Below are 72,089 nucleotides of genomic sequence, written 5' to 3' on the forward strand. Positions count from 1 at the left end.
CCTGACATTCAGCAGATGCTTATCCAGAGAGAGGTATAACATACCCAGAGCAGCCTGGGGAGCAGGTGCCTTGCTCAAGGGCACTTCAGCCATTCCTGCTGGTCCAGGGAATCAAACCAGCAACCTTTTAGTTCCAAAGCTGCTTCGCTAACCATTAGGCCATGGTTTCCTCCAACCTCATCTCATCTCATTATCTCTAGCCGCTTTATCCTTCTACAGGGTCGCAGGCAAGCTGGAGCCTATCCCAGCTGACTACGGGCGAAAGGCGGGGTACACCCTGGACAAGTCGCCAGGTCATCATAGGGCTGACACATAGACACAGACAACCATTCACACTCACATTCACACCTACGCTCAATTTAGAGTCACCAGTTAACCTAACCTGCATGTCTTTGGACTGTGGGGGAAACCGGAGCACCCGGAGGAAACCCACGCGGACATGGGGAGAACATGCAAACTCTGCACAGAAAGGCCCTCGCCAGCCACGGGGCTCGAACCCAGGACCTTCTTGCTATGAGGTGACAGCGCTAACCACTATACCACCATGCCGCCCCTCCTCCAACCTTAACTGTAAAATAAATTTAATGCCCTCAACACCAATGTATGAACATAATATACACTACATAAGTACATTATTTAAATATGCACATTATTTTTGTCTATTTATTAGAGCTATATGCTTGGATTAATGAACTGCCAATTTAAATTTGCCATATAAATGTGCCAATTTATATGACAAAGATGAAATTGTAGTTAAAGGTTAAATATTTAAGTATTAAATATTTTCTGCACAACAGAGAATACACTAAAAATATCCACAAATATTCATACATGTTTAATCAGTTAAATATGAACACAGCTACAATGAGCATATGAAGCAAAAGCACATTAAAGGAAATGATATAATGAACCAAGGAATGCCTTTAAGACTCTCACTTCCTTCTCAGCATTACTCTTTTCACATTGGAACAAACAGTCTCTGAGTGAAAGACTAATTTAGAGCTTTAACACTGGTGCCAGATTCACACGGCCCGGTTTGTATGCTAAAATCGGGACAAGGCCTGGTTGCAGATTCACAACACTCACAAGCACTCTTTAAAAGTGAAAAGATGTGATGCATTGCAGTGTGTGATCAGAGGTCTGGGAAATCCTGAGTCACTGCTTGTATTATTGATTTTGGATGCATAAACAAGTTTTTATGCAGTCATCAGCCAAAAATGCAGAACGGAACATATTCAGCAGGTTCCGACAGAGGTCAGGCTATGACGTTACAAAAATAACACACTTGCAGAGTTTGGAAAACAGGTGATAGAATAACGGTTTGCATCATAATAGGATCAGTACATTGTCATACAATGTGCCAGGTTCGACAATAACACTACAGAGAATTTAAAGTTCTTCAAAACAGGAACGTGAAAAATGATGTGTAGAAAATGTTTAAATGGTATGTACAATGTTTTCACAACACCTAGAAATGTTCTACCCAGCTAACAATTTATTCGTTTTCAACATTTTGGTTTGAACAGTCTGGTTGAGTCAAATTTCCTGAGGGCTTGGAGAAAGTTCTACACTATATTCAAGCACACAGTTCAAATCCTTAAAGTTTTAAGAACACTACTGCTAGGCAGCTGAGAATAGCCATAGGAAGTTTATGCCTGATGTTATTTCTCAGTTCTCTCACACAGTGAATGGTGGGTATATTGTGTGTTTGTCTTTCAACCACAACTTCCCACAGTTGTCATGTTCAGGATTTTTTTTTTAACCCAAGCATCACTGAAGAGGCATTTTAAGGAACCTAAAGACCTTCTTGCTGTGTGGCGACAGCGCTAACCACTACCACCGTGCTGCCCTACTATGGAGGCTTTTCCTTGTAATTTACCAACATCTCATCTCATCTCATCTCATCTCATCTCATCTCATCTCATCTCATTATCTGTAGCCGCTTTATCCTGTTCTACAGGGTCGCAGGCAAGCTGGAGCCTATCCCAGCTGACTACGAGCGAAAGGCGGGGTACACCCTGGACAAGTCGCCAGGTCACCACAGGGCTGACACACAGACACAGACAACCATTCACACTCACATTCACACCTACGGTCAATTTAGGTGGGGTTTACATTAGACCGTATCAGCAGATCATCAGATTAACGTTTTTAAAAACGATTAGCGTGCACACAGCAACACCAATACACGATTAGCGTGCACACAGCAACGCCAATACACGGATACGCTAATCACATGACTAATTCGGCACGTAAGTTGAAATGTGTCAGTGCGGCTCATCGCTTCCTCCTCAGCGGCTGCGCTCCAAATCACTCCGCCCTGAACAGCGAGTGCCCTCTGGAGGGTGCGCACTCCGGCCCTGCGCAGCTCACAGAGCGCGCGAGTTAAGCGCACGAGCAGTGATTCGGGACTGAGCCACTGTGCTCAAGTCGCTTACCACTTGCAAGTGGAAGGATGGCAAGCCTAAAGACAATCATAACTACACAATGGGCAGTATTTGCATCAGTATTTGCAGTATTTTCATACTTTTATACTCTTTAATGAAAGGTGATACAACGCGGAAGTCCGTGCCGTTTTTCAGCAGTCGCGTCACATGACCAACGCTAGTGAATCAGGAAGGTGAATGTCACAGTGAAGTTGTCCAATGACGACGCCAGCTAGAGCTCAGCACAGCGTATCCGCGTATTCTCAATGTTTACACAGCACCGGACCAGACACGATCTGGATTGAATACGTGGACCCTGGCGGATTCCCGTTTCCCGGCGTTTCCAGGCGTTTTAATGTAAACGGACAGTGCATCCGCGAAGAAAACGAGACAGATACGGTCTAATGTAAACTTGGCCTTAGAGTCACCAATTAACCTAACCTGCATGTCTTTGGGGGAAACCGGAGCAAACCCACGCAGACACAGGGAAAACATTTAAACTCCGCACAGAAAGGCCCTCGCCGGCCACGGGGCTCGAACCTGGACCTTCTTGCTGTGTGGCAACAGCGCTAACCACTACACCACCGTGCCGCCTGCATCATGAAGTCATGGAAAAAATATAATATAAGCACGAATCTTTTATTCATGGATATGTGATTTTCTCTGAAATATCAATAGCAAATTAATAAAGTAAACATATAAATGCAGGAAAGATATTTTAATTATGAACTTTGGCAGTCCAAACATTTGTTTTAGACTTAATTTTTTTTATCCGTGATGTTTCATCCGTATGAAATCAGTAACCAATCTGTAACATACTGAAATGTCCGTGACCAATCTGTAAATTATTAGCACCGTGATGCAGCTGGATTAAAATCCGTAACCACTCTGTATTTTGTATCCTTTTCTTTTTTTGCACCACCGTGCCACCCCACTATGGAGGCTTTTCCGTGTAATTTACCAACATTTCTGAGGAAAATGTTGATATTCGTAACTCGTTTTGTATTGTTTCAACTTTCACTCTCTTTTTACAATCTCTCTTTAAAAGATTTATGGCTGTGTGCCAGCAAGGAAGCTTGTTAGCAATAGGTATTTTATGCTTGACGTTGGCAACACTTTTTTTTTTTACACATTGAATGGTGGGTATGTTGCATGTTTGTCTTTCAACCACAACTTCCTAGTTACAATGTACAGGAAGTGTTTTTTTTTTAGCCTGGTATCAGCAAAGGTGTTCCGAGGAACCTAAAGCATGCTAAAATAAACTGGCCAGAGGTTAACGGGTGCATTTTGAAAATATATAGCACTATGGAAGCTTTTCCTTGTAATTTACCAACACATCTGAGGAAAATATTGATATTCCTGACTGTTTTATATTGTTTTCACTGCCACTGTGCTTTTACAGTCTTTGTATAAAAGACTTATGGCTATGTGCTAGCTATCGAATTTGTTAGCAGTAGTTGGTAAGTAGTTTACGCTTGATGTTAAGAGTTCTCTTGCAAAAGAAATGCTGAATGTTTGTATTTCAACCAAAACCTCCTACGGCTGTAATAAAATGTTCATCTAGCTTGGCATCATATAAGAAGTGTTTGAAGAATCTAAAGTATGCTGAACAAAACTGCCAAGAGGTTAATGAGTGCATTTAGAAAACAGCAGAGTTGGGAATTTTGTCAGGAAGAAAACAGAAACATAAAACAAAACAGTCAGACATTGACTGTCAGCATTATTATACAGTGATCACATGGGTTTCTCTCTCTCTCTCATACACACATACAGTTTCTCTTTCTGCAGAGCCAAATCACACTTCCAATCCAAGCGGATGTGTGAATGTTTTATCTGCTGATCAGCTGACCTTTCTAGAAAGACAGAATACATGTTGCATGATGCATGTTAATCCATTTCTTCCTGCTAATTCTCTGGGCATTGATATAATCCCCTAAACTGAATATGCTGACTGAAGAAGCCATAGAGGTCAGAGAGAAAGAGAGAGTGTGGATCTGGCATTTTCTACATCACTATACCGTCTGTGTAATTGAACCACTTTTCATTATTTTGCTCCCAAGCAGCACATGTTGTGTCTGTCAGCTCCATATTGTTGCCATGGGAACCATATACTCCAGTCTGGCGTGTACTATGGGGAGCAAAAAGCGTCAGGTTTTGGCCTTAGAGGGATCATGTGAGAAAATCGAAGTGCCTCACATCGTAAAAATCAACCACCACTGAAAGCAGCCTCCATATAAAATTGACTAAAAGTGTAAGGTATTATATTCAGGACTTATTTGAAGTTTCGTGAAAAGAAAAGCTTTTAACATGTAGTTTATATCCACATTCACACCCTCGTCCCTTTGTGTCTGAAAGCATAGTGTAGAATATTCAACACAATGCAGAAATCCCACAATGCACTACAATATGTTAATGTTGAAATCATATAGCCTTAGGGACCTTTTCCAGTTAAGAGGAAAGCTGGATTGTTTTCCTGAAAGTTGTGTTTGTTCAGAGCAAATATGGTCGCACACTTATGTTGCAACTGGAACCATGTAAATAAAGACAAAGTGTGGAGAAAATACAGCAAAATGATGTTGTACATAGTACAGAGAAATACCTATTACATGAATGTTTGTCTTGTTCTGACACACCTGATTAAGATCACAAGATCACAAAGAGCCTTATGCAACCCCAATTCCAAAAAATTTGGGACAAAGTACAAATTGTAAATAAAAACGGAATGCAATGATGTGGAAGTTTCAAAATTCCATATTTTATTCAGAATAGAACATAGATGACATATCAAATGTTTAAACTGAGAAAATGTATCATTTAAAGAGAAAAATTAGGTGATTTTAAATTTCATGACAACAACACATCTCAAAAAAGTTGGGACAAGGCCATGTTTACCACTGTGAGACATCCCCTTTTCTCTTTACAACAGTCTGTAAACGTCTGGGGACTGAGGAGACAAGTTGCTCAAGTTTAGCGATAGGAATGTTAACCCATTCTTGTCTAATGTAGGATTCTAGTTGCTCAACTGTCTTAGGTCTTTTTTGTCGTATCTTCCATTTTATGATGCGCCAAATGTTTTCTATGGGTGAAAGATCTGGACTGCAGGCTGGCCAGTTCAGTACCCGGACCCTTCTTCTACGCAGCCATGATGCTGTAATTGATGCAGTATGTGGTTTGGCCTTGTCATGTTGGAAAATGCAAGGTCTTCCCTGAAAGAGGCGTCATCTGGACGGGAGCATATGTTGCTCTAGAACCTGGATATACCTTTCAGCATTGATGGTGTCTTTCCAGATGTGTAAGCTGCCCATGCCACACGCACTAATGCAACCCCATACCATCAGAGATGCAGGCTTCTGAACTGAGCGCTGATAACAACTTGGGTCGTCCTTCTCCTCTTTAGTCCGAATGACACGGCGTCCATGATTTCCATAAAGAACTTCAAATTTTGATTCGTCTGACCACAGAACAGTTTTCCACTTTTCCACAGTCTGTTTTAAATGAGCCTTGGCCCAGAGAAGATGTCTGCGCTTCTGGATCATGTTTAGATACAGCTTCTTCTTTGAACTATAGAGTTTTAGCTGGCAACGGTGGATGGCACGGTGAATTGTGTTCACAGATAATGTTCTCTGAAAATATTCCTGAGCCCATTTTGTGATTTCCAATACAGAAGCATGCCTGTATGTGATGCAGTGCCGTCTAAGGGCCCGAAGATCATGGGCACCCAGTATGGTTTTCCGGCCTTGACCCTTACGCACAGAGATTCTTCCAGATTCTCTGAATCTTTTGATGATATTATGCACTGTAGATGATATGTTCAAACTCTGCAATTTTACACTGTTGAACCCCTTTCTGATATTGCTCCACTATTTGTCGGCGCAGAATTAGGGGGATTGGTGATCCTCTTCCCATCTTTACTTCTGAGAGCCGCTGCCACTCCAAGATGCTCTTTTTATACCCAGTCATGTTAATGACCTATTGCCAATTGGCCTAATGAGTTGCAATTTGGTCCTCCAGCTGTTCCTTTTTTGTACCTTTAACTTTTCCAGCCTCTTATTGCCCCTGTCCCAACTTTTTTGAGATGTGTTGCTGTCATGAAATTTCAAATGAGCCAATATTTGGCATGAAATTTCAAAATGTCTCACTTTTGACATTCGCTATGTTGTCTATGTTGTATTGTGAATACAATATCAGTTTTTGAGATTTGTAAATTATTGCATTCCATTTTTATTTACAATTTGTACTTTGTCCCAACTTTTTTGGAATTGGGGTTGTAATTTTCAATAAATTGAAAGAGGTGTATTAGAGCATGGAAAACACCAAACTCTACAGACAGGGCATGTGTTTTTAATTAGAAAGAGAACAACATGTTTTAAGCAGATAATGTGACAAGCTGTATTTTTTTGTTTGCTTTTGTGAATGCATACTACTGACCTTTAAAAGGAATGGGGGCTGATCGTCACAAGCTGGCTAGCAGCATGGTAGCAGGAGAAGCAAGATCACCCCAGGCGTGTCTTGTAGTCCTGACAGACTGCCAGGGAAACATGTGTTGTTGACATTAAACTGCATATCACGGGTAAATTCAGGAGCAAGATCAATGTAATTCTCCTATTTTATATTAAACTTTGGTCAAATTTCTGTCACATTTTGCATTTTGTGCAATTTTTTTACCTTGTGCAATACCAGAAAAATTCAGTTGAAATCAAGCCATTTGAGGTGAATTGGTCCGCCTCTGAAAAAACTTGGCATTTGGATTTCCTGGGAAACATTGATTTTCGTGACGTCGCGTGCGGGACGCCTCCTTCTGAATCCTACGTCAGCGCTGGTTTGTTTATGAGAAAATGACCTGGTGGTTTTCTGCAAATTTCTTCAACGTTATCACGTCTCATCTCATCTCATTATCTCTAGCCACTTTATCCTGTTCTACAGGGCCGCAGGCAAGCTGGAGCCTGTCCCAGCTGACTACAGGCGAAAGGCGGGGTACACCCTGGACAAGTCGCCAGGTCATCACAGGGCTGACACATAGACACAGACAACCATTCACACTCACATTCACACCTATGGTCAATTTAGAGTCACCAGTTAACCTAACCTGCATGTCTTTGGACTGTGGGGGAAACCGGAGCACCCGGAGGAAACCCACGCGGACACGGGGAGAACATGCAAACTCCGCACAGAAAGGCCCTCGCCGGCCACGGGGCTCAAACCCGGACCTTCTTGTTGTGCGGTGACAGCACTAACCACTACACTGCCGTGCCGCCACATTATCACGTAATTATTAAAATGGTTAACAGATGTATCGTAGGAGGGTGTAGCAACACCAGTCTTGATGGGATTAGTACTCATCATTTTCCAAAAGACCGGACAATGAGAGAGAAATGGGAGCGCTTGGTTTACACAGGCTGTGCACTTAAACCGTGCAAAGCTTGCACAGCTTGCTTGCGCTTCCACAGGTGATGTCACGAATCTGGCTCCAGACTCCCTTGGGATTTTTCCAGACGTGTTTTGTGATTTTATTTTTTTCTGGTGTAGACAGATGGCCTTGTGCAAAATTACCCTTCTGGATGAGTGTGTTCAGGGACATTCTTTCACATAAAAAAAACGAATTTAGTCCAGGATATGCCCTTTAAGCTCTGCAAACCTACAAAAAAAAACATTCAATATTTTAGTAATCATGCAACAGGGCTAAATTTATTAATTTAGCAAACACCTAGAGGTGAGGAAGGAGCAGATCCTCACTGACAGTGGCTCACTGACAGTCCTGGGATTTGATCTCACCACCTTCTGGTCGCTAGCTTAGAATGTGTTTTGACTGAGGACAGTAAAGAAATGCAGCTTTACTCACAAAGTTGCATGCTAACTCCAGATCTGACATGTGAAATAGCTAAAAATTAAACTTGGTCTGAACAGATACTAGTTACCAAAACACAAACAGATGTGCTCAAGTTTGGTAGACCATCTTTGCCAGCAGGTGGGCTATTTTCCAGCTTCTTTATTAACTGAATAAATGGATCAATAAATATTTGAGATATTCTGATTGCCTTAATGGGGTGGCATGGTGGTATAGTGGTTAGCACTGTTGCCTGACAGCAAGAAGGTCCTGGGTTTGAGCCCAGCGGCCAGCGAGAGCCTTTCTGTGTGGAGTTTGCATGTTCTCCCCGTGTCTGCATGGGTTTCCTCTGGGTGCTCCAGTTTCATCCACTTTCAAAGACATGCAGTTAGGTTAACTGGTGGCTCTAAATTGACTGTAGGTGCGAATGTGAGTATGAATGGTTGTTTGTCTCTGTGTCAGCCCTGCGATAACCTGGCGACTTGTCCAGGGTGTATCCCGCCTCTTGCCCATAGTCAGCTGGGATAGGCTCCAGCTTGTCTGCAACCCTGTAGAACAGGACAAGCAGCTACAGATAATGGATGGATGGATGATTGCCTTAATGATGGCATGGTGGTGTAGTGGTTAGCACTGTTACCTCACAGCAAGAAGGTTCTGGATTTGAGCCCAGTGGCTGATGGGGGCCTTTATGTGTGGAGTTTGCATGTTCTCCCCGTGTCTGCATGGGTTTCCTCCGGGTGCTCTGGTTTCCCCCAAAGACTTGCAGGTTAGGTTAACTGGTGGTTCTAAATTGATTGTAGGTGTGAATGTGAATTGTTGTTTGTCTCTATGTGTCAGCCCTGCGATGACCTGGCGACTTGTCCAGGGTGTACCCTGCCTCTTTCCCATAGTCAGCTGGGGTAGGCTCTAGCTTGCCCGTGACCTTGCACAAGATGAGTGGTTACGGATAATGGATGAATGGATGGAGCTAACCTGTGATGTAGCATTAGCAACAGTAATTCAGAAATGGCCAGAAAGTTGTTTAGAGTTTTCACTTCTCGTTTTAAAATTAAACAGGAAAGCATGGATGTCAATTTTTTTAGTGAGTAATTAATATTGAACTGCTGTGACAGCCATTTCTTGTGTGACTTTATTTCTGATACTTGTACAAGCTATTTGATGTGGCTCATGTGTGAATATATTGCTTTATAGCGCCCTCTGCTGGCTGTTACTCCTGCAAATACTGCCTCAGTTATTGCTCTCTATCATTCTCATCAGTTATTCAGATCATTTCTTACAATCACCTCTTATTTAATAGTGTAAACTGTTCAGCAGGTCAGTTTCAAGCTTCAGCATACTATAACGGTTGAGGGAGTTGACACATTTGCAGAACAACTTGCTCTGACCCCGGTGACTTTCCTGCTATTTCCGATCAGGCACCATGTACAGAGCCTGTGAGACTGTCTATTGTTTGAGAAGTGTGGAATGGTGACATTAGAGGAAGCAGGCACGGCTTTTCCCGCAAGTGACACTTTAACTTCTTCTTTCTTGCAAAACGGAACCCTTAAATTTCACTTTCCCGACACTGGCCTACGGCTTGCACACACTGGGTTTCCTGTTTTCAAAATGTTTCACATCACATGAGGCACTAAAGAGGGTCTTGGTGTAAGAATGAGGCACCAGCAGTGGGGGGCTGAAAGGGCGTGTGTGGGTTCATATTATCGGAAAGATGTTGAAATGTTCAAGCTGTTCTTTTTAGTGGATTCATATGCACAGTACGGTCTATAATAAAGACCAAAACTCTGAAGCCTCCCTAATGTTTCTTTATCCATTTAAAGTGTGTTTACATTCTACAACCCCAAATCAGAAAAATTAGGACAGTAGGTTGAAAGTGAAATTAAAACTGAAAACAATGATTATTTACATATCTTTAATCTGTATTGCGGCGGCATGGTGGTGTAGTGGTTAGCGCTGTCGCCTAACAGCAAGAAGGTCCGGGTTCGAGCCCCGAGGCTGGCGAGGGCCTTTCTGTGTGGAGTTTGCATGTTCTCCCCGTGTCCACGTGGGTTTCCTCCGGGTGCTCCGGTTTCCCCCACAGTCCAAAGACATGCAGGTTAGGTTAACTGGTGACTCTAAATTGACCGTAGGTGTGAGTGTGAATGGTTGTCTGTGTCTACAACCCCGATTCCAAAAAAGTTGGGGCAAAGTACAAATTGTAAATAAAAATGGAATGCAATAATTTACAAATCTCAAAAACTGATATTGTATTCACAATAGAACATAGACAACATATCAAATGTCGAAAGTAAGACATTTTGAAATTTCATGCCAAATATTGGCTCATTTGAAATTTCATGACAGCAACACATCTCAAAAAAGTTGGGACGGGGGCAATAAGAGGCTGGAAAAGTTAAAGGTACAAAAAAGGAACAGCTGGAGGACCAAATTGCAACTCATTAGGTCAATTGGCAATAGGTCATTAACATGACTGGGTATAAAAAGAGCATCTTGGAGTGGCAGCGGCTCTCAGAAGTAAAGATGGGAAGAGGATCACCAATCCCCCTAATTCTGCGCCGACAAACAGTGGAGCAATATCAGAAAGGAGTTCGACAGTGTAAAATTGCAAAGAGTTTGAACATATCATCATCTACAGTGCAGAATATCATCAAAAGATTCAGAGAATCTGGAAGAATCTCTGTGCGTAAGGGTCAAGGCCGGAAAACCATACTGGGTGCCCATGATCTTCGGGCCCTTAGACGGCACTGCATCACATACAGGCATGCTTCTGTATTGGAAATCACAAAATGGGCTCAGGAATATTTCCAGAGAACATTATCTGTGAACACAATTCACCGTGCCATCCACCGTTGCCAGCTAAAACTCCATAGTTCAAAGAAGAAGCCGTATCTAAACATGACCCAGAAGCGCAGACGTCTTCTCTGGGCCAAGGCTCATTTAAAATGGACTGTGGCAAAGTGGAAAGCTGTTCCGTGGTCAGACAAATCAAAATTTGAAGTTCTTTATGGAAATCAGGGACGCCGTGTCATTCGGACTAAAGAGGAGAAGGACGACCCAAGTTGTTATCAGCGCTCAGTTCAGAAGCCTGCATCTCTGATGGTATGGGGTTGCATTAGTGCGTGTGGCATGGGCAGCTTACACATCTGGAAAGACACCATCAATGCTGAAAGGTATATCCAGGTTCTAGAGCAACATATGCTCCCATCCAGACGACGTCTCTTTCAGGGAAGACCTTGCATTTGCCAACATGTCAATGCCAAACCACATACTGCATCAATTACAGCATCATGGCTGCGTAGAAGAAGGGTCCAGGTACTGAACTGGCCAGCCTGCAGTCTAGATCTTTCACCCATAGAAAACATTTGGCGCATCATAAAACGGAAGATACGACAAAAAAGACCTAAGACAGTTGAGCAACTAGAATCCTACATTAGACAAGAATGGGTTAACATTCCTATTGCTAAACTTGAGCAACTTGTCTCCTCAGTCCCCAGACGTTTACAGACTGTTGTAAAGAGAAAAGGGGATGTCTCACATCCTGACAAACATGGCCTTGTCCCAACTTTTTTGAGATGTGTTGTCATGAAATTTAAAATCACCTAATTTTTCTCTTTAAATGATACATTTTCTCAGTTTAAACATTTGATATGTCATCTATGTTCTATTCTGAATAAAATATGGAATTTTGAAACTTCCACATCATTGCATTCCGTTTTTATTTACAATTTGTACTTTGTCCCAAATTTTTTGGAATCGGGGTTGTATGTGTCAGCCCTGTGATGACCTGGTGACTTGTCCAGGGTGTACCCCGCCTTTCGCCCGTAGTCAGCTGGGATAGGCTCCAGCTTGCCTGCGACCCTGTAGAACAGGATAAAGCGGCTACAGATAATGAGATGAGATGAGATAAGATGAGATGAGATGAAGTTGACCCACAAAACATGAAATATCTTAAGTTCATCCTGTTTGCAATACAAAATACAAGCCAAAGTAAATTTAGAAATCACTCCTTTCTTTTTTTATTTGTATTTTCCATACCATCCCAACTGTTTCTGATTTGGCAGTTTTGAACTTGTGAAAATGGAAGGATGTAAAAAATGGCTGTAATTCCTAAATGGTGAATACAGTACTTTTATTAAACCCCTGAAATTAAAGCTCAACGCCTACACTTCAATCACATTTTGGTTACTTCATTTCAAATGGCATTTAAGCACAGTTTAATGAGTTGAGTTCAAAATTATTTCTGGTTTTCCTCCAGTAGAGCACTCAGAGGTCACTAAGATAAAACTTCCTGAGTAGGTCATGGCTCGGTCAGTCAGAGTTTATGTATATATTTATTTGGCAACTTGACTGTGGCTCGTGGACGTAATATAGAAAATGAAACTTGTGAACCTGTGTGAAAATAGACACTAATTCTCATCTCATTATCTCTAGCCGCTTTATCTTGTTCTACAGGGTCGCAGGCAAGCTGGAGCCTATCCCAGCTGACTACGGGCGAAAGGCAGGGTACACCCTGGACAAGTCGCCAGGTCATCACAGGGCTGACACATAGACACAGACAACCATTCACACTCACATTCACACCTACGGTCAATTTAGAGTCACCAGTTAACCTAACCTGCATGTCTTTGGACTGTGGGGGAAACCGGAGCACCCGGAGGAAACCCACGCGGACACGGGGAGAACATGCAAACTCTGCACAGAAAGGCCCTCGCCGGCCACGGGGCTCGAACCCAGACCTTCTTGCTGTGAGGCGACAGCGCTAACCACTACACCACCGTGCCGCCTTCAGAACAACAGTTTACAGAAAATGGTCTTTAATAAGTGATATTTTCCCTGATATTTCTTGGCTGTTTTGTAAATCCTTTGGTCTTTGGCCCAAATTAAAGGGGAAGATAACTAATAACAGTAGATGTGATGCAATTCTCTCTTGCAAGAGTCTCCAAATGATGCAGCAAATCTTGTAATTAGACTTTTATGGATATAAAATATGGATACATGAATAAGTTTTATATTCTTCTGTATGAAATATGAACACTTAACAATACATATATACATTATATATGTATATGTATGACCTGGCGACTTGTCCAGGGTGTACCCCGCCTTTCGCCCGTAGTCAGCTGGGATAGGCTCCAGCTTGCCTGCGACCCTGTAGAAGGATAAAGCGGCTAGAGATAATGAGATGAGATGAGATGTATATGTATTATATACATATATAATGTATATATGTATTATATATGTATTATATATTATATTCTATATAATGTATACATGTGTGTGTGTGTGTGTGCCAATAGTATTTACACACTGCAATGTTCTTCATTCATAAAGAGAAATTCCATGAATACAAAATGTCCTGTTTCAATCTTTTTTCTCCGATGAACTTTTTCTAGAGATTGCCAAACAGTGGACTAAAAACATTATCAAACCTGGGTATTTCGAGTACATTTGGAAAAAGGAAGTGGCAATTCTCAGGACACCATGTTTCCTCATTCACAAGCGTAAATATGAACCAAAAGGCACTATTAGTTATTTCTTCACTGCTTGTAAACCACAAGGAAATTTCATAATCAAAATACTTATCAGCAAAAAACATGACAAGATGTTTCTACAATGTGTAGCACAGTCCAAAACCTTCGAGGAAGTTAAGAATGAAAAAGACCACACAAAGCCTCATTAGTTTAGTCATTTCATTCATGCATGTATGAGTTTATTACATTACACTTATATATATATATATATATATATATATATATACACCAAACACCAAAGGGTCATTGTAATGGGATACAAACTAATACAAATGTCAAAGACAATTCTAAGAAAATAAAAAATGATTCAATGCAACAGATGTAAGACAAAAACAAAACAAAAAGGAACTCGAATATAATAATAATAATAATAATCATAATCATAATAATAATATCATGGCAAGAAGACCAGATCGGACACTGGTAGATAAAGAAAGAAAGTACTGCCTCTTGATTGACATTGCAATACCAGGAGATGACAGGGTTATGGAGAAGGAAGACAAGAAGGAAGATAAACACCAGCCCTTGAAATCTATATCATAAACAAAGTTTGTTTGTTTGTTTGTTTATTTGTTTGTTTGTTTGTTTGTTTGTTTGTTTTTCTTGAGCTAACGTCGCCGTTTCTCGATGGATTTTCACCAAATTTGGCAAGTAGGTCCGGGGATGACCTGGAACTTTGCAGATATAAACAAAATTCATGTACGGGCCCCAGGGGGTCCCCGGTGGGCCCCTGGGTGGTGGATGTTTGGATTTTTGTTTTTCTTGGGTTAACATCACCATTTCTCGAAGGATCTTCACCAAATTTGACATGAACGTCTGGGGGCAACCTGGAATTTTGCAAAACCCGGGCAATGCCGGGTGACCTGCTAGTTTGAAATAAAGCGGATTTGGGAAATGAATAAAGTGGAGGTTATTCCACTAATTTAATTAAGTTAATTGTTGTTGGAGCCCTTGGTGTGGTTACAAAAAAGATCCAAAATTGGATCTCAGAGATTGGTGTTGAAACTCAAACTAAGTTGCTGCAAAAGACTGCACTCTTGGGAACAGCCAGAATTTTGAGAATAGTACTGCAAATGTAGTAAGGAGTGTGAACTGCAGGACACTTGGTCATTTGTTGTGACCCGCTCACGTAATTTTGATGACAAAAGATCAGTCTGAGTTTGAAGCATAATAATAATCTCATCTCATACCGCTTTATCCTTCTACAGGGTCGCAGGCAAGCTGGAGCCTATCCCAGCTGACTACGGGCAAAAGGCGGGGTACACCCTGGACAAGTCGCCAGGTCATCACAGGGCTGACACATAAAAACTGACACATGGAAACTGGAGCACCTGGAGGAAACCCACGCGGACACAGGGAGAACATGCAAACTCCGCACAGAAAGGCCCTCACCAGCCACGGGGATCAAACCCAGGACCTTCTTGCTGTGAGGCGACAGCGCTAACCACTACACCACCGTGCCACCCATAATAATAATAATAATAATAATAATAGGGTTTCATTTGAGTTTTTAATGAGTCTCACTCTGATATAGTTATAAGATATAATAAATACACTGCAGTTGCTTGATTAAATTCCTGAATATATTTATTTCGCCACATTCCACTTATTCAGTGCTACCAGAAGATGTCACTATAATTCACTTAATACAGAGACCCACAACAGGACCCTGGGTCTGGATTAAACTTGAACCATTTGACGAGTCCTCTGCTGCAATAAAGTCAGTAAACAGTTGACTGTTCTGTTCAAGACAAAATGGTCAGTTAAACAAAATCTCAACAAAAATGACTCATATTGCTAAGAACAACAGAAATAAGACAATAATTAACAGTGATTCCACGAAATCGAGTCGTACATGAGCTGATAGCTGAGGAGGCGCATGGCATCGAGTTGGCTATAAGCCAGGTACGATGAGACTGAGTGGAATAACTATTTTATTCTATCCACATTCACTGGATTTTGAAAAACAGAGTGTTTTTATTTTTATTTTTTGCAAATTTGATCAATTAAATCTTTATACGAAACGTCCAACAAAATCATTTCCGCTTAGAATGCAAACAAACCAGCGAAATGACAGTCGCAATTTGTGAAAAATGCTATAATAATTCTTGAGAAAAAAAGACAAATTTTTACCATCAAATACTTTTATTCCATATTTTATTGCTTTTTTTTGTATTTATTGGGGTTTTGTTTTCAAGGAGAGTTTTTATTTCATCCTCGGTTGGTTCAGTAACACGATCCACTATTTTGTTTTTCTCTACTCACGGTATATGAGCTGATATCCTAGTAGTAGAGTAGCCAATCAGAGCATGTGATTGCTCATATCCAGTGAATGCGGATAGAATAATAGAGAATGTTCTAAAATGGCTTTAACATTAGCAAAACTGTTATGATTTGATTTCTGGTGTCGATGCACTTAATGTTAAAACTGGACATTCGAAAACTTCATTAAGTGACTTGACTTAATAGTCAGGTAATAGCATTTGATATGTCCCATATCTCTGTGAAATCATAATCGTGATAACTGGCAGAATTTATGTTTATGAGGGAAGAGCGTAAACGTTCTTGGAGTGGTTTTAACAGGATGCAAATTTCATATTTCCCCTCAAATGCAGGATGGATTTTTCAGGAAATGCTCATTTAAATGAAGGAATCTACTTTTGCAAAGTTTTCCTTTTTTTCCATATAAGTTTCCATAATGGAAAGGAAACATATGAAAACATGTTGTAAAACATTATTTTTGTTTCTTTGGTTTTAGAAAGTTAGAGTCCATGTCAATTGCCATTTCCAGAACAGAATTTCAATGAACTCATGCGTCGAATCAGGGAAATGAAACTGTGCTTGACTCCATCTTTAAAATATTTAACGCATTTCATTTTCTCTCCCACACACACTCTGAAAATGCCCTGTGGTGCAACAGCTGTTAAAAGGGTTGTGCCATCAATCAATCAATGATCTTTTCAGGATTTACAACCATGTTTACATAAATGGCATTTACACTATGAACAATTCAACATCATCCATCAGACTGATGGTGTCAGGATAGCAGAAAGATTCGTGATATATTGAATTCACTTCAAGTTTTCTCCATGTGAAATTTGTGTGTGTGTGTGTGTGTGTGTGTGTGTGTGTGTGTGTGTGTGTGTGTGTGTGTGTGTGTGTGTGTGTTGATGTCAGGCTTGTATAAGATGTGGCAGGAATGAAACGTCTTCATGCTTGATCACATGGAGGACTTGATGGTGGAAAAAAATAAGAAAACTTTGTTTGAATAATAATATTTATCATTATGAGATTACAGTACAAGTATGAATAAAAGACCCTATTTCTAAATTTTATTTTTATGAATTTCAGGCTTGGCAGATAATTGTAATTATTCCAAGTATTTATTCCCAGAAAAGGGGAATTTATCTGCCAATAAAATAAAACATATTAAAGCTCAAAATGAGGAAAATGGGAAATAAAATGTTAAGGAAATAACTTCAATGTTGGTCAATAATTGTTAATAACTACTTAAAGATTTGGAATCTTCCAGTAAAGTGCTCTCTCATAAAATAAGGTTAGTCTGGTTTACATTGAATTATTAAATTTGTGTATTCTTTTTATTTACATTAAATTAAAATGCATTCAGTTAATGTATGTATGCAATTAGTCCGGAACATGGCTGTTTCATTGTAAATATAAAATAAATCACACTGTTGGATAAATATGCTTATTGTTTACTTTGCAATAGTAACCAGCAGTTTTGCGAACACCTTTCTACTTCAGATATTTATTAATCAATAATCAACCTGTTTATGAATTTGTTTTTAGCATGTAGGGCAAAGGGGGCATTAGGGCCTGTGGGGTTAATAACCCACTACATTGAAAATACATGGAATTGATCACCAGCATGTTAGACGTTATTGCAGGTTACTCACGAGCCAATTGGAATGCGTAATACTGTACACTGTAAAATGAAATTGAAATCGAAAGTTGGCTTCTTCTGTCAGGGGCTTTTTAAGGAACAGGCTGTACTGTTAATGAGAAAAAAAAGTTGACTTGTTTGAAAACTGTTGCACTTTTATCATTGGATTTGATGTCAGTTAGGTGTTTGTTCTATTACACTGTTACTAAAGTTACATTCTTTATATCATATATTTTAAAAAAAACTGTGGGGCCTAATGCCCATCTTTGCTCTTCATATATACACAACTTTAATGATTTATATTTTTAACTTCCTTTAACACCCTTGTCACAAATTTCTTCATCCATCCATCCATTATCTGTAGCCTTATCCTGTTCTACAGGGTCATGGGCAAGCTGGAGCCTATCCCAGCTGACTACGGGCGAAAGGCGGGGTACACCCTGGACAAGTCGCCAGGTCAGACACAGACAACCATTCACACTCACATTCACACCTACGGTCAATTTAGAGCCACCAGTTAACCTAACCTGCATGTTTTTGGACTGTGGGGGAAACCGGAGCACCCAGAGGAAACCCACACGGACACGGGGAGAACATGCAAACTCCATACAGAAAGGCCCTCGCTGGCCACTGGGCTCGAACCCAGAACCTTCTTGCTGTGAGGTGACAGTGCTAACCACTACACCACCGTGCCGCTCAGATCTATTATTATTACTATTATTATTATTATTAACAATTATTTGCCAAAGGTGAAGTGAATATCGGTGAATAATATTCGAGACAAAATCGGGGTTATTATTCACTGATATTCATTGAGTCTAAGGCAGATAATTGTTTTAGTATAAATACACAGGCGATTATGTTAAAAAAATCCATCCATCCATTATCTGCAACCGCTTATCCTGTGCAGGGTCGCAGGCAAGCTGGAGCCTATCCGAGCTGACTACGGGCGAAAGGCGGGGTACACCCTGGACAAGTCGCCAGGTCATCACAGGGCTGACACATAGACACAGACAACCATTCACACTCACATTCACACCTACGGTCAATTTAGAGCCACCAATTAACCTAACCTGCATGTTTTTGGACTGTAGGGGAAACCGGAGCACCCGGAGAAAACCCACGCGGACACGGAGAGAACATGCAAACTCCACACAGAATGGCCCCCGTTGGCCACTGGGCTCGAACCCAGAACCTTCTTGCTGTGAGGCAACAGTGCGAACCACTACACCACCGTGCCTAAAAATTGTATTAAAAAATTATTTATTTCAAACTTCAAAAGCAGCAGGCAAATGTAATTAATATCCAGCACTTGCCACTTGTCAGTGCTGACGCATATAAAATACTTTGTTTTGAAACTGATAAAATAAATCACAACTCCACCTTACCTTTGAATAGTTTTAGACCAAACTTTGTAGCATCTTTAGGGCTTTTAGAAACAGCATTTTCTTTCATCAATTGTAGTTCTTCTTCACTTACGGTGACGAAGTGATTGGCTGCCATTTTGCCAAGTCACTCAAGGTGATTATTGAGAAATAGTCTGAATCTCTCGACCAATCAGCACACACAATTTCCAATAATCACCTCCATATTTATACTAATATGTAATTATAACTGCTGTGATTAAATATATCAGTAGCAGTAATGCTTAAGTTTACTTTTCATTGTTATACAATATATATTTTTTAAAAATTGGAATTTTGTCATGGTTTTATCAACCGACAGAAGCAAGTACTTCATAATTTATCTAATGATGGTTCTTATAATTTATCATTGGTAGTAATTTTGAGCTTTGTTTTATAACCATAGTAGAATTTGGTCAAATAATTCATTTAAAAACCAGTGTAGTCTGTTCAAATGATTCACGTAGTCCAAACATGCAGTGTAGAGTAAACATTTCCTAAAATTGTAATAAGGTTGTGGAACCTAATATCCAATTGTCTCAAATGATTAACAGAAGTGCACAATAAATTCTTAACCCTCATCCTACCATGCTATTTTACACCTTAATCTTACCATGTGGGATCCGTTTGGACCCCAATACTTTTCTTTAAAATTAAAGCTTATAAAGACAAAATCACCAGATAAGTTTTGTTCAGAACATCTTGTATTAATAACAGCAATACACTAAAGGGCCCAAGGCATAAAGAACACACTTAACCTTCATCCTACCAGCCAATTTTACATACACAAACTACCAGGTGGGGTCCGTATGGACCCCAGGAGGGAATACCTTGAAATCAATGCAGTAAGAACCAATTCAATGCAGCAAACAGACATAACTTTATTGAAGAACAAAACCCACTATGGCTGAATATCAATGATGTATTATAAATGCAATAACATTGCAATAATATTGCAATAACTAGCATGCATGTAGCAAATTATAGCACCACAAAAAAAATTGGCATTATATACATGATTTTTGCAGCTCATGCAGCTGTAAAACATTCTGGATTACAACTTAGGTCTTTTCTTACAGAATTTAAAACAAAAAAGTAATTGTAAAATAATTTAGGGCTTTTGTTTTGCAGCCTGTGCTTATTGCAGCAGTGGGGTCCACACGGACCCCAAGAAGGAATGCCTTGGTAGTTTCATTATGGAACATAAAAGAAATAAAAGAAGTTAACTTTCAGTGTGCTATTCAATTATAAAATGAAAGACAGATAAACTTTACTCTGGGGTCCGGTTGGACCCCAGTAACAAATTAATTATACCTTCACAATGCAAAAAGCTGATCTTCCGGTGCTTTAGTGTTTTAATTAAGACATAAATTCCGACAAATTCATAAAACGGTGAGGCAGTATGTCACATATTTTTAAAATGGCAAACAAACATATAGGTGCGGGGTCCAGATGGACCCCACTTGGTAGGATGAAGGTTAAAAAGCATTTTAAAGTGTAGTCAAATTACAGTCATCATCCAGGAAAACCTGACTCATGCATGCATGAATGAAAGCGACTTTTTTCAATAAAGCAAATAAGAAAAGTTAGCAAAAAAGGTTTGCGATTCAGCGACTATCAGAATGGTAGACATGCCTCTCTGATTAAGCACACTTCTCTGATTTCCACTCTGTAAGATAACACTCCGCTACCACACATTGAGCTGGTGAAAGAGACGCTGAGACAGAGGCCTGAGATAGTGTGTAGAGTTGAGTTACATAGTGGAATCAAGAGGCTGCCTGCAAGTAGGAGTAATTTTTTAATCCTTTATGTAACCCTATGCGAATCTCAAGTGCTTTCCACGGTGACCTGATGCCACATTTAAGCAGCATCAAAATCTGAAGAATGATCCTTCCTGGGACCCTGCTAACTCGTGTTCTCACCTTCAGCTTCCATCGCAAAAGCAGGTCCAGTTGGATCGAAAATGCCTGGGTGGAAATTAGGTCATACGACTGGCACATTCAGTATGCCGCTCCGTGCAAAGTGACAAAATGTAAGTTATACATGGATATGCTGACCTGCCATATATCAAAGGAAAAGTCTCACACTCGCACACAAGGCTGAAAGACACGGCGGAATCAACTGATCCCATTACGAGACTCTCATCACCTTTTTCATCCTAGTTTGGAAACACTTCTGCTTTGAAATCCCTGATCATGACACTTTCTATATTGAGCGCTTCTCTCTTCTGTCATCAAAAAAATTTAAACACTGAGCCAGGACGATGCCCTACACTGATAATCTTCACACCCAGCAGGTCAAGGCCACAGCACTGAATATAACACTTCTCAAAACAGCTGATTCAGCTGATGAAGGAAAACTGGATGATCAGCTGAATTAAGAGGGAAAACAAACTGTTCAGCTCGGTGGCTGTTCATTTCTAGTAGTAGAATCAGTACTCATATACACCCACGCATCCACCTGCTGTTTTATTATGCAGGTCTCTAATCAGTCAATCCCTTGACAGCAGCGCAATGCATAAAATCGTGCAGATACAAATCAAGAGCTTCAGTTAATGTTTGCAATGTTCAAACATCAGAATGGGAAAAGTTGCGATCTCAAAGTGTGACTTTCTTTCACTGTGGTTGGTTTGTGCCAGATGGACTGGTTTGAGTATTTCAGAAACTGCTAATCTCCTGGGGTTTTCACACACAACAGTCTCTAGGGTTTACACAGACAGAATGGTGCGAAAAACCATTGAGTGAATGAGTGAGCGACAGTTCTGTGCATTGAAACAAACGCCTTGTTGATAAGAGAGCTCCAAGGAAAATGGCCAGATTGGTTCGAGCTGCCAGGAAGGATATAGTAACTCATAGCAACTCTTTACAACCGTGGTGATCAGAAAAGCATCTCAGCATGCAATAGCAGAAGACCACATGGGGTTCCACTCCTGCAGCCAAGAACAGGAATCTTAGAATCAAGAACAAGTTCCTATTAAAGTGGCTGGTGAGTGTATATATAAAAAATAGTATAGTGTAGGTTTAGGAGTGGTAGTGTAGTAGTAGCATCATATTGTTGTCCTATAGTAGTAGTAGTACTATATTACTAGTAGTATCAATAGTACAAATATAATATAGTTCCACTAGTAGGAGTTGTAAAGTGGTATAGTAATATTTTAGTCATAATGTGATAAATAGTAGTCTCATTCTTCAGTATTAATTATCAGTTGTAGTACTAGTAGTAGTGGTAGTATAGTAGTTTACCATTAGTAGTATCACTAATATAAGTAACAGAAGCAATAGTGGTGGTGCTAGTAGTAGAATAATATAGTAGAACTATAATAGTAGTATAAGTAGTAGCATAGTGGTAGCAGCAATAGTAGCAGTGGTAGTATTAGTAGTCATAGCATACGTTAGTGGGACTATAGTACTGGTATCAGTCATAGTATTAATGGAAGTCTTAGTAGCAGTAAAGGAAATAGTATTTGAAGTTTTATCCATGGTTGAAGTAGATGTATAAATGTAATGATGATATCGTAATAACAGTCATACCATGGCACGGTTTTGTAGTGGTTAGCACTGTCGTCTCAAGGTCAAGGTCAAGGTAAACTTTATTATCCCCCAGGGGGAAACTCAAGTGGTCCACAGCAAGAAGGTTCTGGATTCGAGCCCAGTGGCCGACAGGGGCCTTTCTGTGTGAAGTTTGCATGTTCTCCCTGTGTCTGTGTGGGTTTCCTCCGGGTGCTCTGGTTGCCCCTACAGTCCAAAGACATGCTATTAGGTTAACATGGGATGGGCTTGGGCTGAAGTGTCCTTGAGCAAGGAACCTAACCCCTAACTGCTCCCTGGGTGCCGTAGCATAGCTGCCCATTGCTCTGGGTATGTGTTTATGCTCATTGCTCACTTCTGTGGGTTAAATGCAGAGGACGAATTTCACTGTGCTTGAGTGTGCACATGACAAATAAAGGCATCTTCTTCTTCTTCTTCTTCTTCTTCTTCAGATACTAGTATTAGTATTAGTATCAGTAATAGTAGTGAATATCATAATAGTGTATTACTATCAGTAGTAGTGTTAATAGTCATATTAATGGTAATAGTAGTAGTGACTGTTAGGAGCAGTATCATAGTATAGCAGTCTCAGTAGTACAGATATAGTAGATTTATAGTAGTATAGTGGTATAGTAGTGGTAGTGCCCATAGTAGTGGTACTATAGTAATATTTAGTAGTAATATCAGAAATAGTAGCACCATTTTTTAGTATTAATTATCTAAATTAACTAAATTAATTAAATTAGTATTAATTAAACAATAGTTATAGTTGTAGTAGTAGAATAATACAGTAGTATAGTAATATAGTAGTATCAGGAGTAGTATAGTGGTAGCAGCAGCAGTAGTGGTAGTAATAAATGTTAGTGTAGTATACTAGAAGCAACAGTAGTAGTATTAGTAGTAGCATTCATGGAAGTCATAGTAGTAGTTATAGGAATATTATTAGGAATATGAGCCAAGGTTGTAGCAGTCATATAGAGTGTAGTACTTGTAGTAGTAATAGTCATACTAGTGGTAGTAGTAGTAATTGTATTAGTAGTAGTATTAACACCATTATACATCAGCATGCCATATTTTTGGTTCTCTCTCTCTCTCTCTCTCTCTCTCTCTCTCTCTCACACACACACACACACACACACACACACACAGTAGGTGCTATGTTTTGGACATAAACCTGCAGCTGCAGCAGTACTGTCTAGCTGTTCATCTGTCAACACCGAAATACAAGTCAGTTTATGTGCGTGTGTGTTTTTATGGCTGGACGTGTCCAGGGAAACAGGGGCGCCAACAACGATGTCCCTGCGGGAGAATGACTGAGAGCTCGGTGTAGCTGTCACTTATGAGTAATGCAAGCATGGTATAACTGTCACACACTGGTAGTAGCTGAGCTACGTTCCCTTTGTTATTGTGTACAGCTATCTGTTGTGATATTCGTGCCATAGGCCATATTTAATCCATGAAACTACAGAACTGGGGTATAATAAATTTGCATGACATGAAAGATCAGTATTAATCTTAATCTTAAATCATTGGCTTTAAGTCTTTCTCATGGACTCATATTAGCATGAATAATGAGTTCAGTGTGTGTTTCTTCGAAGTGTGTTAATTGCTGGCTAGTGCATGAGCAAATAAACTCTGCCAGCAGAGGGCGCTGAAAAGGCCATTGATACAAATGTTCTAAATGCAAAGGGCGTGCTTGTGTGCACATTTATTTCATAGTGTATAAATTCAAGCAATGCAATTCATTTTATGTAGCAAAGACTACAAAGTTAGAACAAAAAAGGATGAAAGTGGATCTGTGTTAAGTGACCAATATTAACCTGAGTATGTGTGTGTTGTGAGTACTGAGAGCTCCCTTTCCTCTTTTGGGTGTCGTTGAGGTGTTTTACTGACTGAGTTCTGTGGAATCAGCAGTTGGGAACGTGAGCCTTCAGCTACAGCCACTTTAGTGTTAGTACTGGTCAGAGAAGCACCTCCCTCATTGCACACCCAAAGAGAGAAAAACAAACAGACAAACAGAGAGAGTGAGAGAGAGAGAGAGAGAGAGAGAGAGAGAGAGTATGAAAGGGAAGACCTCCAGCACTCTGGTAACAATCAGACACAGCAAATTGTGCAAGGTAAGACAAAGTAGACAGAACTGTATATGTCTGAAGTGTGTGTGCATGGATATTTTTGTTTGTTTGTTTGTTTGTTTGTTTGTTTGTTTGTTTGTTTGTTTGTTTGTTTGTTTGTTTGTTTTTGTATAGAACGAACTAAAATGCCCTGGAGTTCCTGACGTACCTTGATTCATATTTTTGACACAAGTTTTGTTCTGTTTGACATTTTGCCAAAATTGCAATGCAGATATAATGAAACAAGTAAATCTATAAATGTAATAAATCTAATCTAATCTAATTGAAATGTAGAAATAATAAAATATAAAACAAATCAACAGACAAAAGATTCAGCTAATCAACCAAATAAATATAAAGCTTTTCATGAAAGGACTGTGTATTTTTTTTTAATGTCTAATCTACAGATTATTTGTCATTCCATGTTGATTCGATTAAATAATAAAATAGAAAATTGCATATGACATAATATTAACTTTGTAATGTGATGCATGCAAGTAAAAATATACATATGCAGTATTGTGCAAAAGTTTCAGGCACATGTAAAGAAATGCTGTTGACCAAAAATGGCTTAAAAATAATGAAATGAAATGTTTCAACATTATATTTATTTATTTATTTATTTATTTATTTATTATAAACAGCAGTGAGCCATAATAGATGAAACAAAGTCAATATTTGGTGTGAGACGACCCTTTGGTTTAAAAAAATACCCATAGTCTCAGGTACAGTGAGTGCAGTTTTATGCGGAAATGAGCTGTAGGTTTTACTGAGCATTTTACAGAAGCAGCCACAGTTCTTCTGGACACTTTGACTGTCACACTCGCTTCTTCATTTTGCACCAAAACCCAGTAGCCTTCATTATGTTTTTTTTTTTTTTTGTCTGAAAAGTGTCTCTTATAAAATATGCTGATTTCTTCACATTTTTCTGCAACATTTAATTTTGTCCTGGAAAACTAATGCTTGGAATCTAAAATGTTTTTGTACTGATTTGGTAATGTCAAAGTCATTAAATAAAAATCTATAACAATGTTTGCACTAAAATATAGGCTGCGTACATACTGTAAATATTAAAACACTTCACTTTTGCTTTGTCCTGAGTTATAATTTACTGTATAATCTGTTACTGTAAGACAAGTCTATAACGGTCAGTTATATCATATGGGTTCGAGTGTCCTTTTGTTTTGAAGTAGAAATGGTGTAAAGAGTCCAACTTTCACCTTTTTTGCAGTTTAATCAGATTACAGTGTTTATTATTAAAACCTAAATTTGCCAAATGAATCTTCATATAAATTGTTTTCCTTGCTGTGTAGGCTATAGCCATATGTGCTGCATATTTATGCAGAAATTAAGAATGCTGAATGATGCTTTCACTTTATTAGCGTGAAGAGGTTTGGGATCATCAGCCTCATTTTTTCAACACTTAAATAACGAAATAACTAAATAAATATCTGCTTCTAGATTAGATGACTGTTTTCTAGAACACCAAACTGAATGGTGTAAATCTGATATTATTCTCAATACGATGCATACTTGTCATTTGTTTTAAGAATGCGGCTCTGGACATTATTCTGGATACATGACATGTCATTCATTGTATTGCAGTATATTTATATTTGTTTTATCACTTTAACAGTTTCATAGGATTCTTTGACAAAATTATTTGAACCCTATGGAGTTGCATATATTAACATGCTGACATCATGTTAAATCATTTTGCATCCAGTATTTATTACATGCAACACAATTTAATATTATTATGAAGACAAAATATTATTTATTAATATTCTCGAGATGACTTAACCCTAAACCTAAACCTCACCCAAGATCCTAAATGAATAAAAATCCTGGGTGTAACGTCACCGTACTAAAGTGATAAAGGTCAAGAAGTAAAAATAGAGACATTGTACAGTATTTTCATCATTTTCCAAAGAAATAGGATATTTTGGGAAAAAAAATCAGCTGCATTAAAACTGTTTTATGTTTTACATCCAGACAATGTCATCTATATGTTATATACCTTTATTTTATGTATGTGTATGCTCTTTTTTTACTTACTGACTGAATACGACGAGTTTACTTCAGAATAAGTTTGATATAAAGCGTCTCTAGATGTTGTCATTGAAATGTGTGATTAGTGACTGAAAGAGCAATCTGGCGTCTGATCAGTAACTACGTATGTTACAAATATGTTGATTTGAAGATGTAACCATTTTAATTGGAATAAACATGATGTGTTGTGTTGTGTTGCGAGTTCAGTTGCTGTAGGTCTTAATGTTTTTGTCTTCTATAGATATGAACCATTGAAATCACTTTACATAGTTTAAATTCATCCAAAATAATAATAATAATAATAATAATAATAATAATAGAATAAACTGGTCAGTTTTATATATTTATACTTAAGAAATAGAATTTGCTGAATTTGTGTAAAATAATTATATCTACTGTGAAAATATCTAGCATGAAAATATCTACGGTATTTTCATTATATTTATTGGTGCAGTTTATTGTTTTACTTATTAATATTTTAATTAATACTATTGAGTATTATTTAATGATCTATTATTTATTGATGCAGTGCTGTACAAAGCTAAGAGCAAACTAGTTATAAAATGTCAGAGAGCTTCTCCTTTATAATTATGGTGGTGTTTTAATGAACTTTTTCTATGTTTAGTTATTTATCTTGTATGTTGTACTTCACTTGAATTTTGCTATCGTCATGTACATTTTACTCTTGAGTAGATTCAGAGAAAACTATAGATTAGATCTTTTTGCCTTCTATGCAGTTATTTCCAAACGTTTCACACAACATGGCAAAATCTCAAAAGCATCGTATGAACATGTGAACTGGTTTACACAGTGCTACTTTGTGGACAAGAAGGACATTTATTCAACAAAGTTAATTAACAACCAGGAATTTATCTGTGAGGTGGAACACAGAATAAAGTGAGCTTTTCTTGTGTGCTGCTGGCAGGCAGAGCGATGATTGAGCTAGGACCTGTGGAGGACAGCAGCAGCGCCATAGAGGAGCTGATGGAGCTCACAGCACAGAGTCTGAGTCGCCTTGAGATTAAAGAGCACTTCAACATCATCAAGGAGATCGGCCGCGGCAAATATGGCCGCGTACTGCTGGTTACTCACCGCTGCAGGGGTATGTAAGCATATTACTGTATTTTGTTAGATGATTTTTGGAACCCTTGAGTGACTAAATGTGCAATCGTTTGTTTGTTAGTTTGTCTGTTTAACTTCAAATGATGTTTGGACACACCTTCTAATTTAATGTATTGTCTATATTTTTATTAATTAATGGTCACTTCATGTCTTAACTCTTGTGTGGTGTTCATATTTTGTTACTCAGCCAGTGTTCGTCGGTCTGGTTGACCCGCTGCATTTTGGTGTTTTAAATTCAACACAATCAAACAATTTTACATTAAATACTTAGATTTTTACTTCAGCCCAATTACAAGCAATATACGACCAGCATATATGGTTAAAAAAAATTAAAACGGGTCCCACAGATCTGAACACCATACAAGAGTTAAAGTAATGATTGTCGTTCCTCTTTACTTACTTGAGTGGTTCTTGACATAATATGGATTACTTCAGTTGTAGTGTTGAATAGGGCTATTTTATTATTTGTATTGTTATTATTTACTATTTACTGTTTGATAATTTCAAATGCATTAAGAAGGCAAGAAACTCATCCACTAATCAACTTTTGACGAGGCACATCTGATAATTGAAAAGCATTCCAGGTGACGACCTCATGAATCTGGTTAAGATAATGCCAGTAGTGTGGAAAGCGTCATCAAGGTAAACGCTGGATACTTTGAAGAATCTAAAATATGAGACATATTTAGTTTTTTAACACTTTTTTTGTTTACCATATAATTCCATATATGTTCTATATGTTATTTCACAGTTTTGATGTCTTCAGTATCATTCTACAATGTAGAAAACAGTCCAAATACAGAAAAACTTATGAATGAGTAGAGTATGGGTATGCAAACTTTTGACTGATATGAGATTTCACCTACAATTCTTGATAACTTTGTAAATTCTCACTGTAGGAAGTGTAAATTTTCATTTTTGACATACACAGGAAGTATTTTCAAAGTATTACTATTACGATCCTCGTCTTTGTGCTACTGGGTATAGGATCAAAATGAAAATCAGGGTACTTCGTCCCGAGTTAAATATTTCTGAACAAGTCAAATCTTTGAGCCAGATCTTTTTTTTTCCTAACATCGAATGTGTAGCTAAATGTTTCCAATTTATAACCAGGTTAATTAATTTATTTGTACATTTAAAAAAAAAATAAGTGACATCCATCCATCCATTATCTGTAACCGCTTATCCTGTTCTACAGGGTCGCAGGCAAGCTGGAGCCTATCCCAGCTGACTACGGGCGAGAGGCGGGGTACACCCTGGACAAGTCGCCAGGTTATCGCAGGGCTGACACAGAGACAAACAACCATTCACACTCACATTCACACCTACGGTCAATTTGGAGCCACCAATTAACCTAACCTGCATGTCTTTGGACTGTGGGGGAAACCAGAGCACCCGGAGGAAACCCACGCGGACACGGGGAGAACATGCAAACTCCACACAGAAAGGTCTTCATCGGCCACTGGGCTCGAACCCGGACCTTCTTGCTGTGAGGCGACAGCGCTAACCACTACACCACCGTGCCACCCAGAATAAGTGGCATTTAAAATAAAAATCAACATGATATAAAGTAGGTCTAATGAACCTGTCTGGGGAAACGTATCATATGAAGTATTGATTTGCTCAGAAAAAGTAACGGCACCTACATTATTCAGCTTTACTTAAAACTCTCACATAATTATGAGAACATCAGTTTTCTTCTTTTGCTGAAATTATTATTATTTTTTAAAAAAAGCTTTCGGTCGCTGGAAATGATGTAACATGTAATTCCACATTTTAGGCAGTTACAGTGTTACAGTCTATCAACTTTGGTGATTTGATCTTAATTACACCCCATTCCAGATTTTTCCATCATGTCATTCAGTTTCAGAAACTGTCTTAGACATTGATGATGATCTGTTTTAACATTCCAAGTTACTTAATGTATAAATAATGTTTTTCTGTGTGACACTGTTTTCCTTCTGAAAACTGAAATCCTGAAACAGTAGATCATTTACACTTATATAAACATACTCAAAGCCTATGATATTACTATTTACTGATATTTATAGCTACATTGGCTTACATAATACATATTGGTATCAGATTTAAAAATGTCCTAGTCCCATGTAGAAGGTTTTGTAACTCTAGAAATGTGCATAAGTGTGTGATGTTTGATCCTCATGTCTTCTGCTTCTTCTGCTTGGTGTCTGTGTGGCAGGGACACCGATGGCTCTGAAGGTCCTGCCCAAATCGTCAACCCAGCTGAAGGGATTTCTGCGTGAGTACTGTATCTCGCTCCGCCTATCCAGCCACCCATGCATTGTGGGTCTGTTTGGAATCGCCTTCCAGTCTAATGAACACTATGGATTCGCTCAGGAGCTGGTGGTCAGACGCGACCTGTTTGCTATCATCAAACCACGGGTCAGTCATGTCATCCTGGCCAATAAACTAAACTACTAGTGTTTTCCTAAAGGATTGTTTGGAGAGTTAAAGTCTTTCAGATTACACCATTCTTGAATTCTCATTTCTGATTGATCAGAAGCTGATGATCAGTTTTCTTTAACAGGAGCTCTGGCAGAAGTTATGATATCTTTTTGTATAGTAAGAACCAGTTCAGCAGAAATTGCATTGAGGATGCTACATAATCTAAGGGCCTGGTCCCACAACACTGATAACTATAACTATATCAATAACTTCAACTATGACTATACTTATACCTGAATTTAGTTCCAGTCTGGAGCAGTCACATCACAACTATAATCCCGATTATAATATCGGTTGGTCCTGCCACTCAGGTAAATAAATGCATGCAACTTAGGAATAGTCATGGACGTTTTCTCCAAGTATTAGCACATTATTCCAGGTCATACTGTACAGCTTGGACTTCAAAACAACCCATGTACACACTCCGGTGGTTGATAAAATACAGATAGGTCACAGATTACGGAAATATAATGAAGGATACAAAATACGGAGTGGTTACGGATTTTAATACAGCTGCATGACGGATGCTAATAATTTACAGATTGGTCACGGACATTTCAGTATGTTACAGATTGGTTACCGATTTCATACGGATGAAACATCACGGATAAAAAAAATTAAGTCTAAAACAAATGTTTGGACTGCCAAAGTTCATAATTAAAATATCTTACCTGCATTTATATGTTTACTTTATTAATTTGCTATTGATATTTCAGAGAAAATCACATATCCATGAATAAAAGATTCGTGCTTATATTATATATTTTTTTCCTTGACTTCATGATGCGGGCGGCACGGTGGTGTAGTGGTTAGCGCTGTCGCCTCACAGCAAGAAGGTCCGGGTTCGAGCCCCGTGGCCGGCGAGGGCCTTTCTGTGTGGAGTTTGCATGTTCTCCCCGTGTCCGCGTGGGTTTCCTCCGGGTGCTCCGGTTTCCCCCACAGTCCAAAAACATGCAGGTTAGGTTAACTGGTGACTCTAAATTGACCGTAGTTGTGAATGTGAGTGTGAATGGTTGCCTGTGTGTATGTGTCAGCCCTGTGATGACCTGGTGACTTGTCCAGGGTGTACCCCGCCTTTCGCCTGTAGTCAGCTGGGATAGGCTCCAGCTTGTCTGCGACCCAGTAGAACAGGATAAAGCGGCTTGAGATGATGAGATGAGATGAGACTTCGTGATGCAACAAGGATGTACAAAGATGCCCGGGCAAAATAGCATGTGCTCAGACATCACCAAATGTAAACAATTACCTGATTGGTCAGATGTTTTATCTGATCAGGTCCAGGCCTGGAAAAATTGCTCCAGAAGCAATCTCACCGATATGGATAAATCCAGGCCTGGGCTATAGGTATCGTTATCAGTCTGGTGTGACCACCAACCACATTAGCTGCAGGTGATCGATTTATTTACAGTTATCGGTATTGTGGGACCAGGCCTTGACTCATGGTGCTTTTTCTGTTAAAAGTCAGGGAATGTCTGTTTATAACTAATATAACAAGTGATAATAGGAATGAACTTGTTTCATGGATGTTCTACAACATTAAACTACTGTAACTAACATAAATCATATATTCTTCAAAATTGTAATCGTTGGTAAATTGCTGTGGTATAAGAGAAATAAAAACACTGCTATCTGAAAACAAAACTATTTTGAGAGTGAAAGCAGTAACTCTGCTTCATGCCAGACTGCATCATATCACCCTAATGTTGATTATTTTCCGAAAACAATGTATTGTAAACCATTATATTTTATTCTGTTTTTAGCATCCTAAAGCAGTTCTACATATTCAAGTCCATATAACCTTAAGGTCCCTACAGACGCACAAACTCTTAAGCAATTCAGAGTTTACCATTTTTAAGAGTATAAAATCTCATCTCATCTCATTATCTCTAGCCACTTTATCCTTCTACAGGGTCGCAGGCAAGCTGGAGCCTATCCCAGCTGACTATGGGTGAAAGGCGGGGTACACCCTGGACAAGTCGCCAGGTCATCACAGGGCTGACACATAGACAACCATTCACACCAACGGTCAATTTAGAGTCACCAGTTAACCTAACCTGCATGTCTTTGGACTGTGTGGGAAACCAGAGCACCCAGAGGAAACCCATGCGGACACGGGGAGAACATGCAAACTCCACACAGAAAGGCCCTCGCCGGCCCCGGGGCTCGAACCCAGGACCTTCTTGCTGTGAGGCGACAGCGCTAATCACTACACCACCGTGCCGCCAGAGTATAAAATAAATATAATTAACACATAAAACTTTTTAAAATGATTGGCAAAAATGGAACAATCGTAAATACTTTTTTCCCCACATAATACCTGTGCTTGGATCAGATTGTCTGGAGGGAAAAAAAAAATCCTGTGACATTTGAAATGTCATTTTTATGGATGTATATGACAGTACAGAGTCTGTTTAGCTCATTTTGACCCGAGAGTGACAAAGTGGAATATACACTGTGCCCTCCACAATTACTGGCATCCCTTGTAAAGTTTAATTAAAAGGGTTAGGAAAAAACCCACCTTTTGGTGAAGTTGTTTCATCTGACACTGAAACAAAAAAAAATCCAAACTTTAAATGAAAATTTTATTCATAGAAAAACAAGGCCCTCATCAAATGAATTATTTTCCACAAAAATCATGTACCACCATTTTTGGCACCCCTGCATTTAATACTCTGTACAACCTCCCTTTGGCAGTGTTACACTCCAGCCTAGGGGGAAACCTTAGCGTAGCATTTTAAAAATATATAAATAAATAAAAAATAAATAAAAACCTTTCCCCACTCCCAAAGGATGAGGACTCCCTAAAGTGAATGACGCATGAAATGGAATGACGAATGACAGGTAGTAAATTTGAACAATAAATGGTCCCTTGTCATTCAGATTCTTACAAATGGAATAACGATTGAAATCTTTAGTTTTAGACCTCCCTAGGATAAGATAAGTGGGTGCTTGGTGGGATATCAGCTTTTACAAATGGAATGACAGGGTTTCTATATGTATTGACTTACTTTGAGCTAATGTTGTCAGTGATATCACCTTTTACAAATGGAATGATAAAGTTTCTAGGTGGAATGACATACTTTGAGGCAATGTTATCCGTGATATCAAATTAACAAATGGAATGACATTGTTTCTAGGGTTAGGATTAGGGTTAGGGTTAGGTTATAGGTGATATCACTGATAACATTGCCTCAAAGTACGTCATTCCACCTAAAAACACTGTCATTCCATTTGTAAAAGGGGATATCACTGATAACATTAGCTTAAAGTATGTCATTCCACCTGGAAACACTGTCATTCCATTTGTAAAAGGGGATATCACTGATAACATTAGCTTAAAGTATGTCATTCCACCTGGAAACACTGTCATTCCATTTGTAAAAGGGGATATCACTGATAACATTAGCTTAAAGTATGTCATTCCACCTGGAAACGCTGTCATTCCATTTGTAAAAGGTGATATCACTGATAACATAACCTAAAAGTATGTCATTCCACTTAGAAACAATGTCAGTCCATTTCATGAGCTGAAAGCATGTCATTCCACCTACATTTCAATTGTTATTCCATTTATAAGAATCTGAATGACAAGGGACCATTTATTGTTCAAATCACTAGCTGTCATTCGTCATTCCATTTCATGCGTCATTCACTTTAGGGAGTCCCCAAGGATGACCAGTGCCACAGTTGATTGCAGTCCAAAATACAACTTGTTTATTTCAAAGGTAAGTTATCATCAGGGTAAGCATGGCCCAAAATAACAAACAAAACAATCTAGGTTTAATAGCCTACGTACGGTAGCTTACCTGGTCAACAAAGGAAAATGAAAGAAAATACAGGGATCTTACTTAACTCCCTAACATAAGCAGGAGAAAAATAGAATGCAAAAAAAAAACACCTTCTCACCCCTACAGTTAACTGGACTGCTTTAGGAAAACAGTTATAATATTTACAACTTAAGCACTTTAGTCAATTAGCAACAAAAGGCACAGTCCTGTTGGGAACCAGGAGAAAGTAAAGCCCAACCATCGCCTCCAGAGAGCGTTTTAAATCGGTGCAATTAACCATGGTCCAATCAGCTGCCACCACCTACAACTGAAAAACAGGAACATGTGCCCAGCACCCCCATCAAGCAGGGAGGGAAAACAACACATCCTGTCCCAACTTTTTTGAAACATGTTGCTGACAACAAATTCAAAATGAGCATCTCATCTCATTATCTCTAGCCGCTTTATCCTGTTCTACAGGGTCGCAGGCAAGCTGGAGCCTATCCCAGCTGACTACAGGCGAAAGGCAGGGTACACCCTGGACAAGTCGCCAGGTCATCACAGGGCTGACACATAGACACAGACAACCATTCACACTCACATTCACACCTACGGTCAATTTAGAGTCACCAGTTAACCTAACCTGCATGTCTTTGGACTGTGGGGGAAACCGGAGCACCCGGAGGAAACCCACGCGGACACGGGGAGAACATGCAAACTCCGCACAGAAAGGCCCTCGCCGGTCACGGGGCTCGAACCCGGACCTTCTTGCTGTGAGGTGACAGCGCTAACCACTACACCACCATGCCACCCCCAAAATGAGCATATATTTTTCAAAAACAATAAAATTTCTCAGTTTCAACATCTGATATGCTGTCTTTGTACTATTTTCAATTAAATATAGGGGTTCCATGATTTGCAAGTCTCCACGTTCTGTTTTTATTTATGTTTTACACAGCGTCCAAACTTTTTTTGGAATTGGGCTTGTAAATTTTATAATTGTTATGCTGTAAAATACAGTAGACAGAAAATACTGGAAAGTATTTATAAAAGTGGAAGTTCACTTTAAGTTCATTTCAGTCTCTGAAGACATTTCAGATGTTACAGACAGTTAACAGTTAGTCGTGTCATTAGTGCTACATTATCATGAACAACAAATAGCAGAATCGCAAAAGCAAGTTAACAAAAGAGAGTTCCTTGCATAGTGTCCCCCAGGCACATACCATTGGTGTGATAGTAATCGTATCTTAGACAGCTTGTTGGCTGAATGCATGTAGTGCATGCTCAACACACATTTCAACAATGTGTGTATGTATTGGGAGGAACTCGGAGTGTGTGAGTCATCGAGCCACACAGCTGTCCTTCTTCCTTTGGCTCAGTGAAGTTCTTTGAAACATTAAACTCGCCACAAAAAGGTTGAAGGCACAAAAACACAGTGGATGTCTCATGTGTCTTGTAATGATGTAAGAGAAGACAAGCCTGTGGTCAGAATACCAACGCGTATCCACTTTTCCTGACAGTTACAGCATGTTTGTTAAGGTCATTTATTACACTTGCTTTGTTGTTTGACAAATGTGAAAATGTTCAGTATGTTCCCATAAAAAGCCTAATAAATCCGAATGACAGAATTACCACCTGCAGTAACTGCTTGGTTCTGGTCGTCATGAATATGAAACCGATCCCAAGAACACTGGACACAAGGCAGGGATACACCCTGGTGTCCATCACAGTGCATCACATACAGTATATTCACATCTTGGGACAATTTCGAGTTGCCAGTCCACTTACCAGAATGTTTTTGGACAGTGCGAGGAAAGCAGAAAATCTGGAAAATGTAGACATTCGGGAAAAGATCCAAAACGTGGAATTCTGAAAAGAACACTAAGAAGCTAGCTAAGTTTTCATGAACATTTTGAAAGACAAAAAAAGACTCTCTTTATGTTCTCTTTTCCTGCAGTGAGGTGTGTAGGTTTTGTAAATTGGTATTGACCAGCAAGTTAAGAGACAAAAAAAACCCTCAAAAATTATACTGATTTAGTTTTCCCAGTAAAATGATATTAACAGGGCGGCACGGTGGTGTAGTGGTTAGCGCTGTCGCCTCACAGCAAGAAGGTCCTGGGTTCGAGCCCCGTGGCCGGCGAGGGCCTTTCTGTGCGGAGTTTGCATGTTCTCCCCGTGTCCGCGTGGGTTTCCTCCGGGTGCTCCGGTTTCCCCCACAGTCCAAAGACATGCAGGTTAGGTTAACTGGTGACTCTAAATTGACCGTAGGTGTGAATGTGAATGGTTGTCTGTGTCTATGTGTCAGCCCTGTGATGACCTGGCGACTTGTCCAGGGTGTATCCCGCCTTTCGCCCGTAGTCAGCTGGGATAGGCTCCAGCTTGCCTGCGACCCTGTAGAAGGATAAAGCGGCTAGAGATAATGAGATGAGATGATATTAACATTAAATTGCTTTTCATAATGCAAGGCAATAACAATTAAATCACAAGACTTTAATCAGGACTCATGGTTTTATTGTGAAGAAACAAGAGGCTTTCCTCTTTTCCACAGGTCGGGATCTCAGAATGTGCAGTAAAGCGCTGTGCTGTGCAGATCGCCAGTGCCTTGGAGTTCATCCACTGCTTGGGTCTGGTGCACCGTGACATCAAGCCCGAGAATGTGCTCCTGTTGGACACCCAGTGCCACCATGTGAAACTGGCTGACTTTGGCTTGACACAGAAATGTGGCACGCTCATCCGCTTCATCTCAAGCACGCTGCCCTACATGGCCCCAGAACTGTGTGCCATGGTATTGGAGGATGGCCAGGAAAGTCCTAAAGCACCTCCACTCAGCATACAGCCCAACCTAGACACTTGGGCATTTGGTGTGCTCCTTTTTTGCATACTTACAGGTTTTTTTCCCTGGGAACACTGCACAAGCGCTGACAGCTTCTACGAGGAGTTTGCTGAGTGGCGGCAGGACACAGAGACAACAGAAATGCCAACACAATGGAAGAGATTCACGCCGGTGTGTATGGAGATGTTCGCCAAGCTGCTAGCACTAGAGCCTAATGACAGATCCACACCTGGCGTGGTGAAAGGGTATGTTGGGAAGGACTGGGTGAGGCCAAAGCACCCAAATGGACTGGTGGGTGAAAGGGGAGGAATAAGTGCCATGAGCAGCCCTTGCCGTAGTAGCCCAGTTCTACAGTAATGCCTTCATGAGATATTCCAACAGTCTCATTATTGCAAATATTTGTAAGAATTTGATAAATGAATGAAAAGTAGCAAATGGTTGAAGTCAGGGTGGGGGCGGGGCTAGCAAGTATACATTTTCTTCCAACTTCTGTAAACATATTGAATACATCCTTAGAATTATGACAAATTTTGCATGAGGTCAGGTTGGACGTTTCTACGCTTCACCTAAACAATGGTAATGGTAAGGTTTTGGAAATCCCTTCACTTGATTGGACATCCCTATTTTCTGTAATATAAATCAAGTTATTCTATCCACATTTACTGGATATGAGCAACTGTGCATGCTGATTGGCTACTCTACTACTCAGCTATCAGCTCATATACCGTGAGTAGAGAAAAACAAAATGGCGGAACGTGTTGCTGAACCAACCAAGGACGAAATAAAAATTCTACTCGAGAACAAAACCCCACAAATTACAAAAAAAGCAACAAAATATGGAATGAAAGTATTTCATGGTAAGAACGTATCTTTTTTATTTTTCAAGAATTATTATTGTAGCATTTTTCACAAATTGCTACTGTCATTTCGCCGGTTTGTTTACATTCTAAGCGGAAATTATTTTGTCGGATGTTCTGTACAAAGTTTTTATTTGTCGAATGTGCAAAAAATAAAAATGATCTGTTTCTCAAAATCCAGTGAATGTGGATATAATAAAAGTTATGCCACTCAATCTTGTTGTACATAGCTTATCGCCGACTTGGCACTACGCGCCTCATTGGCTATCAGCTCATGTACGACTCGATTTTGTGGAATAACTGTTACATATTTTCAAACCTTAGGATGTAGAAAGTAGGTTCTGAGGTCCTAATTTGCAAACTCCACACAGAAAGGCCCCCGCTGGCTGCTGGGCTGGAACCCAGAACCTTCTTGCTGTGAGGTGACAGTGCTAACCACTACACCACTATACCGCCTGGATAAACAATCAAATAAACAAAATATTACTATAAAGGTAATAATGAGAAATGCTGTAGTATCTCAAAATAAAGAAATGTTTTCTTGAATACTGTCCTGTAATATGGCTTAATATTACTGCAATAATATTCATTTAATATTAATATCAAAAACTTGGCTCAATATTATGTATTCCATTTACATGTATACATTAAAAAATGTTCTAAATATCATATGAATCCAAAATTTATCCAAGAGTATAAACATAAGTCTACATTTTGTTTATAAGATATATCTTATTCATATGACATTTAGAATTGATTATTTCTTCACCAATAACTACAATTAGTTTAAATACAGAGGTGATTATACAGTAAGAAATTGTACGCTGATTAGTCGAGAAATTCTGACTCTTTCTCGATAATCACCTCAAGCGACTTGGCAAAATGGCAGCCAATCGCTTTGTCACCATAAGTGAGGAAGAATTACAAATTATGAAAGAAAACGCTGTTCCTAAAAGCACTAAAGATGCTATGAAGTTTGGTCTAAAACTATTCAAAGGTAAGGTGGAATTGGGATTTATTTTATCGATTTCAAAACAATGTATTTTATGTGAGTCAGCATTGATAAGTGACACAAATCTGCACCACGCCTTTATTGCAAGTTTGAAATAAATGACTTCGTCTCGATTATTATTCACTGATATTCACTTTGCCTTCAGTGAATAATTGTTAATTATGTACACAGTATCAGATTGCACTAGAAAATTAAAGCGCATGGGGATAACTTGGGATCTTGGTAAATCAGGACCTGAGAGCTTTGGCTTTATATTTTTTAAAATTTAAAAGCTAAATTTTAACTGGAAGTGTTGGGGGAAGCTCACAGAGGGAATGATACCATTTTTTCAAAATTCAATTAGCTATGAAATTGAAACATTTTATTATGATTATTATTATTGAAGTTTGTGCCCTGTTATTATGATCCAAATTTTCAAAATAAATTTATGTCACTGGATGGTAAATAAAACGTTTAATAAAAAACTAATTTTCATGGTTAGGCAAGGTCAGAGACTTAGAATAACTGTCTCAACACTCACATTTCTTTTTTTCGTAAATGAACTGCAAGAATACACTAGGTTTTTGTTGATATCATGTATATTTAGCAGAGTTAGTGCATGAAAAATTAACAGCTTTCCTACTTTGCTAAGTTTTCAACTATTACGGTGGGAAAAGTGTAATAATCATGTGTTAAAAATATAATGTATTATATACTGTACTGTAGTGTAATTATGCTGACAGTGTATAGTCTTCAGCACATGAGTAGAGCTTAAATATTGTATAATTGCCCTTCTACAGTTTTATTATACTGCTGAACTTGTATTAAACAATAAACTGGCATCTTAGTGATTGACTTTAATAGCTCTTGCCTTTGTCAACATGTAATCAGTACAATGTATGTTATATCTTGTTAAAAGGCAGATCATATTACTAGAAGCTTTGAAGTGATCTACACACACACACACACACACACACACACACACACACACACACACACACACACACACACACACACTTTATACCCAACGGCCTTTTGCATTAAATAATCTACTGGCATCCGGTGCAGCTGGCAAGCCAGTGATAGACAGCATGTTGGTGTGTCTTGGCACTAATGCTGATGTCCCACCAAGTGGCTTGTGTGTCCTGCAGACCAGGGGGCAGTTTGACTCAGAGTGTGCACTGTGCAGCATATTTTAAGTGTTACACCAACCAGGATTGGGTTTCCATCATGGCTGATGGGCGACAAGCTCACTGCACCTCTTTATGGGTGTCCATTGAGAAATGGCAATAAAGCCACAAGTGAAAACATCTCAACTTTGCAGTGAATATAAATCAACACCCTGACTGTTTTATACGATCGAGCTGTAGATCTGTGATAAACTTAACACGCTGACATTACGTGGCAGCTGTGTTGGAAATTTGCCCTAGATTTTATTACAGTAGCTTGCAAATAAGTTTTGTGAGCAACTCTGGCAGAAAAAATATATCAGTTTTCATCACACTCAGCTCATGTAGACGTGTAGATGATATACATCAATGTATGTCTTGGTATTAAACTTGATGAGCTACACTCTTCCTTTCTGGAAAGCTCTTTTCCAGGCGACACCAAACTGAGCTGAGATGAAGTAATCACAACAAACTTCAGTGCAGCTGTTTTAATTGATACTTAACACTTACACTATCTGAAGTGAACGGTTGGCTACTATGAATCTAATGGCTGGCCTTTTACAGCTGCATATATACAACATAGCTATTAGCTGCATTAGCAAGAAAACTGGAGCACAAAAATCTTTAAAACATCTGACGAAGACAGATTTGCCAGCTTTTTTTTTTTTTTTGCCAAAATGAACTTTCTAAAGATGGAGAAGACTATGGCGAACTTATAAAATCAATCAAATTTAAAGTGAAACAGAAAAGAGGCATAATTAGGGGTCAAGTCAAGCTGGATTACATCCAACTGAAAAGAGACCATTAGCAGTTTTTTTATGGGCCATTTTAAGTTAGACTATCCCAGTAATGGATGCCCATAAACCTTTCCAGTCATCTTGTCGACTCCAAATAAATCAGGGCCTGTTTTTATGTTAACCCCTTCACCCTTCTTCTGAGGTCTGCTCTGATTAGTGGCTAAATCATACAAGTTAGACATGAAAGTTGAAACTAGCTGGTTTAAATAAAATTTCTGAGCTCAGATTGTATGAAACATTAGCAGGAGGTTAGCATGACGCTTGCTTGTGCAATTGAATTCCTCTTGTAAGGTTCTTCAGTCTGCTTTCTACATTTTGATGTCATTCTATGCCTGCTATCCACTTGCCAATTGTGGTTTGTCGGCCACAAGTTTTTCTGAATAAAAATTACAGCTGTCAATGTCATACTGAGGCCACAAAAGCCTGCTCATGGGGTGAAAAGTCTTGGAGTTTTCTTTAGAAAATTTGAGACAACAGCTGAAGTGACATCACACTGTGTGATGTGTACACACTTTGTGCAACATGTCATGTGCAAGCACAAGTGCATGTACTTTAACACTCAATTCATTGGCCTTTTACTTTGAACCGCTGTCCCTGATCTCCCAGCAGGCTTTGCAACTGAGGCTTCAACCCAAAAGCATAATCTCCTGGTGAGAGAATGGAACTCGTTGATTGATAATGACAGCGTAACCTATTAATAAACCTTCAGTTATACTCCGTTATGGAAAATGACCACAACTGGGGTAGTAGAGTCACCAGTTTCCGATAGCACTGTGCACTAAACTGTGTGTGATGAAAGCCATTTTGATCCATAATTTCTGTCTTGTGGAACAATATTAGACAAGATGACAGCTTCACTAGGATGAAACATTTGTGTGGTTGCCATACAATGCAATGTCAGTCTTGATTGACTGCTTCTGGAGAGATACAACATCTGTCTAAAATTATATCTATCCTAGCAGTTATTTTAGTGGCTTATTCATTAATTAAATAATATTGGCTGGCTTTTTCTCATGGTATATCAGATATATTCCATTCAGCTAGCATGATATTGAATGAGCCAAAGATGAGTAGCTGAATGGAATATATCTGATAGACCACAAAAAAGCCATTATTATTATTATTATTATTATTATTATTATTATTATTATTTTACATACACACTCTCTTTTCCAGTTTTTCAATGTCCATTGGTATGTTTTTCTCTTGCAAATATCCATGAAGAATTTCTAATGAAGTTTTGGTAGCCTTTCGGGTGTTCAACGCGTCTTTTGCTTTCCCAGCGAACAAAGAAATGCTTCTGCGAATGCGCAGCAGAAAACCCTCTCATTGAATATTTGCATCAGCTCCGACATGTGACTTTGTCATGTTGTTTTGACAACCATTATTCCATGTTCAACGCTCATTCTCCATTGGATAGAGTGATGTAATACCCATAGGATAAGCGACATGCGAACAATATTGCATGCTATCAAACCAAATGAATGAAACCCGCTAGAAGGGAATAGAATACATGTTTTTATTCCATCAAAATAGTGTCCTGGATGTATAATGTGAAGCCATGGCCTAATGGTCAGGGAAGCAGATTTGGGACCAAAACATTGCCAGGCCGATTCCTTGGACCAGCAGGAATGGCAGAAGTGCCCTTAAGCAAAGCACCTATCCCCCAACTGTTCCCCAGGCTGCTTTGGGTATGTTATACATCACTCTGGATAAGAGCATCTGCTTAATGTAATAATAATAGAGGATATTACATGGTGCATATTATACATCAGCATGATACAGGTTGTGTCGAAGAGAAATAAATTTTTACACAGTTTCCAATAAAAAGTACTGTTGTCATACAGCTATTGTTTTCCTGGAATCCTTATGTAAGAATGTAGAGCGGTACATCATACTCATGTAGCGATCTTATGTGGCTAATGATGTGAGGTATTGCATGAACACTTGTTTGTCATAAGACATTACTACCCTACGAAAAACTCAAGCGCTACATACAGTAGGATGTAAGTTGAGACACAGTCCGTGTCTTCTAAATGAGCATTACATTTGTGAAATGATCAGCTCAGAACAATAAAAGCACCCTTGAAATATTCCATTAGCGTACTAAGGGAAGTGTAAAACAAATGCCGGATTGGCATCTCAACCCCAGTTTAAACCCTGGAATGTTCCAGGTTTCTATTTGAGGTTCTGTGACCTGACAGAATTTCGCTTTGGCCTCTGATGGTGAGTACTGTGTTTATACACAACACTGTAAACACCATTTTCAAATGAACCCCTTTGGGTAAATCTGTTGCTCAGTGATCTTAACGAGCTTGGAATAGCAATGATCATCCAAACCACTTCACTGCAAATGTGTGTGTGTGTGTGTGTGTGTGTGTGTGTGTGTGTGTGTGTGTGTGTGTGTGTCTAAATAAGTTCACCTACTACCATTTGAATGTTGAATTCAGAAATGGCATCTGGGGTATCACTCAAACAGCCACTATTATTATCTATTGCGGCTACATCTAAATCTGTCTTGATTGAGTGCTGACTCGGGGAAAGTAATGTACACAGTAGCTATATGACAAAGTATCAGAGATCGCTGTGTTCAAAATAGCATACTTGCTGTTCAAGTCAAGTCCAAAGTCCTCAACGTGCTACTTCCTGAAGGCTATTTGGATAGATAGGACATTGCTCTTTGATCTATTTTACTCATACTGGTCATATAGCTACGGACTTTAGCTACCTAATTAATGTTGTGTAAATGGGCTACATAATTATTTATGGAGCATACATACACATATCAGAGCATGCATAAGAAGTAAAAATGGCTAAGAACATGTCAAGTCTCAACACTGTAAAAAATGATTTGTTGTTTTAACTTAAAAAAGTTAGTGCAAGGGTTGCCTTAAGGGCTGCCTTAAAATTTTGAGTTCACTGAAATTAATATAGTAAGTTCACAACAATTTAACTTACTATGTGAATTCCAGTGAACTCAAAATTTTAAGGCAGCCCTTGCACTAACTTTTTTAAGTTAAAACAACAAATCTTTTTTTTTTACAGTGAAGTTACAGATAAGCAAATTCAAATAAAGTTACAAATGTGTAACCTTATCCTGTGAGAAATTTATACAAATTTGAACAAACAAAGGAATTGGGCCTTTTTATTATTGATATACACTTATAAGAAAAAACATGGACACTAATCCTGCCCCTAACCTTCAGATTGGTATATTTTCATACCACTTTGCGTTAATGTTTATGAATTAGATTTTTTTTTGGAAAATTTAAAATATCAGGGATATGTGCTAATCTATAAAAATCTCACAATAAACCCAACATTCCTACTTCTGAAATATTTACGTCTACTATGATCAAGGGTGGGGCGGCACGGTGGTGTAGTGGTTAGTGCTGTCGCCGCATAGCAAGAAGGTCCGGGTTTGAGCCCCGTGGCCGGCGAGGGCCTTTCTGTGCAGAGTTTGCATGTTCTCCCCGTGTCCGCGGGGTTTTCCCCCACAGTCCAAAGACATGCAGGTTAGGTTAACTGGTGACTCTAAATTGACCGTGAGTGTGAATGGTTGTCTGTGTCTATGTGTCAGCCCTGTGATGACCTGGCGACTTGTCCAGAGTGTACCCCGCCTTTTGCCTGTAGTCAGCTGGGATAGGCTCCAGCTTGCCTGCGACCCTGTAGAACAGGATAAAGCAGCTAGAAATAATGAGATGAGATGATCAAGGGCTTAATATCAAGATGCTTAAGAATGGGAGTTGTGAAGCTTTGTTTATTGAGTGGAAGGCATGTTCCACTTGATCATTTTATTTTAGAGTGTTGGAGCCTCCATTGAGGAGGGTAATAAGAGGGGCAGCGATACTACTAAACCCTAAACACTAATGAAGCATCTCCAAAAATTTGCAAAGTCAAGAAAGTGTTGAAGTTTCTTTATATTAGTAGGGGTTGACCAAGGGTTGGCCAAAACCGACTAAGTCCATTTACGTTCATGTACGGACTTAGCTGGTTTTGGAAATAACCCCATACTAACAAGCCCTTTGTGGCAGCAAGGGTGTGGTCGAGCACCGGCTGTGAATGGCGAGAAGTCAGGTTGAACCAGCAGGTAACGTGATGAGTTACACCTGTGTCTAATTACTGGTTGTCTGTTAACATCTATCTCTGTGTGTCTTTCAAATGACCAATAACGACAGAGACCTGTGTTCCCCAGTGCGTGTGGTGTGTGTGTTAGTCATTAATGAAAAGTGAAAGTGGAAAATAAAAGTGCACCTGGAATTACAGCACCTGTCTCCATGTTCCTCATTGCCCCAACACAAAGATCTGTTACACCCTTCAATTCTCTACAATCTCTTCCTTGTATTGCTCATGGTGACTCCCTCTGGACTTAAAATCTTAACCAGGACAGAGATGAATTGCTTGTGATATTCCTGTTTTTTCAGTTTTTGCAAAGAGATCTACCCCAGTCCGGTGTTTCACAGCACTGCATTGCATATACACCTGCGCCTATCTGCACTTTTTTTGAAATATAGTCCATATTGTTGCTGCCATTCATATTTTACATGTATTATATTTCTTAGTTTCCTTTTTTCTACTTGTATACAAGTGTCAGTAAACCCGCTGAAACTGTCCAAACTACAAACATGGACATCGTGGCCTACACTCCCCAGAACTCACAGTGCCCTCTGTCTCCCGATTATTGAACTCAGCTGTCACTCATCATTCCAATTAGTCCCCCTGCCTATATAAACCTCTCTCTCACACCACTCCTTTGCAAAGTATCATTCTGCCTATATCAGTTCATACCAAGCCTTGTTGGTTTCTGACTGACTCTCTGTCTTCTGACTCTTGCTTCTCTATTTTCTGTTTTTGCTCTTTGTCTTTCCCCCTTTACGCTGTTTGCCGATCACCTGACCCTCGCTAGTTCTACAACTCTGATTCTCGTCTCGGCTCTGTTACTGTTTGCTCCTCATCAGTCTTCTGCACATACATCTGTAAGTGCCTGCACCGTGACAGGACACTTCACCACCATGGACGTAGTGGAAGAGGTGAAGTGAACTGCTCTCAACGCCCAAGGACACTTATTAGGAGAGCATCAGCAGATGCTAGCTGACTTAAACACCAGAATGGTCCAACTAGCAACTGTGATATCACAGGCCATCCTAGAGCGTTCTGAGTCATCTCCCAGCCCAGCACTACAATTTCTGGCTCCGGAGAAATTTGCTGGAGATCCACTCACCTGTAAAGGCTTCCTCCTCCAATGTTCCATGTACTTCACTGCTATGCCTAGCATGTCTAACAAGCATAAGATCGCCAAATTCCTCTCCTTCCTTACAGGAAAAGCACTGTGATGGGCCAGCGCAGTTTGGAGTAGAGGAAGCAAGCCGACTAAGTCTTATGAGCAATTTCTCACTCTGTTCAAAAGAATTTTTGACCACGAACCTGAGGGAATTGAAGTAGGTGAAAGTTTACTCACCAAATCACAGGGCTCCAGAAGTGTAGCCAAGTATGCTTTGGAATTCAGAACACTGGTGGCCACTAGTGGATGGAATGATCCTGCGCTGAAAGCTGTATTTCACCAAGGTTTGCGCCCTGAGATTCTGAGCAAACTCACCTGCCATGATGAACAACTCACGATCGATTCTCTCATCAACCTCGCGTTTCATCTTGGTAATCTCTTGGCTCATTGGTAAACTGGATTCAGTTTTGGAGGACAGTTCTGCCGTGGACGTCTCACGCACCTGCCTAACTCTCTCTGAACGTGCCAGAAGGAGGAAGGAGGGACTGTGTTTCTACTGAGGTAGCCCTGAACATCAGCTCAATTGCTGTCCCATTCGTCCTTCTTGCTCATCTCCTACAGAGGGTCCTCCACGCAACATAAGTCCAATAAGAAGGTTCAATTCCAAATCGTTCAAGGTTCCAGTACTTTTAAAGTTGGCTACTTCTACCCATATCCTCTCTGCTTTCATTAATTCAGGGGCAGAGAGGAACTTCATCAGCAACTCAATCATTCAGAAGTTCAACTTGCCAACAACCCTGCTTTACAGAACACTCAGCATTCGGACCATCAATGGAGGGCCAATAGGAGAGGGCTTTGTCACCCTTTGCACAGCTCCTCTCTGCATCCAAGTGGGTGCCATCCACTCAGAGCTTATCTCACTGTACGTCACCACTACCATAAGTCACAAGCTCATCCTTGGCTACCCTTGGCTCCAGCTTCATGACCCCCTAATCTCATGGCAAAACAAGGACACTCTACAGTGATCACCTGCATGTTTTCAGGGCTGCATTGCTCATCCTCAAGTCACTCTCGCATCCACCTCTGTGGAGAGCCCTCAGCCAGACACTCTGGACAACATTCCTGAATGTTATCTGGATCTCAAGGAGGTTTTGAGCAAGGGAAAAGCCTGTGGTTTGCCACCTCACAGACCATATGACTGCACGATTGACCTCCTGCCAGGGATGTCACCACCTCGGGGGTGTATATACTCTCTGTCTCAGAAAGAACAAGCAGCTATGGAGGAGTACATTCAGGAGGCTCTCAAGCAGGGGTACATCTGCCCTTCAAGGTCTCTAGCCTTGGCTGGCTTCTTCTTTGTAGAAAAATGAGGTGGGGGTCTTTGCCCATGTTTTGACTACAGGGGATTGAACCAGGTATCAGTGAAATACCCTTATGCACTTCATCTTGTCCCTGCAGCCCTGGAACAACTGAGATCAGCAAAAATCTTCTCCAAGCTTGATTTATGCAGTGCGTACAATCTCATCAGGATCAAAAAGGAAGATGAATGGAAAACCGTGTTCCGCACTACTGCCGGTCACTTCGAATACCGGGTAATGCCATATGGCCTTTCTTCGGTGCCTAGCATGTTCCACTGCCTTATCAATGACATGCTATGGGACATGCTGGGTAAATATGCTATTGCATATGTCAATGACATCCTGATATACTTCCCAGACGAAGAAAGTCATCAAGAGCATGTAAGAACAGTTCTTCAATACCTGCTCCAGAATCATCTCTATGTTAAAGCAGAAAAATGCGAGTTCCATCAAATGCGTATCTCCTTCCTTGGATACGTCGTCAGTTCCAAGGGAGTTTGTATGGACTAGTCAAAGGTCTCTGCAGTTACATCTGTATGTAAGTATCTTCTGCCTATATCAGTTCATACCGAGCCTTGTTGTTTTCTGACTTACTCGCTGTCTTCTGACTCTTGCTTCTCTATTTTCTGTTTTTGCTCTGTCTTTCCCCATTAATGCTGTTTGCCAATTGCCTGACCCTTACTAGTTCTACGACTCTGATTCTTGTCTCTTGTTTTGGCTCTGTTACTTTTTGCTCCTTGTCACTCTTCTGCGCATACATGCATAAGTGCCTGCACTGTGACAACAAGTAAATTCTGGCTTCTTCTATAAATTATTTTTAAATTTCAAATTTTTATATCATGGATAGCCATAAAAAATTTCACTACATGTCATACAGTGTATGGTTGTGTGTATCTGTGTATCTGAATTGGAGAAATGGTAGAGCATGTTCTTTACAATATAATTAATGAAAGAGTGACAGACTGAGGCATGCATTGACCAGGCCGGGTGTCATTACTAAATATTCTTTATGACCTGATTTACAGATGTACTTTATGGTCTCATGCTAATTCACTAGGTCAGGATTTAGAGCAAGGAATTTGAAAAAAAAAAAAAAAAACCCCAAAGCTCATTTAAGTAGTTTAAAGACAGCCAGTGATTCAAATGTTTGGACAGCCTGGGGAAGTTCATTCTACCACCTCAGTGCCAGGATGGAGAAGAGCCTGAATACATGTCTTCCTTGTACTGTGAGAGATGGTAGGTCCAATCAAGCTATGCTAGAGGCTCAAAAGGAGCATGGTGCAGAGCAGGGTGTGATACCAGTATGTGTTTTAAGGTAGCTGGGTGCTCTTCAATTTTTGACTTTGTAGGCTAGCATCAGCATTTTAAATATGAGGCAGGATATCCATTGCTACAGAAAGGCAATGGAGGGAACATTGCAATGGGGTGGAGTGGGAGAACCTTGGGACATTGGAAAAAGTCACACAGCTGCATTGTGGAATAGTTGCAGAGGTCAGCTGGTGCATAGGGGCAGACTCGCCAGGAGCATGTTGCAGTAGTCCAGTTTCAAAAAAGACAAGTGACTGAACAAACACCTGAGTGGCCTCTGTGGATAAAAATGTTCGGACACTGCTAATGTTGTGAGACAGTTTAGCAACATGTGGTAAGAAGGACAGTTTGTTGTCCATGGATAGCTCAAGGTTGTGTGCATAGACAGAGGGTGAGATCTGAGAGTTTTCTAGGGAAATCAAAAGATCTTGACATGAGAATGTATTTCCAGAGATGTACAGCAGCTGTATTTTGCTGGGTTTTAGTTTCAGCTGATGAGCTGTCATCCACAGTGAGATGCCTGCCAGACATGCTGAGCTCTGAGTGGAAACATGAGTGTCCGAGGGAGGAAAGAGGAGAATGAGTGCCATCAGGATATCAAGTGGTATGAAAGCCCATGTGAGGATATGACCTCACCAAGAGAGTTGGTATAGAGGGAGAACAGAAGAGGACTCAACACTGAGTCTTGTGGGAAACGAGTGGAGAATCTGCATGGAGCAGATGTGGATCCCCTCCATGTCACTCAATGTGACCATCTCTCTCGGTAAGAAACAAACCACTGCCATGCTCTGTCAGGAATTCTAAGATTCAGGATGGACAGGAGAGTCTTGTCATTAACTTTGTTGAAGACTGCTTACAGGTTAAGGAGGATGAGGACTGGTGACACTTTGGGAGATCTAGAAGCACAAAGCTTTGAAGTAATGGCCACAAGGATAGTCTTTTTTTTTCAATGTACTGTTTCTGTGGAATGGACTGAGAATAAGTTGAATAAAGCCACTTGTCTTGAATAGTTGGGTCCACCTTTTTTTTTATTGCATCTCTGTCCAAGAGGAAACAACGTTCTTGTGTTTGAGCGACAGCTTTATTGGTGTTTGAGGTTAAAATCCTGAGCCTTGAAAAAGCTGGGGACTAGCAGCAGAACTGTGGTTTCTGTCCTTCTGACATTATTTAATGGTAAGGGAGCAATGTACCCTCCCTCCTGCAGGGTAGATGAGGAGCATCAAATGCTTACCAACCAACCAAGGATAGGCAGGCCATCTATAGCCACTGGAAAATGGAACTGGGATGTGGTGGTTTAAAGGCACAATTAAACAGTTCATTTGGATCTCCTGGTTTTGTGATTCTTAAACTTGCACCGAACTATTTAGTGCTTCTTGGCAACAAGCCCACAAGGTTGGTTGCTCCAAGCACACCTGGTGATGAGTGTAAACCAAGCGAGAAGAAAGTTGTCCCAGATGTCCCAGGACTGAGGTGTCAATTAACTGCCTTACAGAAAGATCAATGTCTGCAGATTGGAGTTATTGATGCGAGCAGAAAAGTAATTAATATATTGTATGTTGTACAGTATGTTTGAATCAGAGGGTCCAAGTGCACAAAAGGACTAAAGGAGCTAACCAATAATGCTGGAAGACAAAGATGTGTTGATATTTTTGTGGTGTACATAGAACACAAAATAATGCCAGATTTGATACATACCCACATGAAATATAATAATCTTGTAGGAGGCATACAAGATGATGGAATAGAAAAATGGCTTCTCGTGCTGTATATCAAACTATAAGCGTTTTAGATCCATACAGTTTAATAAACAGCATCAGAGCCATTTTTCAGTCTGTCCATTTATCACAGAAACCAAACACATACAAAAAACTTTATTATAAAACTGAAGAAAACAGTAATGTGAACAAAAATAGAGAATTATAATTTTTATAAATATTTTGTGGGGTGGGGAAGTTTTATTCAGACTATTTCAGATACACCTTTATCCATTGTGGGGTTTCAAAATGAGGCAAACACAGGCAGATAAGCATTAAAATCCATAACAAACAAAGGAGAAGCTTCAAACCAGAAGTTGCATAAGATTATGAATAAGGAACAGGAACAAACCAAGGGAACCAATGCCCTACACTCTAGGAACGCAAAGAATTGCAGGAGGAAATGCAAGTTTTTTACAATTGTGAGGTAAACAAAGAGATTCATGACCATAAACAGAAGAAAAAGCTGCTTGGAAAGACTTTGTGGATAATTTAGGTCGACTAATGACATCAGTTGGCATGCTATAAGGTGTCACATGGTCAATTATGGGAAGCTTCAGCCAGTTATAACAGAAAACACAATGCAGGGATATATGGTTCCTGCAACTTTGTATAAAATAGATTTTAAAACAGTTTGATCAAAGTCAATATTAAAATGAGTATATAAAAAACAGTTATTCCATGAAATCGAGTCATACATGAGCTGATAGCCGATGAGGTGCATAACGCAGAGTTGGCTATAAGCCATGTATGATGAGATTGAGTGGAATAAGTGTTTTATTCTATCCACATTCACTGGATTTTGAGAAACAAAGCATTTTTATTTTTTGCAAATTTGATAAATAAAAGCTTCATACAAAACGTCCGACAAAATAATTTCTGCTTAGACTGTAAACAAACCGGCAAAATGACAGGAGCAATTTGTGAAAAATGCTATAATTCTTGAAAAAAAAAAAAAAAAGATATGCTCTTTCCATCAAACACTTTAATTGCATATTTTGTTGCTTTTTTGTATTTTGGGGGGGTTGCTTTCAAGTAGAGTTTTTATTTCATCCTTGGTTGCTTCAACAACACACTCTGCCATTTTGTTTTTCTCTACTCAGTAAATGAGCTGATATCCTAGTAGTAGAGTAGCCAATCAGAGCACATGATTGCTCATATCCAGCCAATGTGGATCGAATAATGTCTAATATTTGGAGTGCAATAATAATAATAATAACACAAGACCACAACTTTCCTCTTTACAGCAATATATAAAACAAATAATGTGGTCAAAGTAAAACAAAATGATGGAACAGGTTACCAGTAAGTATAATAACAGTACACTATGTCAGTTATTACATACACATTTTAGAAAATGAATTACAAAAGAAAAATAGATTTTAAACTTCTTAATTCCATTAATTTTTAGAAACTCACAATTACAAATTTGATTTGTGGAAACAGTTTGACCTACAGTACATTCTGCTGCTCCTCATGACAGTAGATAGTATTCACAATTAAGACACATTCATATGAAGCATGTTGCTATTTACGCTCATGCCAGTGCCTTTGAACATAATGTATAAAATGATAATCATCTGATTTGGAAAAAAAAAAATATTTTTTCATGCCTTTAAAAAATGTTTCAAACCACCTAAAAATGACCTTGATTACTCATCTTTCTGATGCTTGGCTTCATCTTCCAAAACCAGTTATGGTGGATTTGATGATGGACCAGGTATACTGAGCCTTTCTTTTTGCTCACTGACCACCGTCTGGGGTAATATAACATCGTCATAGTCCTCCTGTGGCTCCACTTCAGCTTCGAATGTCACTTTGTCTGCAAAGATTATCGGAATAATACATCTCAGATGAGTTATGAACTCTTTTATAGTAAGACTTTAGAAATAAGGAATGTTAGAATACCAAGTAAGTTGTCAGGTCTGGGAGGAAGGAGTGGCTCAGTGGGGTTGCTGTTTGCTGGTGGTTTGGCATTTTCTTCATCAGCTTCGTCATAGTCAGTGCCAGAGGAGCTTTGACTTGTGCTCATATTCTCCTCGTCATTTTCAGAGGTACTTACTGTCACACCAAAAATGAGTAAGAACACAGAAGGATGTACAACTGTGACATAAGACGAGGTGCAGCATATAGACTTACAAAATAAAGAGGGCTAACAGTGTCTGGGAGTACTTCGAGCATTTGTACTTCACTAATATACTTAAGCAGCATTAAGGGACTCAAACTTGTACCCATATACTATTTCATCTGTACGGGGGGTGGGGGTTTCATTTCGGCTTTTCATTACAAATTTTATTACAAAATTACTCAGATTTTTTTCTTCTCACACACATATATATATATATATATATATATATATATATATATATATATATATATAAAATCTCATCTCATTATCTCTAGCCGCTTTATCCTGTCCTACAGGGTCGCAGGCAAGCTGGAGCCTATCCCAGCTGACTACAGGCGAAAGGCAGGGTACACCCTGGACAAGTCGCCAGGTCATCGCAGGGCTGACACATAGACACAGACAACCATTCACACTCACATTCACACCTACGGTCAATTTAGAGTCACCAGTTAACCTAACCTGCATGTCTTTGGACTGTGGGGGAAACCGGAGCACCCGGAGGAAACCCACGCGGACACGGGGAGAACATGCAAACTCCGCACAGAAAGGCCCTCGCCGGCCACGGGGCTCGAACCTGGACCTCCTTGCTGTGAGGCAACAGCGCTAACCACTACACCACCATGCCGCCCTAGCCCAAAAATGGCTTAAAAAAAAGAAATGAAATGTTTCAAAATTAAAAAAGTACTATAAACAACAGTAACCCATAACAAATGAAACAAAGTCAATATTTGGGGTGAGATGACCATTTGCTTTAAACAAAAATAGTAGTTTCAGGTACAGTGAGTGCAGTTTTATAAGGAAATGAGCTGTAGGTTTTACTGAGCATCTTACAGAACCAGCCACAGTTCTTCGAGACACTGTCACACTCGCTTCTTAATTTTGCACCAAAACCCAGCAGCCTTCATTATGTTTTGTTTTTCATCTGAAAAGTGGTCTCTTATGTAATATACTGCTCAGATACAAACTTTTCTTTTTCTGTAACATTTAATTTTGTGCTGGAAAATGAACATTTGGAACTCCAAAAAGTTTTTGTACTCTAGCAAAGTTTCTATGAAAAAATAGGGTGCCTCAGTCTTTTGCATACTTTTATATATATGTGTGCACTTATTAAATGAAATTTCACAAACGACTTCTACTTTGAATTGGACACAATAACCATCTTTTCATTACCTGAATGAGGCAAACACCTGGATCCACTGGAAGTTATTAAATGACATTGTACAAAATTAATAAATGAAAAGGACTTACCTTCACTCTGGTTCTCCTCCCTGGGGTTCACAGTGGTACCAATATCATCATAATCTTCAGAACTGTTTTCAAGATTATCTGCTGTTTTTAGGATAAGATTGTAGGTTAATGAGTATAGATTATAGGTTAATATATATAGGATATTACATGGTTGTGCAAAGATATGAAGTTTATGTTCGTGTGTTGAACATATTCACGAGTAAACGAAGTGGCCGAGTGAAAATATTTTCAACACAAGAAGATAAACTTCATATCTTCGTGCCACTGTGTAATGTTCTTTATATTATATGGACACATCCACAGAAAATGCAACTTAATCAAAAGAATTTTAATTTTGAACTGGTTCACCATTTTGACAACGCGCGCCAAATCAGTGAGAAAGCGGGAAAACATCGGGAGTGACATCATCAGACTGACAAATCAGAAAATATGTCACTCAGATCTGTGATGTATTTTGGATGAAAAATGTGATTTTTTCAGTATGAGAAGATAAACTTCAGATCTTCAAGCCAACATGTGAAGTTCTTTTGATTATATAGACACATTCACAAACAAAAAGTAGCCAAATTTATCAAAACAATTCATCGATTTCCTCACGAGTGACATATAGAGATTTATGTCATGGTTTTGGTTCTCTGTGTTCCAGATGTAGCTTGTATGAAACATACGATTGGTGTATTTCTCACTAAAACACACATGTCCATATAATATTTTATATATCTATATATTATAAAATACTATAGTGCAATGTGAAATAATTTCACTGAAATTAAACCAATTCATAATCTGGAAGTCTTTCTCATGAATCATATTAATCATCATTCTGAAAAGATTTAAAGACACTGTGCATCACCTTTTTCATTCAAGTTCTGCATTTCATTCTCGTTGATCTCCACATCAGTGTCTTCAGAAGAAAACTTGAATCTTACTGGAAGAAAAGTCAAGTGAAATTTGACATGTTTGAAAATAGAAGACAATACATTTTGACATGGGATTTCTGATCATCCACACCATAAATTTTGCTGTAAAATTTTAGGGTGAGATCATGTCAGTGTTACCTGCTTCAAGAAACAGGTATTTCACAAAATATTTCAGTTGATTTTCTGCTTCTTACTGAACGTATTTTCGATGCTTTGGTTCTTCATGCAATTAGTTTAGCTTGATAAAAAAAAAAAATCCACAAAAATTTGTAGCCTAAATCATTCTGGTTCAACCCATAGTCATATTATTATTCTCATCTCATCTCATTATCTCTAGCCGCTTTATCCTTCTACAGGGTCGCAGGCAAGCTGGAGCCTATCCCAGCTGACTACGGGCGAAAGGCGGGGTACACCCTGGACAAGTCGCCAGGTCATCACAGGGCTGACACATAGACACAGACAACCATTCACACTCACATTCACACCTATGGTCAATTTAGAGTCACCAGTTAACCTAACCTGCATGTCTTTGGACTGTGGGGGAAACCGGAGCACCCGGAGGAAACCCACGCGGACACGGGGAGAACATGCAAACTCCACACAGAAAGGCCCTCGCCGGCCCCGGGGCTCGAACCCAGGACCTTCTTGCTGTGAAGCGACAGCGCTAACCACTACACCACCGTGCCGCCCTATTATTCTCATAATTTCTGTTAATTTAACTTGTAGTACAGGAGTAGCTCAGAGGTTACGCTTGTGCGCTTGTGGCTTCCCTTATAAAAAATATTCTATTTTTTGTATTGTATTTAACTGTAACATAAATGCATTAATATATCACACTATTACAGATATATTAGTACATGTAACTATGAGTTACGGGTTAACTGTATAATATCCTGTATTTTCATATACTATTAATGTACTAGTTCTGTTATTTCTTTGGACTTAACTGTGATGAATTGTTGGCCTAAATAAAGAATCTTCTTCTTCTTCTTCTTTTGGCTGCTCCCGATTAGGGGTCGCCACAGCGGATCTTTCGTCTCCATTGCTCCCTGTCTTCCGCATCCTTCTCTACCACACCTGCCACTTTCATGTCCTCTCTCACCACATCCATGTATCTCCTCTTTGGCCTTCCTCATTTTCATTTGCCTGGCAGCTCCATCCTCAACATTCTCCTTCCAACATGCTCTGCATCTCTTCTCAGGATGTGCCCATACCATCTCAGTCTCATCTCTCTTAGCTTAATTCCCAAGCTCTCCACATGTGCTGTCCCTCTGATGTGCTCGTTCCTTATCCTGTCCAACCTTGTCACTCCCATCGCAAACCTTAACATCCTCAACTCCGCCACCTCAAACTTTGCCTCCTGTCTCTTTGTTAAGGGTACGGTCTCCAATCCATACATCACAGCTGGTCTCACTACTGTCTTACTGTATACATCTTACTTTTCACTCTTGCTGGGACTTTCCTATCACAAATGACTCCCGAAATCCTTCTCCAACTGCTCCACCCTGCCTGCATTCTCTTTCTCACCTCGCTATCGCAGCCCCCATTTTCCTGCACATTTGACCCCAGGTACTTGAATTCACCAACTTTCTTTACATCTACTCCTTGCATCTTCACTACACTCTCATCCCCATGCTCATTGATGCACATGTATTCTGTTTTGCTACTGCTCACCTTCATTCCTCTTTGTTCCAATACATACTTCCATCTCTTCAAACCCAACTCAACCTCCTTTCTACTTTCACCACATATCACAATATCATCCGCAAACATCATGTTCCATGGTGACTCTTGCCTCACTTCGTCCATCAAGCTATCCATCACTATGGCAAACAAGAAAGGACTCAAAGCAGATCCTTGATGGAGTCCCACCTTCACCTTGAACCATTCAGTTGTTCCAACGGCACACCTCACTGGTGTTTCACTGTTCTCATACATGTCTTGCACCACTCTAATATACTTCTCATTCACTCCACACTTTCTCATACAATACCATAACTCATCTCTTGGCACTCTATCGTATGCCTTCTCCAGGTCTATAAACACACAATGTAGCTTTCTCTGTACTTCTCCATTAACATTCTTAAAGCAAAAATTGCATCCGACATGCTCTTCCTTGGCATCAACCCGTACTGCTGTTCACAGATTGCTACTTCTCTTCTCAATCTTGCCTCCAATACCCTTTCCCATAGCTTCATGGTGTGGCTCATCAATTTTATTCCTCTGCAATTACTGCAGCTCTGTACATCTCCCTTATTCTTGTATATTGGGACGAGCACACTCTTTCTCCATTCATTTGGCATTTTCTCATTCTCTAGGATCTTATTAAACAATCTCATTAGGAACTCCACAGCCGTCTCACCCAAACATCTCCAAGCCTCAATCGGGATACCATCTGGTCCGACTGCTTTCCCAGTCTTCATTCTTTTCATGGCTGCCCTCACCTCATCCTTACTAACCAACTCTGCTTCCTGATTTGCTGTCTCCAATGAATCTGACCTTTTCTCTCTTGGATTCTCCTCATTTAATAAATCCTCAAAGTACTCTTTCCACCTTCTTAATCCCCCATCATTATGAAGTGCTTTGAACGGTTAGTCATGCAGCACATCAAATCCATCCTCCCTCCCTCCATGGACCCATACCAATTTGCATATCGGGCCAATCGGTCCACTGATGATGCAATCTCCACCGCTCTCCACTCAGCTCTCACTCACCTGGACACTAAGGACTCTTACATGTGGATGCTGTTCTTAGACTTTAGTTCAGCATTTAACACAATCATCCCCCAGCAGCTGATACAGAAACTGGACTGTCTAGGACTAAACACCTCCCTCTGCAACTGGTTGCTGGACATCCTAACTGGAAGACCACAGGCAATCCGGGTCGGCAGCAACACATCCAGCACCATCATACTGAACACAGGGGCCCCCCAAGGATGTGTGCTAAGCCCCCTTCTCTTCACCCTGCTGACCCGCGACTGCACACAAACACACAACAGCAACCTCTTCATCAAGATTGCGGATGACACGACTGTGGTGGGACTCATTAACAACAATGATGAGTCATACTACAGGGACGAGGTGAACCAACTGGCTGCGTGGTGCAGAGACAACAATCTCTCTCTTAATGTGGAGAAGACGGAGATGGTTGTCGACTTCCAGAGAGCCTCCACCCAGCATCCTCCACTGACCATCAATGGTGCCACTGTGGAGAGAGTGAGCAGCACCAAGTTCCTGGGTGTGTACCTCACTGAGGATCTCTCCTGGAGAAGCAACACTGCATGGCTGGCCAGGAAAGCTCAGCAGCGCCTCTACTTCCTCCGCAGACTGAAAAGAGCTAGAGCACCAGTCCCTATCATGCAGACCTTCTACCATGGAACCATCAAGAGCATCCTGACCAGCTGCATCATGAGGTGTTATGGCGGCTGTACTGCATCCTGCCGGAAGACCCTGCAGGGCATAGTGAGAGCAGCTGAGATGATCATCGGTGTCCCCCTACCCTTCCTTCAGGATATTTACAACACACACCTGGCCCGCAGAGCACTCAGCATTGCGGGCGACTCCACCCATTTCAACCACCACTTCTTCAGCCTCCTGCCTTCTGTGAGGAGAATGAGAAGCCTCTGGGCGAGAACCAGCAGACTGAGAGACAGCTTCATCCACCAAGCTGTCAGGATGCTGAACTCCCTCCCAGGCCAGTACCCCCTTCCCTTAATACACAAACCAAATGTCACCAGCCACTTTAACAAACTGTAACAAAATCCAATTGCACTATGTAAAAACTGTTTACAACACTGTCTAAACAGCTTTTTTAGTTAATTACGCTATATAAAAACTGTTTACAACACTGTTTACACTTTATACATATTTTATCTTTGAGAGACTTCACTGCTATACTGTTTATCCTGTCATATCTGCCATATTTATACTTACACTGTAAATTCTGCTCATACTGCCATATTTATTTATTTATATTTATATTTATACTGATAATTCTGTTTATATCATGCTATATTGCCCTACTATACTGTCAGACTGCTGTTCCCGTTTACATTGTTCATTCTGTTTATCTTGTCATTTGTCACATTTAAATTTATACCGTTAATTCTGTTCACACTGCCACATTTATACTTTCTGGATTGCCACTGTCTTTTCCTAGATAGCTTTAGCTTGTGTGTGTAAATATACCCCCCCTTTTATTTATTTTTTTTAAAGTTTATATCTTGTACCTATATTTTATATTTCATGTTTATTACTGTTTGCACCGCGGATAAGAGGGCAACGCAATTTCAATTCTCTGTATGTCCTGCACATATGGCATTATTGACAATAAAGTTGACTTGAACTTGAACTTAATACACTCTCTTTGTTTGTCAGCACATTTCCATTTCCATCTTTCATCACTCTTACCTGCTGTACATCCCTTGCTTCCCTGTTTCTCTGCATAGCTAGTCTGTACAGGTCTTTCTCTCCTTCTTTGGTCTCCAGTCTTTCATACAACTCCTGGTATGCATCTGCTTTCACCTTCGCTACCGCTCTTTTTGCCTTCTGTCTCGTCTTTCTGTATAACCGCCTGCTTTCCTCGTCTCTCTGATTATCCCAATTCTTCTTTGCTAGCCTCTTCTCTTTTATAATTTCCTGCACTTCTTTGTTCCACCACCATGTCTCCTTGTCTTCCTTCCTCCTTCCCGATGACCACCCTAGCACCTTCCTTGCTGCCTGTCTTACGAGTACAGCAGTAGTATTCCAATCTTCCGGCAGACTTCCATGACCACTCAATTGCTGTCTCATTTCCTCCCTAAACTCCTTCTGATGTTCAACCTCTTTTAGTTTCCACCACTTAATCTTCGGCTCCACTATTTCAAGCTTCCTCTTTTTCAATTTCAAGCTCATCCTGCACACGACCGCTTGATGTTGTCTAGCTACACTCTCCCCTGCCATCACTTTACAGTCTCCAATCTCGTTCAGGTTACCCCTTCTGCAGAGTATGTAGTCCACATGTGTAGCTCTTCCTCCACTCTTAAACGTCACCGTGTGCTGCTCTTTCTTCTTGAAGTATGTATTGACTATTGCCAAATTCATCCTCTTTGAAAAATCAACCACCATTTGCCCTTCCACATTTCTCTCTCTTACACCATATCTGCCCATCACGTCCTCATCTCCTTTGTTTCCCTCGCCAACATGTCTGTTGAAATATGCTCCGATCAGCACGCGCTCCTCCCTTGGTATACTTTCTACCACTTCATCCATCTTTTCCCAGAAAAACTCTTTCTCTTCATTCTCACATCCAACCTGTGGGGCGTACGCACACACAACATTGATTACCACTCCTTGAATCTCCAACTGCATGCCTATCACTCTATCTGACACCCTCTTCACATCACTCACACTGTTGACCAACTCTCCCCTCAAAACAATACCAACACCATTTCTCTTTCCATCGACTCCATAAAACAACTTGCATCCATCTCCAATGTTCTTGGCCTTGCTTCCTTTCCACCTCGTCTCCTGCACACACAAAATGTCCAACTTCCTTCTTTCCATCATACCTGCTAACTCTCTCGCTCTGCCAGTCAATGTTCCCACATTCAGTGTTCCTACCCTCAATTCTAAGCTCCTTCCCTTCCATCTTTCATGCTCTCTCCTAACACGCCTCTCCACTCTCTTTCTCCTTCTCCGTTTTGGCACAACAGTAGCACACTTTCCACCGGCACCCTGTTGACCAACAGTACCGGAGATGGTTGTTGTTAACCCGGGCCTCGACCAATCCGGTATGGTATTTATCTTTTCATTCCGCATGTTAGATTTGGCACAGTTTTACGCCGGATGCCCTTCCTGAGGCAACCCTCTCCAATTTATCCGGGCTTGGGACCAGCATCAAGAGTATGCTTATGCACCCCCAGTGGCTGGATTGGGCCTAAATAAAGAATACCGGTGATTAAAAGGCATGGTTAGTAGCCTATAAACCAAGAGTCTTCACTTTTATGTGAAATATGTAATTTTTAGATTTCTTCCACAAAAATGGGTCCTTTTGATGCAAAGAGAACAGGTCAATTCTCAAGTCTTTAAGACAATATTTATCAATAATATTTAAGTTGAGCAGGATTTCTAATTTTATACTTTTTTGTAAAAAAAAGTGCTATATGGTCATCATGATGACAAAATAAATTGTATTTAATGTAGTTTTTCATGCATGCAAGTGGGATTTTTACAAGAGTGCCTTTCAGATCTCTTTTAGTCACAACATTTTTGCTCTCTTTTTCTGCACAGCAAAACACCTAAGGAGGATGGCCTGAGATTTCCACCTAGTGGTAGTGCAGTGACTAACATTGCACTACCTAGGTAGTGCAGTGGTGCAGTGACTAACATTGTTGCCTCTCTGGAAGCAGGTTCTGGGTTCGAACCTTGTCCTTCTGGTCTAGTGGGGTCTTTCTGTGTGGAGTTTGTATGTTCTCCTCATACCTGTGTGGCTCGGGTTTCCTCCCACAGTTCAAAGGCATGTGGATTAGGTCAACTGGCTACTCTAAATTCCACATACAGTGTCTTGCAAAAGTATTCATCCCCCTTTGTGTTTGTCTTGTTTTGTCACATTACAAGCTGGAATTAAAATGGATTTTGGGGGGTTAGCACCATTTGATTTACACAACATGCCTACTACTTTAAAGGTGCAAATTGTTGTTTTATTGTGACACAAGCAAAAATTAAGATGAAAAAACACAAATCTTTTGTGTGCATAGGCTGGGTGCGATTTGCTGGGGGGGATGGTGGGGATAATCCCCCCCTCTGGTTTTTATCTCTGCTGAAAAAAAATCCTCGGGGACAACCCCGTCAATAAAACAAACAAACCAAAAAAAAAGTTGACATGACAGGCATGTTGTGACACAGTTTTCTATGGTCTACATTGCACTCACTTTCAAAATGACCCGAAGTGGCAGCTTTGATGTTCACGATCGTCCCCAGCAAATAGATACATTGTAGATAATAACAATATCTTTGCGTTCTATATGGAAATTAGCATTGCTAATGAAAACGTGCGAAAATGAAACGCGTCCAGAGCAGTATTTCATCATTCTTCGTTGGGCCAGCAAATAAAAAACAATCAAACCCAACAGCCACACTTACCTGCAGCACGAAGGATGAACAGGAGGAGGATGCCCAGGATAAGTCCCGTAGAGAAGATGACGTTGTTCACGAGTCTGGGAACATCTCGCAGCATGCGGTTGGTGGCTGTCTAGAGCCGGCATGATTTGCTAAATGGCAAGAGGGTCGAAAGTGGCTAACGGTGTCAACTGATGGGTCAGTGAAATGTGCAGCTTGCTCTGAAGTAAAAACTTTAGGCCCCAACACAGACAAGCGCCTTCACATTGATCCGGCATTTGTGAACGGTGTTAAAACCAGCTCAGCTAAAAAGCTGAATGATAAAATTAACAAGCATGGCAAATGCCAGTCCCACGTGAAATGCCTTGAAATTCTCCAAAAGAGGCGTGATGCAGCATTTGAAACTGCCAATGTAAGCGCAAGTCTGTGGAGGAAGAAGAATGAGGAAAGGGTATGGGCCACAGCGTACTGTATGCGCACTGCGTACATGATCTGCCAGAACTGTCATTCAAAATGCTGCCACAGGTGATCGAACTGCAAGAACTGAATGGGGTTGATGTAGGGTCAATGCTGCACTCCGACAAAGCCTGTCGGAGTATGCTGATGTTCATCGCCCAGAAAATGGCAAGCCAATTAGTAGGGTTCATAACAAAATCATCTGCCAAATTCAGCATCCTCATCGACGAGAGCGCGACCGTCTCAAATAAAACGTGTCTCATAGTTTACATTCGCATTCCCTTTGATGGAGAGGTTTGCAACTTCTTCTATCAATTAATCGAATTGGAATCATGCACGGGTTCTGCCATACGAGACACGTTGCTGGACACCCTGGAGAGAGATGGCATCACCAAGGAAATGCTGCGCTCCCGGTTGATTGGTTTCGCGACTGACGGGGCCGCCGCTATGCTGGGCCGATACATGGGAGCTGCCACTCTCCTGTGCGATGAGATTAACCCTGACCTTACTGTAATTCACTGCATGAATCACAAATTGGAACTTGCAGTCCATGATGCGGTGAAGCACACAACAGACGCAAGTCATTTTCAGATGTTTTCAGATTGCCTGTATGCATTTTTCTCCCAGAGCCCCAAGCACACCCGCAAACTTGAAATCGCAGCTTCCAATTTGGGCATGCATGCTTGCAGAATAGGCAGGGTGTTTGATGTGCGCTGGCTGTCTTCATCATGCACGTCAGTGACAGCTCTCTGGGAGAGTTATCCAGCTTTGGTGCGTCTCTTTTCTGCGCTGGCTGTGGACACCTCAAGATCCACCACAGAAAGGGCGAAGTGTCAGGGAATTCATTCCCAGATGACTCAGTGGATCTTTCTGATGGAACTAGCGCTGGTGAAAGATGCCCTGGAAACTCTGAAAGCCCTGTCTCTGTTCCTGCAGAGGAGAGATGCCACTGCCATCCAGGCCAATGCAGAGGTGGACATCGCAGTGAGGGCCCTGCGCTCCATGAAGCTCGCTGACGGCGCCAACACCAAAAGCCTGAGACAGGAACTTGACACGCACTCATTCAAGGGGGTGAATATCTGCCAGCCGAGTAACCGAGAGCAGCAGCAAAGGGCAAGTGCATTCCGTGACCGCTTCTTCACCTTGCTGGCAGATAATGTGGAGCGCAGGCTGGACGACAACGGTGTGCTTGCTGCGTGTGCTGCGCTGTGCCCCTTAAGCTGGCCGAAGGATGAAGGCGAGCGCATTCTGTTTGGGGAAGACAAACTTGTCAGAATTCAAAAAACCCTGGCAGCTGAGGTCTCTGACACCGCTCTGCTGCTGAAAGAATTTCGACAGTACAAGTTCAACGGAGTCCAAGGAGAAAATCTCCTCAAATTCCTTTCTGTCGTCTCCACGCTTCCCGTGTCAGCAGCAGAAGGTGAACGTGGATTTAACGCCATGAATCACATCCTTACTGATGAGCGCAACAGAATGAATGTATCCACACTAAACAGCCTTCTTTTCCTCGCTGTCAATGGGCCAGACGTGCGTTCCTTCCCTGCTGAGAAATTCGCAGAAATGTGGATTAAAGAAGGGCGAAATGCGGCGGATAGCGCACCGACAGGAAAGCAGAAAAGGCCACATGAACTGCGCCATCAGAGCAAACTGTTCATTTAGTATTCATGTATTTTAGTGATTTTCGAGTCACTGTTCATTTAATCCGGAGGGAGAGAAACATCACAGCAATGCGACAAGCAATGCGAACTTTGTTGTGTGTTAGTGTTCGTGTATTTAGTCACAGAGATAGGAAGATGAATTTACTATCTCTGGTTTAGTGTTCGTTTTCATTTAGTGTTGTTCATTTGATATCATCGGATGTTATTGAGCTGTTAGCTTATTGTTACCTTAATTTTGTGACGTTTCATGATTAAAAAAAAAAAAATCCCCCCTTCTGTTTTTTTGACAAATCGCACCCTGTGCATAGGTATTCAAACCTCTCCCAATTCAATACTTTGTAGAGCCACCTTTTGCTATAATTACAGCTGCAAGTCTCTTGGGGTATGTCTCTATTAGCTTAGCACATCTAGCCACTGGGATTTTTGTCCATTCCTCAGGCAAAACTGCTCCAACTCCTTCAAGTTAGATGGGTTGCATTGGTGTATAGCAATCTTCAAGTTATGCCACATATTCTCAATTGGATTGAGGTCTGGCCTTTGATTAGGCCATTCCAAGACATTTAAATGTTTCCCCTTAAACCCCTCCATTGGCACTTTAGCAATATGTTTAGGGTCATTGTCCCACTGAAACATGAACCGTCATCCCAGTCTCAAACCTCTGGCTGACTCAAACAGGTTTTCCTCCAGAATTGCCCTGTATTTAGTGCCATCCATCTTTCCTTCAGTCCTGACCAGCTTTCCTGTCCCTGCAGATGAAAAATATCCCCACAGCATGATGCTGCCACCACCATGCTTCACTGTAGGAATAGTGTTCTCAGGGTGTTGGGTTTGCGCCACACATGGCATTTCCCATGATGGCCAAAGAGATAAATTTTAGTCTCATTTGACCAGAGAATCTTCTTTCATGTGTTTGGGGAGTCTGCCACATGCTGTTGGGCAAACTCCAAATGTGTTTTCTTAAGCAATGGCTTTTTTCTGGCCACTCTTCCATAAAGCCCCACTCTGTGGAGTGTATGGCTTAAAGTGGTCCTATGGACAGATACTCCCATCTCCACTATGGATCTTTGCAGATCCCTCAGCATTATCTTTGGTGTCTTTGTTGCATCTCTGATTAATGCCCTCCTTGCCTGGTCTGTGAGTTTTGGTGGTAGCCTTCTCTTGTCAGGTTTGTAGTGGTGCCATATTCTTTCCATTTTGCTATAATGGATTTAATGGTGCTCTGTGGGATAGCCAAAGTTTGGGATTTTTTTTATAACCCAACCCTGATCCATACTTCTTCACAACTTAGTCTCTGACCAGTTTGGAGTGCTCCTTGGTTTTCATGTTGCTTGCTTAGTCATGTTGCAGAGTCAGGGTCCTTCCAGAACAGGTTGATTTATAAAGACATCATGTAAAAGATCATGCGATATTTTGATTGCACACAGGTGGATCTTAATCAACTAATTATGTGACTTACAAAGTGAATTGGTTGGAGCAGCTCTTATTTCAGGGTTTCATACGAAAGGGGGTGAATACCTTTGCACACTTCAGAGTTCTGTTTTTTCATCTTAATTATTGTTTGTGTCACAATAAAACAACAATTTTCACTTTTAAAGTGGTAGGAATGTTGTGTAATTCAAATGGTGCGAACCCTCCAAAAATCTATTTTAATTCCAGCTTATAATGCGACAAAATAGGACAAACAAAAAGGGGGATGAATACTTTTGCAAGACACTGAAGATGTGAGTGTGAATGGTTGTTCATCTCTGTGTTAGCCCTGTGATAGACTGGAGACCTGTCTAGGGTGAACCCCAAGTCTCCAGTTTTCCCATCCCTCAATGGATAAATGGCACAGAAAATGGTTGATCATAACCAAATTGGTGATTTCAGGTATGTTTTGCATATGACCTGAATATAATCTTGTCATATAAATATGATCATTAGGAATTATGCATCATTATCCTAATTGTAAATAAAAGAATAATAATAGAATGCGACCGAAATAGGGATGGCATACCTTTACATTCCTGAACCTTGTATATGTCAGATTCCCATAACACCTAACTAGACCAACACACTGCCCAAAAACTTTTTATTTTTTACTGTGTGTATGCTAATCACCTAATATCCTCTATCCTCCATAATTTAAATGAATGCCTTATATGTTTTTACCTGAGGTTAGCTAAACTACATCTTGCTAGAGTGTACATGCCTTTGTATGTACGATAACAATAAAGGTGAATTGAAATGCAAATAAAATTTAAAAAATAAATTTCTATTTTACAGACATATTTTTAATACTGAATATGATCTCTGAAATATAAATATATTATTTATTTTATGTTTGTTAGAGTAACTGGGTCGATAGACTTAAGCTTTATTTGGGGAAAGTTTCTTTGCAGTACTGAAGCATGTAACCTAATAAACATTGAAGACTTGAAGGTACACAGATGCATTCAAAATTCTCATAACTTCACACCTTTTATTTTAATTCTCATCTCATCTCATTATCTCTAGCCGCTTTATCCTGTTCTACAGGGTCGCAGGCAAGCTGGAGCCTATCCCAGCTGACTACGGGCGAAAGGCGGGGTACACCCTGGACAAGTCGCCAGGTCATCACAGGGCTGACACATAGACACAGACAACCATTCACACTCACATTCACACCTACACTCAATTTAGAGTCACCAGTTAACCTAACCTGCATGTCTTTGGACTGTGGGGGAAACCGGAGCACCCGGAGGAAACCCACGCGGACACGGGGAGAACATGAAAACTCCACACAGAAAGGCCCTCGCCGGCCACGGGGCTCGAACCCGGACCTTCTTGCTATGAGGCGACAGCGCTAACCACTACACTACCGTGCCGCCTGTTATTTTAATTTTAGTGAATAAATTTTATGTTTCTTGAAGAATAAATAAATAAATAATAAACAAAGTTTTCAGGGTTTATTAAATGGGTGATTTTGATACAAAATAAAGATTTTTTTTTTTTTAAAAAGGGTCATCTTGTTCACTTGTTTTGCTCTCTCTGATCATAATGGGCGGCACGGTGGTGTAGTGGTTAGCGCTGTCGCCTCACAGCAAGAAGGTCCTGGGTTCGAGCCCCGTGGCCGGCGAGGGCCTTTCTGTGCGGAGTTTGCATGTTCTCCCCGTGTCCGCGTGGGTTTCCTCCGGGTGCTCCGGTTTCCCCCACAGTCCAAAGACATGCAGGTTAGGTTAACTGGTGACTCTAAATTGACCGTAGGTGTGAATGTGAGTGTGAATGGTTGTCTGTGTCTATGTGTCAGCCCTGTGATGACCTGGCGACTTGTCCAGGGTGTACCCCGCCTTTCGCCCATAGTCAGCTGGGATAGGTTCCAGCTTGCCTGCGACCCTGTAGAAGGATAAAGCGGCTAGAGATAATGAGATGAGATGATCATAATGGACTTACAGCTTTCTCACAGTATTTTTTTTTTATCACATATTATTTGGGAACATGCAGTCTGGACTGTTAGATGAGCTACTTACATCTGGTGAGGAAAGTTTCTCTCTTCCAGTACAAAATCAGCGCAGCCACCACCAGCAGCAGTGCAAGTCCCACCACAACGCCAACAATAAGTCCAGTTTTGTTGACTGAATCATAATCTGGAATTGCAACCATATAGACAGAAAGGTGATATTTCTCAGCTATTTCCAGGCACATTTTTGTGATGCTCAAAGGCCAAATTACACTGGACATTAGTTGCTAATTACACAATAAATTGAATATAATTTTCAAGAAAATGTCAGAAGATTCAAGAAAAATATGCTTCAAGTTATACCCAAGAAAACAGTAGCCCACACAGGTCAGTCCCATGTCTAAAAAAAGTATTGGGGGGGGGGGGGGGGGGGTTCCAGTTGGTTACAACTTACTGGTACTCATAGATTCTAAAATAACACTCATGAAACATGATGTCAACAATGCCTATGTTATACTATGTTTATAATAAGTCTATAAGAAATTTAGTAATTAACGACACAACTATTTTTACATAATAAAGTTAACATTTTGAGTATGAGATTCCAAGTAACTTTGGAACAAAATAACAAAAGAGAACCCAATCGAAACCGAAAGAGTGAAAGTGATGATCATGCCGTTACCATGGGAACAGTCTTTTATGAATGTGTAAGTGGGTATTCAGTGCTCCGACTCTGGTGGGACTGAGTATGCAGACAAGTTTTATGTTTCATCTAACTTAGGTAATTTAAAAAATATAATATTATTTGGCAGTGAGCACACAGGAAAGTGTAAAGTATAAAGTTCTGTCAGTATGTTTATCATGCTTGTATGATTAAAAACTCGAAGATATTTATCGAAATCCATGACCTACTCATTCTAAACCTGCGGAGCTTCACCGGAGAAGCTCTCGACCCCAGAGGGTTAAAATACGATGGAAAAAAGCTACAACACTTTGTCAGGGTCCCAAACCTGTAGTAGTCTATTTTCTTTTAATGTTAGTGGTAAACCTACCCAGCTGATAACAATGTCACGTGGTGTCAGGTCAGAATGCGGTTCTACTCACTGATGAGAGGCAACCATTTTTCATGGGCCATCCAGTCTGAGGCGTTCGAAATACAGACAGACAAATGCGACTATTACTGGTCAATGTCCGCCGGTCCGGCTTTATTTCCCATGCTGTTATTATGTTGATGCATGAAGTTCCCGCGCCCAGTTAAAATCTAACAGGATTCACATAGCTCGCTTTTCACTGCATTCATGTCACGAGTGAAAAAACCCGTCGAACCTCCTATACCATAAACACTTCAGCTCAATCTCATATCACGATTTTTTTTGTTTATTTTTTAAAAACCTTATTAATTAAATAAAAATGCCGGCATATCTCAGCATCTGCAATCCTAAAACTTTTTTTTTTGGATGGGGGGGCGCGTGCCAGGTGCAGACCCCCTTAAATCCGCGCCAGGTATTTCCCTCTGTAAACCATAGTGATGACTAAAATTAGACTTTCCAGTGGTTCGAAGCCTTTTTGAAAACCAAGCATCTAACGTGCTGTTCCACTTCTTAGTCACCATTTCTAGCCATGTGGTAGTGCCGCTCAATCACAGTACAAGAAACCCTGTCAGCACCTTGACAGCCAATCAGATTACATCTTAGTTACAGCACACAGCAGCATAATGGCTGCCTTTATTTCCTATGGACATGTTTGTATTTGGCCATTATTTAGTTGAATAAAACTTAGTTTCACATCGCACATTGCTTAGTTTTGTACAGAAATGTAATTTGTTACTCAATGAAAAATAGGCGGCAGCAAATCCTCCTACAGATGTCGATCTGCTGCTGTCGACTGGCTACTTCTGAGACCTCTGCAGTGTCGGGCCATGCTTCCAGCCTGCACTTTTCAGAACACACTGCAGCACACCTGCTTCACGTTTGGACATAATCAGCACATTTATTTAAGCCTGACTTTCTGTTTAGTTTTTCATCTTGCTTTCAAAGTCTATTCCTCATGTTATGTTTGCACTTTGTCTCACGCTCATAGTTTTGTTTTGTTTGAGTCACATTTCTGTTTTCACCTTATTTAATAAAGACTTCTGCATTTGCATCTGCCTCCCTTTCCACTCACTGACAGGAATAAAGACCATATCGTAGTATAGAAATATAAAATAAATACTATAGCATACCCGAAAGATCACCACAAAATATAGAAATAAAGACCTGAAACAAATGAACACCCGCCTCCCCAGAGATCATGAACAAAGATTTGAATCACTAAACTTTGCACTTACTGTCACAATAAATTACAGCTTTCGCTGTGCAGTTGTTTGGTCCGAAGCAGTGCATTAGATAATTATGGTCTCTTCTACACTGAAATCCAACATCTGGATTTGGTTCATTTTCTACAGACTTTGTCAAAACTTCTCTGGCATTTCCACATTTCAGCTCCATACATATCCTATCTGCATCATTCTTCTCCACAGGACAGACGGGTTCCCACTTTCCACGGTACTTCACTTGAAACTCGCCTCCACAAGTACTGCTGAGTTTCCACTCAATTGCCTCTGTAAATAAATGGTAAGAGTTTCTGAAATGAACAGTAATGGTATAAAGGATAAAGTGCATCAGATTGAGTCCAAAAAAGTCAGCAACACTGAAATGAACAGGAAAAAAAAATTGTTTCAGCTATAAAAAAAAAGTCCATCCTGAATCAGATTAAATATCATATCAGCCATTTTGTACCTATAGGATAATAACCAAGATTTGCTGTTAGCTCCAAGAAAGAAAGAAATTCTTTTCTTCTTGATTATTTTCCAATGATGTTGAACATCACATTAACGAGAAATCTGTTCTGGAAGTCAGAGAGACATTGGTGTAAATGCTGGACTCCAATGCAGTGAAATGCATTGCAGCGACATAATGCATTTATGTTGCATTAATTTATAGCAGAGCCAGTTAGTAATCTATTAGATGATGAGTGTGATTTCAAGGAAGCCAGTATTAATATGAAGATTGACGCTTTGGAAGCTGATCTGTTTAAACAGTGTGTACAAATGAGGAGGTAAGAGATGGACAGGCTAAAGGACTAAAGCACTGCTGCATCGTTCTCTTTAGCTAAAGATGAATCGCGGGCTAAATCCCACTGCACCACTATAATCAGATATTTGAATAGCTTTGGGGTAATGTACGTGATTGGAAACCTTTAACCAAAGTGAAAATAGACCAACATATCAATGAAAGAAGTTTAAACCAAAAAATATTAATTACAAAATAAATGTTCTGCATCATTGAGAATCACATTGAGAAACCTGGTGATTGTAAAGCACGCAGCACAGTGATGTTCGTGTCTTACCTGCACATGCCAGAGAGACGACATTTTCGCACGTATCTGTCCATGAGCTGCAGTGCCCTAGTTTGTTTTCCATTCCTGTGCAGCTCAGGTAACGTGCTTTACTGTTTTTCTTGGTGGGCCAGGTTTTGAAAAACATGCTGCAGCCCAGTTCCTGACAGAACTTGTTGTAGACGCTGTCCGTGTTCTGTGACGTGAAACACACATGCTCATTCTTAAGCTGCACCTCACCACTACATTTGCCTGTGAGGTTCACTTGAGGCTCGTCTGTGGGAACACACACACACACACACACACACACACACACACACACACAGAAGATGTTTTTCTAAACTTATTACTCCAATACACCTGCAAGAAAATAATCAACAATGACCAGACGCCACTATTTGTTGTACTTCTCTTATACCACAACAAATTGCCAATGTTCACAATTCTTTGTATTTATTAAACAATTAACCTTCACCATATCAATGATATGTTTTCTTGCAAAAAACAGATGTGAGAATTACAAATCAGATGTGAGAATTCAATTGTGCTATGGCATAAAATACAGTAATAAATTTAGTACAGTCCAGGACAAGATGTGTAACATAATTACACATACTAACTATAGCAAATCCAAATGCCATCCAAACTCATCTCATCTCATCTCATTATCTCTAGCCGCTTTATCCTGTTCTACAGGGTCGCAGGCAAGCTGGAGCCTATCCCAGCTGACTACGGGCGAAAGGCGGGGTACACCCTGGACAAGTCGCCAGGTCATCACAGGGCTGAAACATAGACACAGACAACCATTCACACTCACATTCACACCTACGGTCAATTTAGAGTCACCAGTTAACCTAACCTGCATGTCTTTGGACTGTGGGGGAAACCGGAGCACCCGGAGGAAACCCACGCGGACACGGGGAGAACATGCAAACTCCGCACAGAAAGGCCCTCGCCGGCCACGGGGCTCGAACCCGGACCTTCTTGCTGTGAGGCGACAGCGCTAACCACTACACCACCGTGCCGCCCGCCATCCAAACTGTAGAAATAAATACTATGGCATTGAAAACACGGCCAAACAAAAATCAATTTAAAAAAACAACAACCCTATACCATACACAAAGACTATCAAAATAAAGTAACTTTCATCTCAATGCTGAAGACAGTGTCGGGCCACGCTTCCGGACTGCACTTCTCAGAACGCACCTCAGTACACCTGCTTCATATTTGGACATAATCAGGACGTTTCTTTAAGCCCTAGTTTCTGTTTAGTTTATCTTGCTTTCGAAATCTATTCCTCATGTTATGTTTGCTCTTTATCTCATGCTCATAGTTTTGTTTTGTTTGAGTCACATGTTTGTTTTCACCTTA

The 72,089-nt window shown here is 40.2% G+C and overlaps 2 protein-coding genes across 9 annotated transcripts in view; one reads left to right on the forward strand and one right to left on the reverse strand.

The window, feature by feature from the left end:
* The first annotated feature begins 24,678 nt into the window (after positions 1–24,678).
* On the forward strand, positions 24,679–38,426 carry si:dkey-8e10.3 (serine/threonine-protein kinase SBK1). 3 transcript variants are annotated; one of them, XM_060932380.1, is made up of 4 exons: positions 24,679–24,729; positions 27,701–27,877; positions 30,098–30,300; positions 36,679–38,426. In XM_060932380.1, exons 2-4 carry the CDS (start codon positions 27,709–27,711, stop codon positions 37,318–37,320), a joined length of 1,014 nt encoding a protein of 337 aa, XP_060788363.1. In that variant the 5' UTR covers positions 24,679–24,729; positions 27,701–27,708; the 3' UTR covers positions 37,321–38,426. The 3 variants fall into 3 exon arrangements, with proteins under 3 accessions (XP_060788363.1, XP_060788364.1, XP_060788365.1); XM_060932381.1 differs by lacking the exon at positions 24,679–24,729 and adding an exon at positions 28,415–28,539 and having other exon boundaries at positions 27,816–27,877; XM_060932382.1 differs by lacking the exons at positions 24,679–24,729; positions 27,701–27,877 and adding an exon at positions 29,144–29,467.
* Positions 38,427–50,587: 12,161 nt separating this feature from the next.
* Positions 50,588–72,089, reverse strand: part of LOC132893347 (scavenger receptor cysteine-rich type 1 protein M130-like) — a 108,357-nt gene continuing 86,855 nt past the window's right edge. For 4 of the 6 annotated variants that reach the window (XM_060932386.1, XM_060932387.1, XM_060932385.1 and 1 more), the window contains 7 exons: positions 70,731–70,994; positions 69,670–69,942; positions 67,414–67,530; positions 54,648–54,722; positions 53,795–53,875; positions 52,327–52,479; positions 50,588–52,240 (listed from right to left, as the gene is read on the reverse strand). In XM_060932386.1, the coding sequence (XP_060788369.1) occupies positions 52,113–52,240; positions 52,327–52,479; positions 53,795–53,875; positions 54,648–54,722; positions 67,414–67,530; positions 69,670–69,942; positions 70,731–70,994 (1,091 nt within the window). In that variant the 3' untranslated portion in view covers positions 50,588–52,112. Of the gene's footprint in view, positions 52,241–52,326; positions 52,480–53,794; positions 53,876–54,647; positions 54,723–55,828; positions 58,424–67,413; positions 67,531–69,669; positions 69,943–70,730; positions 70,995–72,089 lie in introns of those variants that run through there. The other 2 variants (XM_060932384.1, XM_060932388.1) reach the window with 2 other exon arrangements.

This window comes from Neoarius graeffei, chromosome 10 (assembly GCF_027579695.1).
Source record: "Neoarius graeffei isolate fNeoGra1 chromosome 10, fNeoGra1.pri, whole genome shotgun sequence".
Classification (NCBI taxonomy): Eukaryota; Metazoa; Chordata; class Actinopteri; order Siluriformes; family Ariidae; genus Neoarius; species Neoarius graeffei.

What these genes read in the sequence shown, in the direction of transcription:
- si:dkey-8e10.3 (XM_060932380.1), top strand. Translation starts at nt 27,709, where the DNA reads ATGATTGAGCTAGGACCTGTGGAGGACAGCAGCAGCGCCATAGAGGAG. An exon ending in GGTTACTCACCGCTGCAGGG is followed by an intron (nt 27,878 to 30,097) that starts GTATGTAAGCAT and finishes TCTGTGTGGCAG; the next exon opens with GGACACCGATGGCTCTGAAG. An exon ending in TTGCTATCATCAAACCACGG is followed by an intron (nt 30,301 to 36,678) that starts GTCAGTCATGTC and finishes TCTTTTCCACAG; the next exon opens with GTCGGGATCTCAGAATGTGC.